This window comes from Dreissena polymorpha, chromosome 6 (assembly GCF_020536995.1).
Source record: "Dreissena polymorpha isolate Duluth1 chromosome 6, UMN_Dpol_1.0, whole genome shotgun sequence".
Lineage (NCBI taxonomy): Eukaryota > Metazoa > Mollusca > Bivalvia > Myida > Dreissenidae > Dreissena > Dreissena polymorpha.
In genome coordinates, this window is record NC_068360.1 from 78,751,210 (window position 1) to 78,823,298 (window position 72,089).

The following is a 72,089-nucleotide window of genomic DNA, read 5'->3' on the forward strand; positions in this document are numbered from 1 at the left end:
GTAAACCGTTAAATTGAAACTTTTAAATGCATTTTCACGGAATAAATAATAGATTCTTATGTCCCCCACTATAGTAGTGGGGGACATATTGTTTTTGCCCTGTCTGTTGGTCTGTTGGTCTGTCTGTTGGTCTGTTGGTCTGTTTGCGCCAACTTTAACATTTTGCAATAACTTTTGCTATATTGAAGATAGCAACTTCATATTTGGCATGCATGTGTATCTCATGAAGCTGCACATTTTGAGTGGTGAAAGGTCAAGGTCAAGGTCATCCTTCAAGGTCAGAGGTCAAATATATATGGCCAAAATCGCTCATTTTATAAATACTTTTGCAATATTGAAGATAGGAACTTGATATTTGGCATGCATGTGTATCTCATGGAGCTGCACATTTTGAGTGGTGAAAGGTCAAGGTCAAGGTCATCCTTCAAGGTCAGAGGTCAAATATATGTGGCCCAAAATCGCTTATTTTATAAATACTTTTGCAATATTGAAGATAGCAACTTGATATTTGGCATGCATGTGCATCTCATGGAGCTGCACATTTTGAGTGGTGAAAGGTCAAGGTCAAGGTCATCCTTCAAGGTCAGAGGTCAAATATATGTTGCCCAAATCGCTTATTTTATGAATACTTTTGCAATATTGAATATAGCAACTTGATATTTGGCATGCATGTGTATCTCATGGAGCTGCACATTTTGAGTGGTGAAAGGTCAAGGTCATCCTTCACAAGGTCAAGGTCATCCTTCAAAGTCAAACGTCATATAGGGGGGACATTGTGTTTCACAAACGCATCTTGTTCATTTTCAAGCGCTCGACAAACTTCCCAACAACAGCTATTGCCTGCTTAAGAAAACAATAAAGTAAAACAACAATACACCAGTATGCTATGATAGCTTTAACATAGCCTTTTTTTATTTTCGCCAAACATTTAACATGTCCTTAAAGAAATCAAGTAAGAACAAGGCCATCAATAAAACATTTACTTCCGTCAAGGCAATACATCAAAACGCGGCAAAAGTTTTAACCCACACTACATGTACATGTGTGGTTGTGCAGTGTATGGTTGTGCAGTGAATCAATGAATGGCTCTTTAATCGACTTTCCTATGGTCGAGTTAACCTGTTTATTTATTTTTTTGAACAGTGTCTCTTTTTTTTTACTGTTTTATTATAAAACCTTCATGGTGTAAAATTAAACTAACTCTGTAAGATATATATTTTAAATCATTTTATTATATTTTACACTTTATTGCATATATAAGAGCAATACCTGTTACAAAAACACATTCACATAAATTCTCCATTCAAGTACATAATTTCAAACAAAAATCGTACACTTTATGTACATAGTAATTTCCAATATTTACGAATAACTAAGCCGAATTAGCGTTGATTGACTTTATGCAGAAACTTTTAGGCTATCGGTTAAAGACACACTGTGGCTGGTCTTTGTCTTCAATTATCAATACCAATATTGCACGATATTTATTGTCTTAATTTTAAAGCGGCTATGGATTTCGATTGAATATTAACAAGGTAAATGTTGAATCTATTGTATAATACATGTATTGTTACAAAAATATATTTAGTTTTGATAATTGTTCTGTTTTAATCGCGAAAAATAAACTTGGCATCTGTGTGCAATTGGCGATATTAGCGGTATTTTTTTTACGTCTATTTAACCCGCGATATAAATCAGTAGATTATATTATAATTTGCGCTATAGCCAAATAAGGAAAACTGCCGAATCATTTTCAAATTCGGCTCAGATAGCAGTAGAACAAATGCGAGTAAGCTTCAAACTGATTGACCACATTTTGTGAGATTCAGTCTTTCCGTATATGAAAAATTGCAACGACTATGGAGGCCTTGTTTATTAATGGACTGGAACCATTTTCAAACTCGGCGCAGATATCATTAGAACACATGTTCTAAAACAGTTCCATCTTGGTTAGACCAAAAATGTGGCTTCTAGATTTTAACAAAGTTTCGTTGTAGACATATAAAAAAAACTCATGTTTTCAAAAAAAATGTTTTGAGCAAGTTTCATAATTATCGGATTAAAACCGTATAACTATCAACAAGGTTTTCCTCTAGCCAAAAAGAAAAACTGCCCCATATATTAACGGCCATGTCTTGAAACTGTACACAACCATTTTCAAACCGTGGTCGTTCATTAGAAGGCATGTTCTGAGCAAGGTTATTTATTATGATTGGACCATTACTTGGTGAAAACTCATAAACAGTAGCCATCATTTAATCGACCTCTAGAAATAGTGTGTTCTGTTTTTTGCTTGACCATGGCTGTCTAAATATTGAAGATTGACAGTAAATTTTGTAAATTTAACAATCATATGCATCATTTCGTACCACATATATATAAACGGTTAACTAGTGGATGCTCAAACATTAACGAGTTTCCAAAAGAACAATATCTGTAAAAATGTTGATGTTGACCAAAGGAAATATCACACAAAATAACACAGAAACTTATACCACAAAACACACAGTTTCTTCATATCTATCAAATATAAATGATTTTAAATATAAAGGTAATTCCTACATATGTGAACAATGTACATGGGACGATTGAACTTTACCGGTACGCAACACTTAACATCGTACCCTAACCCTAACCCTTAACACCTTACACATAACAACTAACGCAACACCTTATAATCCTTTTTATCCTATATATTTCCTTAGTATCGGGGGCTACCGCCCCCAAACCCCGCTTTGTCGATGGTGGTAAACAACTGCGTACCGGTAAAGTTCAATCTAGCCAAGATGCGTATAAACATGTATGTTATTATGGGTATAAATAAAGCTAAAGTATCACACATGTAAACGATATGGTATACTTTTTATATACGTATATGCATAATATCAAAGTCGAGTTCATATTATTATCGAATATACATATTATTTTGTTATAAATAAGCTTAAACAATACTCTTTGTGCTGTGTTCAAGAGGAAATCATACTTGTTCAGTTTGATTCAAGGATCTAAACCAAGGATATATTTAATTATAACTCGAAATATAATCAGATGATTTGATGCTGCTTTGACAGAATCGTTGCAGCTCTACCTGCCGACGATGTATGTTTGCGTCACTGGAAAACAGTCGCTGTCGGCGGGTGAGCTGGGTTGGGCGCGAGCACATTTCCGTTTGAGTATGGCGGCGGTGGATACACATCGGAGTAGGTGGGTGGTGGGGGGCGGGTTGATGAACCCCATGTTGTGGTTGTCGGTAGGAATGAATCCTTTGTTTATTGTGTCCAGTGTGGGACTTGGGTTAGTGGTCACCGTAGAGGAGGAGCAAATGGTGCCATTTTTCTTCACTGAAACAAAATCATTATCGAATTACTAGCATTATGTTGCATTTGGTCGACTGACCGTATTGTTGTAGGATTATAATAAAAATATGTGTCAAACTATCGATACGATGAAATGTATGCGTCATTTAAAGTTCTTACATTTTTTATGAACATTTTTTTTGAGCTGATTTTAAGACTGAAACAAAATCGTCTATCATAATCGACTGAAAATCACAAACAATATGCGCGAGTTTCAGATCTATATTGTGCTTGTTGTTTTCAACTTGTTATCATACATAGCATACACTGTCGGTGATCGTTGTCTTAGCAGGTCGGCAGAACATGCACGTAAAACTATGTTTTATTAACAAAGCCCGTTGCATAAAGGCATCAAGGGGCGTTGAGTAACTTACGAAGACAAAGAATTAGGATGATAATTCCAACGGCAATAACTACTCCCATGACCACCATGCCGGCGATGAATCCCCCGCCGCTGGTATTGACGGAGCTGTGGACAAATGAGTACAGTACACTTGGCATTAATATAGTAGAGCAAAAGGCGTTAACATATTTCAATAATATAAATATTGATTCCATGCGTTCGGGGAAAGAGTTTTTGTGGTGAGTGTATGACGTACCCTTTGGGCCAAAAGTAAATATACGCCAACAGCTAAAAATAGATATCACCGCGATGACAAAATTGTCACTGCGGTGACAATTTTGTCACCGCGGTAATAAATTTATCAATGCGGTGATATATTTGTAACTTCGGTGATACTTTGTCTGACCCAAAGAGTTTGTTAAGAGCTAAATCAAACTGACCAATGAAACAATTTTTTGCAAAACTGCAAATCGGCGAATATTTATTGCGAAGTTATCAATGTTTTGTTTTGAATAAACTATAAACCAAAAACAAAATGAACAAAAGCAAAGTGAAATAAGCATTGTTTTATTCAAAATAAACGATCAAGTTAACACGGATAATTTATATATCTATTTAATGCAATGTCTTATAATGAAGAAGTAGCTCTCTAGTGCGATTTTGCTTACTTTTTTATATTTTGTTTTTTTCTATTTATTTATACGTATACTGTGTGTATGTACATTTCTGTATACTAATTTAAGAACGCGACCGAAATAAATTTATGGCACTTGATCTATTGTCAACCTTTTCATTGAAGCCTTATTCTTTGTAACTAATGAATTGTCACTTTATGTTTATATAATTATAACTTCATTAAGAATTAATAATCTAGGTTACAATTTCAGAAACCTTATTATTTTTTGTTGCCTCAACGTCTGTGCGTGTTTTTACAGCCAGATATAAAGTGTCATAAAACCGGGTCTACAGTGAAGGCAGTGGACCGTTAAACAAGCGATAACGGATTAATAGCACACGTCTTTAACAATGGATTCCATATGATCTAATGCGTTAAAGCAGATGATATGCCAATAAGTTTAATTAAACACATACAATGAACGATTCACTAACCATTTATTTACCCAAACCGATAAGTGCGACAAGCAGCTGGCGATCTCTATAAAACTCTCGGTTTGTTACGGGGAAAATGATTAGTTGTCAACTGACCCAAACAAATAAACGTAGCAGCTAGCATACAAATATACCAACAGTCATTATTTGTCATCGCTGGGACAAAATTGTTACCGCAGTGACAAAAAAGATATCTCCGCGGTGACAAAATTGTTACCGCAGTGACAAATTGTCATCGCGGTAATAATTGTGTCACCGCGGTGATATCTATATTTAGCTGTTGGCGTATGTGAACTTTTGACCCAAATGGTACGGCATATGAGTGAGCATCATACAGCAGCGTCGGGCTGGAGCCAATTGCAATGAGATTCGTCATTTCGGAGTTGCGATTGATTATGGCAAGGTGACCGTCTTAAGGTTAAAACAGAATCAGGATCATAGCGCTTGAAATTCCATGGACAATTACATATGTAACATGATAACAGAATTAGGACCACAACACTTTATTTTCTCTTGCAATTTTACGGGTGAAAAGGGAAAGTATAATTGGAACCATAGCGCTTGAAATTCCATGGACAATCAAATATGAAACCTGATAACAGAATTAGAACCACAACACTTTATTTTCTCTTGCAATTTTACAGGTGCAAATGGAACATATAATCGGGAACATAGCACTTGAATTTCCATGGACAATAAAATACGTAACATGAAAACAGAATTAGGACCACAAGACTTGTTTTCTTCTTGCAATTTTACAGGTGCAAAGGGGACACATAATTGGGAACAAAGCGCTTGATATTCCCTTACAATTAACATGTGCAAAGGAACCACACAGTTGAGAACATATCACTAGATACTCGTTGGGAATGTAAAAGTTGCAAAGCAAACGCAGAATTGAGACCATACCCTTTAGAGCTCTAGATACCAACTACTCATTTTAACAGAATCGATATCACATCAATATTTACTTACTTGAAGCTGTAATTTTGCAATGTAAACACATAATTGGGACCACTTAATACTCACTTGGATTATAAATGTGTTAAGAGAACACATAATTTGGACCAAAGTAACAACGTACTCACTGGGAATTCAAACCGTGCAAAATTACCCAAGAATTCGAACTATAGCATGGTCTATAGCACTTGAAACGCGCTGGGATTACAGCCTTTGCAAGAAGTGAATGCAGACAGGGAGCATATAGCTCGAAAAACGCAAGGGAATTTAAACGTTGCAAAAGCGAACACATTATTTTAACCATAGCTTCAGATACTCACTAGGCATGGTATCTCCCCGAATACTTCATACGTACGATAAACACGTTTTCAGCCAGTATGTGTTTACCCTTTCCCATTTAGAAGCAAAGTGAAAATGGCTTACACAAACAAAAGTAGCTCGCAGTCTGTTCAGGTTTTATCCTGTGTGGTGCTCATCAGTACCTCAGGGTTGGAAATGACGCCTTTACAAATTGAATGTAGTAAGTAAAGTCTTTATTTAAATTTAATTTCTAATGGACTACACATGCGTCAAAGTGCGTATCTAAGTGGTAAATGGTTAAATATGCTTACCCAGACCCACTGGAACGGAAACTTCTGTAACTGCTGTAACTGCTGTAACTTCTGTAACTTCTGAAGCTGCTGCGGTAAGCACCCGAGCAGACATCGCCTTTAAATTATAAACAAATATAAAACGTGATGAAACATAAGCTTAATCACCTGGAGAGAAGCCATATCATATAACGCGGTCCTTTTCTCATGTGACGCGGTCTTTTTAACATATCACGGGGTCTTTTATCACAAAACGAGTTCATTTATCACAAGACGAGGTCCTTCATTACAACAAGAGGTCCTTTATTACAACAAGAGGTCATTTATTACAACGCGTGGTCCTTTATTACAACACGAAGTCCTTTATCACAGTACGTGCTCCTTCATCACAGCACTAGGTAATTTATCACAGCAAGTGGTCCTTTATTACAACACGAGGTCCTTAATCAAAACACGTACACATGTATTACATCACGTGGTCATTTATTTCAACACGAGGTCCTTTATAACAGCACGTGGTCCTTTATCACAGCACGTGGTCCTTTATTACAACACGAGGTCCTTAATAACAACGCGAGGCCCTTTACTACAACGCGTGGTCCTTTATTTCATCACGAGGTTCTTTATCACAGCACGCGCTCCTTCATCACAGCACTAGGTAATTAACACAGCAAGTGGTCCTTTATTACAACACGAGGTCCTTAATAACAACGCGAGGTCCTTTACTACAACACGTGGTCCTTTATTACAACACGAGGTTCTTTATCATAGCACGTAGTCCTTTATCACAGCATGTGGTCCATTATTAACACAAGAAGTCCGTAATTACAGCACGTGGTCATTTACAACAGCAGTGGTCATTTATTACAACACGAGGTCCTTTATAGAGAACGTGGTCCTTTATTACAGCACGTGGTCCTTTATTACAATACGAGTTCATTTATCACAAGACGAGGTCCTTAATTACAATAAGAGGTCCTTTATTACAACACGAGGTCCTTTATCACAGCACGTGGTCCTTTATCACAGCACTAGGTAATTTATCACAGTAAGTGGGCCTTTATTACCAACAAGGTCCTTAATTAAAGCACGTGCACATGTATTACAGCACGTGGTCATTTATTACAACACGAGGTCCTTTACCACAGCACGTGGTCCTTTATTACCACACGAGGTCTTTAATTACAGCACGTGGTCATTTATAACAGAACGTGGTCATTCATTACAACACGTTGTCCTTTAGCACAGCACGTGGTCCTTTATCAGAGCACGTGATCCTTTATTACAACACGTGGTCATTTATTACAACACGAGGTCCTTTATCACAGTTCGTGGTCTTTTATTACAACACGAGGTCCTTTATTACAAAATGAGGTCCTTTATTACAACACGTGGTCATTTATTACAACACGAGGTCATTTATCACATCACGTGGTCCTTTATCAAAGCACGTGGTCCTTTATCACAGCACGTGGTCCTTTATTACAACACGAGGTTCTTTATTAAAACACGAGGTCCTTTGCCGCAACCAGACATCGTTTTTTCTTGTCAATTGGACAAATGTCAAAAGATATAACATAGCAAAACAGCAATTGAAAATTAAAAGGAAAAAAAGAAACACACAAAACGTACACATCAAATGAATAATACACGGGGGCAACACCTTGGTCTAGGCAGTGTAAATAATTGGGTTTTTCAACCGACTATGTGGAGCAACAAAATACATATCAGTTTAAATGAAAATAAACATTATCTCATCACAATTCAAATCAATAGCAAGAAAATAGTAACCATTTTAATTTAAGTCAACGATTCATACCAGAGCAACATACATGTAGTTGTAATACCAAACTGCAAACCCGACTAAAGTTACATAAATGTTCTCATTTGCGATGTCGCAAATATTTGATGACTGTCATTGCGTTATCGCAAGAATGACAAGGATTTTTATTGTATTTTATAAGTGAGGTCATATGACAGGTAAAATAGCAATAGACCTTAAACAATTTGATGATAGCAAGTACAGGTTATTGAAACACAAGTCGGAATCGGCAATTATTGTCTTACATATATATCGTTTGATACAATAGAATGTATGTTTTATATTACTTTTATCAATATATTTTTTGTTCATTTTTGGCATTGGACATTTTATAGAAAAACTGGATAGGTATATGTTTTATTTGATAGGTGTATGGCTGATGTCCTTAAGAAACTGTAACTACGTAGATTTTTGCAGAGAATAAATTTGCGGCCTTACGGATGTGTTGGCGGAGACACAAAATATCACGGTGTGTTCACGCGTTTTCATAAGTGTACGCTATGCAATGGGTTTATGAGTGGGGACATGTTACCCTCTAAGGCTCTAGTGGTTGCTATTAAATAGGCATCTTTGATTCAGACATGTAATACGCCATCTCATGTTATTGCAACTTTCTATTCGATACAATGGTTACATGATTTGTTCGGTTTAGATTATCCAACGCGTTAAAAATTAGATGTAAATATTTTGGAATATGCTAAAAGAATTCTACCACTCCCAAAGTATAAAAAACAACAAATAGATATCAGTTTATTAAATAAATTTCATGATTCTTTATGTTTTGTCGGAAATATAAAAAAAATCAGCTGATATGTGTGTTTTTTAAAAGCATGTTGTTATTTTTTAGTGAGTCTGAATTATTTAATATTCATGTACGTGATATATTTGTTCGCGATTCTTATATGGCAATATATATATATATATATATATATATATATATATATATATATATATATATATATATATATATATATATATATAATAAAGTCGCTTTTAGCCGTTTATATAAAATAAAACGCTTTTATTAAATTTGCCGTAGCTTTCGACCTCTCGGTCTTCTTCAGCGGCGTTTATTTGTCTAAATAAACGCCGCTGAAGAAGACCGAGAGGTCGAAAGCTACGGCAAATTTAATAAAAGCGTTTTATTTTATATATATATATATATATATATATATATATATATATATATATATATAACAAAGTCTCTATTAGCCTTGTTGTATTTAAACAAAAACGCTGTAACTATTTTTTGCCGAAGCTTTCGACCTCACGGTCTTCATCAGCGGCCATTTTTCATTTTCAAATGTTTTAGTATGAACGGAAATGACGTCGTGCATTTCCGGCGTAAACGTTGTTTACGCGCCCTTTTATTAACGTTTATTCTTGAACGTTGATGCCATATGGTCGGTATGTCCTTAGTTTTGACTTCCACAATTGCTCCATGGTTTTGCGGTACTCGTCCGACCCGCTGAGTTTTTCGAGTCCCATTATTTGGAAATCATCCATGGAATGTCCGTCATTGTAGAAATGTTCAGCTACCGGGTCACTGTGCTGTGTGCAAATACGTGACAGATTCAATAGATGTCGCTGGTACAGAGTTCCGCCGGTCTCTCCCACATACACGAACCTGCGACAGCGACGACAGTTGACCGCATACACAACATTGGATGATTTGCAATCAACATTGTTTCTGACGCTGTACTTCCTGCCGCTGGGATCTGTGAAATATTGGGCCTTCATCATGTACGGGCAAATGGCGCATCTCTGCGCCCCACAGGGCCCGCTCATATTGGGTTTTCGGAAGAACATCCTATTGTATATTTTGTGCACCAGGATGTCTTGCAGGTTGCAATCCCGTCTGAAGGCTACTAATGGGGGCTCAGAGAACACTTCCTTCATTCTATCAGACGTGTGCAGCGTGTGTAGGTGTCTACGGATGATACGGCCGATGTTGGGTAGTGCGCGCGAAAACGTTATCACCAGCGCAGAGGAACCGGAAATGGGATCTATTGGTTCAGAAAGACTTTCCATGCCTACAAAAACATGCATGTGTTGTTAGACAAGCCGGAACGCCGCTATACAGCAAACGGTTCAACGTCTAAAAATTGTGTTATCGTCACTGAGGGACCGTCGGTCCAACCGGATGTAGTGACTAACCTGTCTAATAAGCAACTTACTGCCTCACAAATAAGAATTCTATCTAAGGGATTGAAATTTGTTCCAACAAGAAGAGTCGTTGACAAAGGCAGGTTGTCGACGGACCTCACTGCATGGGAACGTCGCATGCGTCTTAGGGAATATTTCTACTCTGAAGAGAGAGACGGACATCCTAATCAGGAGAAACCGTACAGGAAAAAGACGCCGTCAACATGGACTCCAAAAGCAGGCCGCGATAAATGGTTGGATGCGTATATCAAGGCTGTAAAGGATGACATCATCAAGGGTCTCAAAAGAAGGTTTAAGCTCAATATGAGTAAATCTGAAGAATACGCTCTGAAAGAACTTCTCAACGACGATGAAATTGTCATTCGGCCTGCTGATAAAGGTTCTGGTATAGTCCTAATGGATAGCACAGATTACATACAAAAATTAAAAGGTGAAATTTCCGATAGCGACACATATGCGGAAGTTACCGACGACAAAACAAAATCAGTGCAAAACAAGGTAAACAAGAAATATCTTTAAAAAAGATATACGGCGTTGATAGTTCAATGAATGAGATCAAGGATAGCGAATGTCTTTTTTCTGTGCAGTTTTTAGCTGCATCACACGCAGTACGGGATGTTACGCGGAGTTTTCGCGGCTTATTTTACATTTTTACATATTGCTGGTCATAAACCTATAGATACAAAACAGAAAACCAAAAGAAGAATGGAAGTGAAATTAAAACATACGAGTCAACCGGCCACACGAGAAGTATCCGTATTTATATGCGCGTTCTTCGAACAAACCTGTTTTAGTGGTTTGATTCGATTATTAACAGTATCGATAATCATCGCGCTTATGCTTAATACATTGGTCAATATGGTGGAATAATTATTGTTAAATTAATCAAAAATAATATTTATCATGAATATTTTGTTGAAAACACATTAAGAATCTACATATTTCTGGTCTAAAGAAAATTCCAGGTCACCTAGTTCACGGATAGCGTATTTATTATATAACTATTATTTTACTGGCCGCGAACTCCGGAGATGACCTGTATATAAACTCTGACATTCATACACTGGCCGCGAATTGACCCGGGTTGAAATGCAATGTATTAAAGTGAGGCCTCGCTTCCACTGCTCTTTATACTTTTACATGTTAACATGTTGACAAGAATATGGAAGTAAGTACTAAATATGAGAACATAGCCTTTAAATATAAACGCGTTGCGCTGGTAATTCTCTGAAAATAAAAGGTGTACGCACAAACTGTATTTATGTCGAGAATTGAGTGTAAAACTGTTCTATCTATTAAGCCTTTTCATTAGAAATAAAATTGTTTCATGCAGTAAAACAGTGTTACAAAGACGCGGATATGTTTCCAATGTTCTGGTGGAATACTCAAATCAGCCAATGGAATAAATGAAGTGTATTCATTCGTACCTAGCCGCCAGAAATTTTATTTGAATTTTATTGGACACTTACAAAGGTCAGGAGAGGTGAAAAGCTGGCTTAATTCAGCTTACGCCGAAAAAGGTGGTAGACAACCTGTACAAAAAAGGTTCCATAGACAGTGATCTCCGACAATACATGATAGGGAACGATGGCACTTCCGGTAAGCTTCAAGGGAACCCGAAGTTACATAAGCCAGGAATGCCAATACGCACCATTGTGAATGGTAGAAGCCACCCGACAGAGAAAATGGCGGAAATTGTTGAGGACCAGTTGCGAAGCCATGTGACGTCACTTCCGTCGTTTGTAAGAGACACTATGGACTTCTTAAACAAAATACTAAAAATACAACAACCTCTTCCGGAAGGTACGCTAATATTCTGTTTAGATGTGAAGGCCCTGTTTCCAAGTGTCCCGAGAGATGAGGCCCGTGCTGCTGCTATAGGCGCTTTAAACAGGCGAACGGACCCGGAAATTCCTACAGAGGACGTCATCGTGATGAAGGACACTGTGTTGGAGAACAACACCTTCTCATTCAAAGACGAACACTTTATACAGACAGAAGGGACGGCTATTGGCTCACGCCTCGGGCTGAACTATGCATCAACCTACATGGGTGCTTGGGAAGAGGAACTGTTCCGGCGGTCAGAAAAGCAACCACTCGCATACTTCCGGTTTGTGGATGATGTGTGGGGCTTATGGACGCATGGTATCGAGGCACTTAAAACTTTCCACACACAAGGAAATGGAATCAACCCTCGCATTACTCGAGCTCCGCAATTCTTCAGAAAAACTAGAGTTCCTGGACACGGTGACATCAATACGGAACGGGCGCCGTCAAACCGACCTATATACTAAGCCTACCGATAAACACCTGTACCGACACAGGGATTCTTCGCATCCGGAGTCTACAAAAAAAGCAATACCATATGGTCTGGGTGTGCGTGCGAAAAGAATCTGTTCAGAGGAGATGGCCTACCGGAAGCACAGACAGGCAGTGAAAACACAGCTCGTGAACCGTGGATATGACGGGGCGTTTGTGGAGACCGAATTGATAAAGGTCGACAATAAAAAGAGAGAGGACCTTTTACGCGAAAAGACAAACTCGGAGCATAATACAAGGATTCCGCTGGTGATAACGTTTTCGTGCGCACTACCCAACATCGGCCGTATCATCCGTAGACACCTACACACGCTGCACACGTCTGATGATTTCCAAATAATGGGACTCGAAAAACTCAGCGGGTCGGACGAGTACCGCAAAACCATGGAGCAATTGTGGAAGTCAACGTTTAAGAATAAACGTTAATAAAAGGGCGCGTAAACAACGTTGACGCCGGAAATGCACGACGTCATTTCCGTTCATAATAAAACATCTGAAAATAAAAAATGGACGCTGATGAAGACCGTGAGGTCGAAAGCTTCGGCAAAAAATAATTACAGCGTTTTTGTTAATATATATATATATATATATATATATATATATATATATATATATATATATATATATATATATATATTCACACATATGGCCAGTTACGGGGTCTCTGATTTAGAAATAGGTTATGGGGTTCCCACTTTAAATACATGTATCTCCATACCCTTTTTTATCCGATATAAACACGAATTAAGGTATATAGGGGTACCTACTATTATTATTGTATATAAATACGTCATTTATTTAACGTCTTATACAAGGAAATATATAGCGAACTTATTTGCGAGGTATATACAATTTCAATTTCAGACCTGATTGTGGTTTTCGATTTAAGACCTTATTGTGAGATTTGATTGCATTACCTCCCCTACACCCCCCTCATAGTAATTAAAGGAGCCTAGATTGCGGGGTTGTATATAGACCCCGTTTTTTATATTGACCTCGTAAGTACAGTCTGAAAACTACAGAGACCGCGTAACTGGCACTATGTATTGGTATATATATATATATATATATATATATATATATATATATATATATATATATATATATATATATATATATATATATATATATACGTATTATTCAGTAATCGACTATAAGCCATTTTTAAAATCATTTTAAAATCCGCATTCAATATATTTTTGGATTAAATTTCAACATAATTATTTTGTTTTGACAATAGGCTTTTATTATATTTAACCGTACCGGTGATATGCCCCATAAAGTTTGTCAATAAACGGTTACGGTGAGTTTTGTATTACCTACTTAAATGGTAAAGAAATATAAGTGGAATGTTATTTAAGTTCCTGTATTATTTGTTTTTATAATTCTTAAAGATACACAAGCCAAATATGTATAAATTCGCTGTTTTATTTTAGAGCACCAAATGAAAGTTGTTGACAGTAAAGGACAGTAACGGTCCAATTCTATTTTAATGATATTCAGACTTTCAATGACAGTTTACAAAATTTGATTGTTGTAAGCGTGTTAAACAAGCTGAAAACAGCATTCCATTTAGTTCAGACATGTGATTGCATACAATAAAATATCACGACGAATGTATGATGTATAGTTTTAAATGTCATTCTACTATATCAGTCAAATTAGACATCCGAAGTCAATTAACATTTAAGTATATTGTAGTAAATTGTCTTTTGTTACTACTAGTAAGTCATAGTATCTTAGACAATGTGAGATAATTAATCACGAAACTCTGAACGTACTTTTATCTCATCAAACCCATGTAAGCTCAGTAAATTGATATAGTACATGAATAGTTGTATACAATGCAGCATGATTTTAACCGCAAACTTTGTTTCAGTTCATGTTCTTCGAAGAATCCAATTTGCATTAAAAGTATAGAAATTATATGTGTCTTGTTCTGAGAAAACTGGGCTTCATGCATGTGCGTAAAGTGTCATCCCAGATTAGCCTGTGAAGTCCGTACAGGCTAATCAGGGACAACACTTTCCGCCAAAACTTGATTTTCGGTAAGGAGGGACTTCCTTAAACTAAAAATACCATAAAGTGTCGTCCCTGATTAGCCTGTGCGGACTGCACATGATAATCTGGGACGACACTTTACGCACATGCATTAAGCCCAATTTTCATAGAACACGACTCATATAAATATGCACATACCTATCACTAATAAGCCCAGTAAAACGACCACGCTTCGTAGTCTCAAATCCATTTTGGAGAACTAGATATTTAGCGTCTATGTATGTTGGTGTCGCACCCGTAAACTGGTTTAAGCTCTAGTCGATGATTGCACTCGCATATTTTGCAAGGACTGGTAACTTATAAACAGTTATTACAGGTGAGGCGTAACAACTGTTGGCAAATCCAATATTTCTATATTTATCTTTTGTAAATATATATTGCAAAATACGCATTTTAATTGTACAGTTACCTGAATTTATTCTATAAAGATATTTGAATGTTAAAAATATAATTTATATGTATGGTGAAAATATCTGTTAAGAATTGCATCTTTGTGTAATTGTTTTTTATTTATTTGTGGTAAAACGCTGTTATATAAATGTTATCAATAATTGCAGATTGGGACCATACTGTACACAGATATGGTGATGTGTTCAGTCAGTAAGACCGATTCGGCTTATATCGAAGAATTTATTCGAATGGCTGACACAGACGACAGTGAACGGTGTTCTGTTAGTCAACGTACTGATTCGCACTTCCAACATCTGGATTATAAGATGACAGTACTATACGAAGTAGCGAGATTACGACACGATATTACGATACGGGATCGCAAAATAATGTAACGATCGCGCACTTTAACCGTGTGTTCACGTTCCTCGTATAAACACAGGCTGAACATGGGAAAACGGTTAGAAATTTAAAAATTAATCTCGTTATCTGGAATCGTATTACAGGGCCGGACCCAGAAAGTAATGAAATCAGGAGATGTGGAAGGAACGTATCGGTTGGGTATGGTGAGGGCTCAGTGAACGGTTAACTTAGCGTTGAATCAACCAATCAATCAATCAAATAATCAACCAATCAATAAATCAATCCATTTTCGTAGACCGGACCGTAAGTTCAGCGGTTAAAGACTTATAATTTTATTAAGCATTAACGGAAATTTTCAACATAAAAATGCATTTATCAATTTGAGTTGTTTTTTGCAATAACATAAACGGGGCTTCAATAAGTTTACTTATAATCAGGCCTTTTCACAGAGTCTTTAAGCACAGTGGTGCTGTTGTTTCAATTTGCAAATCCTGTACTGTGCTTTCAAAAAAAGCGATAAAAGCTAATTCAAACAACAATACAATCAAAGGATATTTCAGCAAGGAAACCCTTTATTCAAAAGAAACTAGTTTTTGCGTTTATGTTAACTCTCAACTACTGATCATCTTAATTTTGTTGCATCATGACTTTAATGCACCTGAGTTTTAAAACGATGCACGATATAATCTTCAAGTAGCACATTATAATGCCGAGTGGGCATTTCAAGCAAACGACGGCGGTAAGGTGTTCTTGTCGTCAACTGCGAACACTGCGATACGGGGTATAGCCCTCACAAAAATCGAAACCAGATATATACATATTAGCTGAAATAAATTCAAATGGGAATTAAGAATCTCCGTACAACATCAACAACACACAATGCTAAAACGACGGAAGGGTACGCTTTCCCTAATACGCAGGTTACTCAGCCTCTTTACAACGGGAGGGTACGGTCTCCTTAATACATATGTCACTCGGCCTTTTTCGACCACTATGGATAATCTTTAATCCTTTAAAAACCAAATATCGCTCTAGATAACAAAATCTAGGGTTCCGCGAGACCCTCTTTTTCATTCTCTCAAGCTGTAAACAGCTACCGACTACGAAGGCAGGGGAAAGCGCACAGACAACTTACTTCCACGCAGTACAGAAAGATACAATAAGTGCGCACGTGGGCAAATCACACTTACACATAGTGCAACCCCTATAGGTGTAAATAATGTTGTAATCAAATATGATAAGTAAATATTTCTTCCCTTATGTAACTAATAAAACATGTTGGGTAGAGCGTGTCGGCAGGGCTAGTAGGGCGCTCCCGGCGAAAAACCATCTCGTCCGTGCACTTTGGCTCTGTTGACATGACCCACCCATCATGGGAAAAAAATTCTTAAGGCCTTTGTTGTTTTTGTTTTCCCTACTGTAGTGTAGATGATGCTTTCCCGTAGCGTAGTGTAAACAGCGAACGGTGCCCGGTATATGATAGGAATGTTAAATGAATAAGTCAGGTAATTCTAATTTGTTTTCCCTACTGTAGTGTAGATCATGCTTTCCCATTGTGTAGTGTAGACAGTGCACGGTGCCCGCTATATGATAGGAATGTTAAATGAATAAGTCAGGTAATTCTAATTTGTTTTCCCTACTGTAGTGTAGATCATGCTTTCCCATTGTGTAGTGTAGACAGTGCACGGTGCCCGCTATATGATAGGAATGTTAAATGTATAAGTCAGGTAATTCTAATTTACCCATGAATGTAAATCAAATCAAACGAAAACATTATACCAACGGTGGCGGTTTCTTCTCTTGTCTATCGCATGCTCTCTCTTGTTTTTCATATTATTTGACTTATAGTGCATGATATTTGATATATATGAGCAATGAGTAAACCGTCTAATTTAGGAAGGAAGCTGTATACCAACTCTGCAATTTGCTAGATTCACTGCTCATATATATGGTTATTATTGATCCAACTTATACTGTTAATACTAACTTAACAGACTAACATGTCTTCCGCGAGGGACGTTAAACGGGGGTGCAGTGTATCGGTGCTCTACACCGGGCGCTTAAAAGAACCAGGAACGCCTCTGGAAACGGGGCGTTTCCTGTATCCCGCTCGAACCCCCACTAACACCTCTCCTGGGGCGGATAGCACAATAAAAGCACTCAATTCAGTAAGCAAAACTATGCACACAAAACATCATAAATTATAATAATTATAATAATGATAATAATAATAGTGGTGATAATAATGGTAATGATGATAACGATCGTTATGTTAATCTTAGTGATGATTGTGATGCTGGTGTTAATGATGATGATGTTTACAATACTAATTATGGTTATAATAGGACAAAATGTATACAATTAACGAAAAATATACCTAATCATGTATCTATTTAGTAGTATATTGGATCTAATAAGATTTTCATTTTTTATTATTGTAATATAATGTTCCCTTTTTTTCTTTTTTTACCAGTGAACGATAAGGTCTTATTGGCCACAGTGCACTGGTGTATTTGTATTAAAAACAATAATAATATAATAATAATAACAATTAATCTTCGGCGAAAACCCAGGCAGTGGGGGGTAAATTTGACCTACTTTGGCTCAAAATTAAACTATTTTCCCCTGAAGGGTCACAGGGTCAGGTCAGCACATAAGGTAGTCGCGAAGACGCAGAGATGACCTGTAAACAAACTCGGACATTCACACTCAAGGATTACCACGTGGAAGCTTGAAATTCAAACCCTGCGATCTATAAACGGCTTGAACGGTGTAGGCCTCCTCCACCCCCTCTCCTTCTAAGCTGTATATTTATGCATTAGTTTTTTATTAGCAATACTGATCAGTGTAAGCGCGCAACATGAATAACATCAAATTTAAAAAAAGTCATAACCTAGATGCGACATTGCGAGAATACGATGCGAAACTACCACCTTCATACGGGATTGCGAAATTCAAATCATCAGGCACTTACTTGTCACTTGTTATACGAAAACTACGTACACCATTGTGTTTTGAGCTTGTGCTGTTGTATGGGAAGTTGCGCAGATTTTTAATTTGCGCAAATGTTTTCGTTGATGACGTTGCATAACTTTTCAGTTGGTAAAGATGCTTACTGTAAGTTGATGACGTTATGCGGATTAGTGTTGATAAGGTTGTACAGATAATCTGTTGCTGACGAAAAGCAGATTTTCTGTTTACGAGACCATTAATAATTTATATTAATGAGCTTATTTATTGTGTTGTTGACGCATTTATATATATTTTATATACATTTTAAGCTGAGTTAAAATACATTTAATATGTATACAGCTGTATATATATATATATATAATGCATTTACGTTCTTTTAGTGCTTGTATAATGTTATATACATTAGATTAAAAAATATAATTGTACATTTCCTATTGATTGACTTCGTCTAAAGTTATGTCCAAATTCTATTGATGACGTTTTTACATTTTTAATGCAGTTATGTCATTTACTTTGGATGATTTTTTACATAGTGTTATGTAATTTTTCGGTTAATGCAGTCATGTAAATGATTTGTTGATGCATATATGTCGTCATTGTTGTTGATTTTCTGTAGATGCAGTTATGTTAACTGTCCGTTTCTGAAGCCTATCCCGTTTCTGTTGATGTGTACTGTTTTCAATAATGCAACATTTTAATTTGGATTAAGGTATGCATACATGGTGTGCGATTATATCTTTTAAGAAACATTGTATAATATTCAAATGTCTGTTTGTCCGTTTCTCTGTCAAAATAATACATGATGAACATTAAAGTTGGTGCAGCCATGTACCTTTTCTTTTGATGAATTTAAGTAGATTATTTATGTGATGCAGGTATGTAGATTGTAAGTAAATGCTATTGCATCGACCTTTCTCAGGCTGGGGCCAAACGATTGTTTCGTTCAATATTATTGTATATATCTATAAGTAATTATACAAAGCAATAAAATTAAATTTCGAACTACAATCTTTTAATATCATGACATGAGATTTGTAATTCAAAGTCGCTTGTTTATGAAGTATTATGTGATACTTAAAAAGAACAAAATAATATGTCATTGCAGCTTTCAAAAGAAGGGTTGAGATAAAAAAAAAAAATATATTATTTATGCTCACAAATAGCTCCGTAAATAAAACAACAGCTGTCAGAGAACAGCGCGCTCGACTATTCGAGTGCTTGACAGTGTTACGTAAGCCATCAGGGAGAAATTGTTCATTTTCAAAAATTTATAAGACGATCTTTCAAAAATAAAAAAGGAACAACAAAATATAATTATTTTTTTTTTGGGGGGGGGGGGAGTGGTGAGTGGGGGTAAAATGTGGGGTGTGGTCATTTATTACACGAACTTTCAAAAATCAAAAAAAGAAACAAATAAAACGTTTTTTGGGGGGTTGGGGGTGAGAGGGGAGGTATAATGTCGGGTGTGGTAATTTATTAGATGATGTTTAAAAAAAAATGGGAGGGTAGGGGGGTTGGGGTGAGAGGGGGGCATAATGTGGGGTGTGGTAATTTATTAGCTAATGTTTAAAAAAATTGGGGAGGTGGGGGAGGGGGGAAGGGATTCTGGGTAGGGGCGTGGGGTATTGTTTGGGTGGAATCCATTGTGGTATTCAGGTAAGTGTTGTTTTGTCAAAGTAATAATAAAATGTGATCATAAATAGAGAAGTTATGGCAATTTAAGCAAAATGTTCAATTTTCTTAGTGTAAAAGGGGCCATAATTATGTCAAAATGCTTGATACAGTGGTCTGCTCTTGTTTATAGGTTGAGGTCATGTTGGTAAACAAGTATGCAACATATAAAAGCAATATGTCAAAGGATATAGGATATATTTGGGGTAGTACGCAAACTTTAACATAGATTTATCAATAATATGCACATTCTAAGTATAAAAGGGGCAATAATGATGACAAAATGCTTGATAGAGCTGTCTGCTCTTGTTTATAGGTTGGGGTAATGTTGGTTAACAAGTATGCAAAATATGAAAGCAATATGTCAAGGGACAATGAAAATAAATGGGGTAGTACAAAAACTTTAACATTTGCTGCATATTCTACGTGGAAAAGGGGCCATAATTATAACAAAATGCTTGATAGAGTTGTCTGCGCTTGTTTATAGGTTGGGGTAATGTTGGTAAACAAGTATGCAAAATATGAAAGCGATATGTCAAGGGACAATGAAAATAAATGGGGTAGTACAAAAACTTTAACATTTGCTGCGCATCTACGTGGAAAAGGAACCATAACTATGACAAAATGCTTGATAGAGTTGTCTGCTCTTGTTTATAGGTTGGGGTCATGTTGGTCAACAAGTTTGCAAAATATGAAAGCAATATGTCAAGGGACAATGAAAATAATTTGGCTAGTACGAAAACTTTAACATGTGCACGCTAACGCTAACGCTAACGGAAACGGAAACGCCGACGCCGGGGTGAGTAGGATAGCTCCACTATATATATTTCATATATAATAGTCGAGCTAAAAATGTCTTTTTCAGCGACCAAACCAATAACTTCTTATACAAAATGTTGACAGTGAATCAATTGGACTAAAAGAGGTACGGGTGCGTGGATGTGACATACACTCCTCTTGTGTGAATGCACATTTTTTCTATCTCGTTCCCATGATATACTTACTTAAGTGAACGACTTACTAACTCGTGGGAACGAGTTAGCTTTGTCATTGGAACAAATTACTAAGTCGAGGGAACGAAATAGAAAAAAGGAGTGAAAAACTAAATAAAACAGGTGTGCAAAGAAAAAAGAGCGGTATAGTTAATAAAGGCGGGGTACATTAAACAAAATAGGAGTGCATTTTTTACAAGAGGAATGACAGTCATCGTAAAGTGATAGTGCTTACTTGAATATGTTCACTAACAAAGAAACATTCAAGAACCAAATTACGGAAACGCCAGCAACGCAGTACTCTCAACGGTCAGAAGAGGGACTTCGACCGGACATAATTGGGCGTACGTCAGGGTTATATGCTCTCTCCAGTCCTGTTTTCATTCAGAAGATAATGCAGCTGACTCTCCATGACAACCACACGTCTATCTTTATCGGTGCAAAACCCACCTCCAACTTGAAATTCGCTGATGACATTGACCGCATGGGTGGCACTAGCAGTGAACTTCAAGATCTCACCAACAGACCCTATGATAGAACAGGGGCATACGTGATGGAGGTCTGGCAGCACGGAGAAGTCGAAGATCATGGTGAGCAGCACGCCCAACACCAGTGCAGACATCACCATGAACGGCGAGAAACTATAAGAAGTGACCAGCTTGAAGAACTTGAGCGAAACCCTGTCCATGATCCAGTACCGCTGAGGTCGAATAAGAATTTACATGGCGAATGAAGCGATGGCCAGACTGAACAGGTTGTTCACAAGCAATTCCATCAGCAAGTCCGTCATTTCCGCCCAACGGCCACACCGGTCAAGGGATTGATGATAATGATGTGTTTTTCATAAAATGGCTAACGAAACCACCATACAAGTGTAAAACTATAAGTGCGTTTTCGACCATTGTCATAAATGTTAAATAATCAGCACTTGTCATTGCATCTCGTGTAGATCACTTTCATGGCATCTCATTTTTCGTTCAAGGGATTCTCCACACCCGTGTTGTCATCGTTGTTGTCCCAATCAAACAATGCTTGATTTAAGGTGAAAGTTGCGTCTTTCATAAGTCTATAGTACATAAAACATGTGATAGTCGCATGCCATTGTGTGTGTGTGTGCGTTGTGGTCAGGTCTCTTAACCCATGCATTCCAAAATGATGACAAAGCAGCGCAAAGATGACACATGTCTCGAAGAAAACATCCTACTAAAGTGTGCCCAGTGTGAAAGTCGAAGCATTCAGTTAAACGTTCTTGAGAATGAAAACATCTGTCAAGCGTATCATCCTTCCTCGTGTGCTGCAAGATGCTCATTGCCATGTCTGCTGTTTAGCCAATAAACAAATAATGTTGTCTGTGAACAGCTAAATGTAGATCTCGTTTCGCTGGGATGATGCGCTTGACGGATGCCTTTATTCTCACGAACGTTTGACTGAATCCTTGCAGGACAGCGAAAAGATCTCCAGACTAACCGCACAGTCTCTACACACCACCAAGCTAACAACAGATTATTTTTTGCCATTAATGTATACGAGCTATGGGTCGCAACTTGCACCAAAAACAGTTTTAGAATCAAATATTGAACTTCAAGAACATGCACTCAAATATTTTAGAGCTTGCCAACGAGCAGGTATATTATGTCTAGATGTATATGTGATTTTAGCATATACAATGTGAATGTTCGTGAATCTCTAACTTCGTCTACCCTTTAAATGTTTTGATAAAAATGTGTCCATATGGTACACATATACAGTGTTCAACTCACACGAATGTTGATCGAATACATGATATTTAAGTACGCATAATAAACATTGATGTAAACCCTTTTTTATATGAATTTTCGTAACAAAAGTATTATTAATCTATTAAGAATTAATTATCAAAGATATTCATTTTTATTTTATTTTTTGACACAAAAACTTGCTGGCACAGTCAAAATGGCAGCAGCTAGCTATGTACGCGTTTGATAAGTACGAATATTGTTTACATCTTTTGAAGGAATTAGAAGCGAGTGTAGGGAAGGACTTAATAACAATAGGTATATGCGGCAGAAAAGAGACTGATTTCACTTACACGATCTTGGTTAATGAAGAATTGGTGAACAAAATAATCGACAAGAAAATGTATTCTTCTGTTGTATATTTGAACAAAGCATGCACATGTGTTGTGTTTCTGCCGTCTAAGCTGCCTATAGTCCCGAAAGACCTTCAGTACGAAATGTTCCGATCGTACTTTGAAGATATAAGAATACCGTTTCTTTAAAACATCTGCTTTGCATTGCGTTGAATTAACTAAATGAAGCTTTTCGCCAAAAAGGCGTTGTCCTTTACAAGTGTTGAACCTAAATATTTTGATGATAACTCTGGTAGATATTTGTTTTCTCTGATACTAATTGTATACGTTTTTTAAATGTAACGCTTACAATATCTATTTGTTTGAATGCACATTATTTGCAGAGTGATATTGATCCATGGGTCGATTACTAGCTCGACTGTGTCGCTGTAGACTCCAAAGTTCTTCTGTACTACATGCTTTATCCATTCCACAAAAAAAACTGGGAACCAAACGCAAGTAGAAATTTAGTGGGATGTATCCTTCGAGACATGGGTCATCTTGGCGCTGCTTTTTGGAATGCATGGGTTAAAAGATCTGACCACCACGCGGTCGAATGGCATGGGGCTATCACATGTTTTATTTACTATAGACTTATGACGGACGCAAATTTCACCTTAAATCAAGAATTGTTTGATTTGGACAACAACGATGACAAGAGATAGAAAAAAGAGGAGTGCATTCACACAACAGGAGTGTATGTCACGTCTATGCCACCGTTACTTTTAGTTCAGTTGCTGTACCTTCAACATTGTGTATAAGAAGTTATTGGTTTGGTCGCTGACGTAGGCATTATTTATTTACAGAGCTATTTGTGAGCATAAATTATATAGAAGAAAATTTATCGCAACCCTACCTTTGAAAGTTCGCAATGACATGATTTTTAGTTCTTCTTTAGTATGAAATTATATCTCATAAACATTCGACTTTGAATTACAAAGCTCATGTAATAATTTTAAAACGTTGTAGTTCGAAATTTTAGTGTATTATTATTTATAATTACTAATAGAAATATACAATACTATTGAACCAAGCATTATTTTTGCCCCAGCCTAAGAAAGTTTGATGCAATCGCATTCACTTACAATCTACGTACATGCATCACATTAAAATCTACGTAACTTCATCAACAGAAAATGCACATGGCTGCATCAACTTTTATGATTTATAGTGTATTGGACTTAGAAACAGTCAGTCAGACATTTGAATACAATGTTCCCAATGAGATATATTCGCAAACCATGTTCACGTACCTTCATCCAAATTAAAATGTTGTAAACAGTTCAAATAACATCAATAGGAACGGGATATGCTGAAGCAACGGACAGTTTATATCAACAACTACAACAACATCAATAAATAAATAATTGCATCAACAGACCATTTACACCGTATGCTGTCGTTTTTGTCAGCCATCCGCTGAAATTCTTCGAAAAAAGCAACATCGGTCTTCCTGACTAAATACATCATATCTTTTTATATTATGGTCCCATTATGCAATTATTGATTACATAATAAATATCATCGTTTATCGCAAGTTAATCGAAACATAACATAAATATGAAAATTCTTAATATATATTTTCACCATACATAATTATATATTACATTTTTAACATACAAATATCTCTTCAGAATATACACAAGTATCTGTACACTATAAATATGTATTTTGCAATATATATTGACAAAAGATTAATCTAGAAACATTGAATTCGGCAACAGTTGCTACACCTCACCTGTGTTATCTGTTCATAATTTACCCGTCATTGCAACATACGCTAGTGCAATCATCGACTATAGCTTAAATCAGTGTACGTGTGCGACACCAACATACTGCACGCTACATATCTAGTTCAAAATGGATTTTAGACTACGAAGCATGTCCGTCGTGCTGGTCTTATTATTCATAGGTATGTGTATATTAATATCATTTCAAACAACATAAACTGAAACAAAGTTTGCGGTAAAATCATGCTTCATTTTTATACAGCTATTCATGTACTATTTCAATTTACTGAAATTACATGTCTTAAATGAAATAAAGGTGTGTTCAGAGTTTCGTGATTAATTATCTCACAACATTTTCTACGAAACTATAATTATCCAGTAGTAAAAAAGGCAATTTACTACTATATACTTAAATGTTAATGGAATTAAGATGTCTAATTTGATTGGTAAAGTAGAATGACATTTACAACTATACTGTATGGTCTATACAGCATATTCGTCGTGATATTTATTGCATGCAATCACATGTCTGAACTAAAAAGAATTTTCTTTTCAGCTCATTTAACCCGCTTAAAACAATCAGATTTTGTAAACTTAAAAAATCTGAACATTATTAAAAAATAGCATTAGGCCGTTACAGTCCTTAAGTACCAACAACTTTCATCTGGTGCTCCAAAATAAAAGAGCGATTTTATCCATAGGTGGCTTATGAAACTCACTGCAACACTGTATTTACAAATTTTATGGGGCATATCACCGGTACAGTTGCTGGCAAATGTATTAAAGTATATTGTCAAAACAATAATATGTTGTTACTTAATCCAAGTATAGATTGAATGCGGAATTAAAATAATTTTAAAAAATGGCTTATAGTCGATTACTGAAAAATTGGACAATATGACATCCTTTATTGGGTCAACGTGCTTTAAAGGGACATTGTCATTAAATGCTTTATATTGAAAAATGCAAACATCGGATCTAAAAAGCTCCAGTAAAAACAAGAATAAAATAAAATTTGTGTATTTTCGTACGTTTATCTTATAATATTAACGTGTTAGAGTTTTTATCAAATTTAACACTGTATTATTTATAGTACTTCAAATGATATGCGTATCACTTTTGTTTATTTTCGTACGTTTACATAATAATAAAAACGTGTAGTCGGCGTTTACGATCGAAATCAAGATATGTAGTATCATTATTACATGTATAAAAATTTTAATAGTTTATGTCTTTAGCTCTACTATGTTAATTGTTATGAACACATAAAAGGAAAATAATTTCTCATAAGAACTCTAAGTGTTATACATTTAGATCTTAAAAATCAAATCAATTAAATGCATTAAAAACTTGTATACATCTTAATTAATAAAATAATACGAAAATAATTTTTTTCTTAACATACAATTTCGCAAAATAAATCTTAAATCAACATGTTTCTGATTTGCATATGTTTGTTAATACTTGGAATATTTAGCCAAGCCAGTTGTTTATTGTTGTTTTTTCTCTCTCATTTTTGTGATTTTTTTTTCATTACTATGGAATACTCATCGTTTTGTATTCCTCCTTTTTGTTTTCTATTTTTGTTTGTATATATGAATATATTATGTCTTATAATAGAAAGCAAGTGGACATATTTTAAAATAGAAACCAACTGGACAATCACACACAAACTATCTTTTACATCACCAATCACCTCTTTAAATGATTAAACTATGCACTTTGAATGTAAAAGGGCTAAACAATAAAGACAAACGTATAAAAATCTTCAAATGGTTAGATGAAAAAAAATATAGTATATGCCTATTACAAGAAAGTCACTTGACAAATACTTTAACACAAACCTTAAAAGATGAATGGGACGGAGACATATATCTCAGTGGACAACATACTAATAAACAAGGCATTGCCTTTCTGATTAAAAACAATATAGGGATCACAGTCGATAACTTTAACGAAATAATAATTGGCAGACTAGCAAGTATAGATATCAAAATACATGAAACACAATTAACGTTAATCAGCGTCTACGGTCCTAACATAGATGATTCCACATTTTACGAAACATTACAATCCTTTATAATTGACAACCAAGATAAAAATATTATAATCGGTGGTGATTTCAATACTGTCCTGAACCCATTATTAGATAAAAAGCAGGGAAACCTTTATACTCATCCTAAAAATAGAAACATTTTGAATAACATAATTGAAAACTACAATATGATAGATATCTGGCGTACAGTATATCCAAACGAAAGCAAATTCACCTGGCACTCAAACACAAAACCAACAATATTTTGTAGATTATACTATTTTTTAATATCTGAATCTCTTTGCAACATTATTGACACATGTAACATAAAACCAGGATTTATGACTGACCATTCTCTAGTTGAACTTAAATTGCACAATATACAACCTGAAAGAGGCCCAGGATACTTTAAAATTAACAATAGCATCTTATTGGATACACAATATCAAACACAAATAAAACAGGAAATATTAAATACAGTTCAAAATAATAATGATGCAAACCCAAACACCTTATGGGAAGTAATTAAAGGAAATATACGTAACACAACAATCAGATACACATCATTTAAACAAAAAGAAACACACAAACTTGAAACTGAAACCATCAAAACCATTGAAACACTTGAAAAACAATTGCATCAAACAAACACAAATGATACCACCGACAGTGAAAATGAAATAACATTTAAAAAAAAAATATTAGATGGAATCTATCATACACGTCTCAATGGAATAATACTAAGGGCACGTACACAGCATGTTGAACACAATGAAAAAAAATACAAAATACTTCGCAAACATTGAAAAACGTAGAAGTGAACAAAAAACTGTACACAAATTAGTAGTCAATGGCAAAGATATAACAAACAAAACTCAAATAATAGAAGAAAAACGTTTATTTTTCGAAACCCTCTATAAACGAAAACATGTTGAAAATAACACCCTTTTTAAAAAATACACATCACGCTTTAAATGAAGAGGAAAAATTATTGTGTGACGGATTACTTAATGAATATGAATGTGGAATAGCACTAAAAGAAATGAAAAATAACAAAAGTCCAGGATCTGATGGCATCACAATCGAATTTTATAAAATATTCTGGAATGATATTAAAACATATTTAATCAATTCACTTAACTATTCATTTAACAACGAAAACTTAACTATGCTACAAAAACAAGGTATAATATCACTCATTCCAAAACCCGGAAAAAACTTAGAATCCTTAACAAACTGGCGCCCGATTAGTTTACTAAACAATGATTATAAAATTGCAACTAAAAGTATAGCAAACAGAATAAAAAAAATATTACCATCAATCATTTCAAAATCTCAATCTGGTTTCATAAAAGGACGTTAAATTGGTGAAAACGTTCGTCTTATCCAAGAATGCATTAACTATTTCAACAATTCAAACAATCCTGGTCTGATATTCTTTGCAGACTTTGAAAAGGCATTCGATTCGCTTGATCATTCATTTATGTTCTCTTGCTTAAAAAATATGAACTTTGGTGAAAGTCTCATTCAATGGGTCAAACTATTCTATACCGATATTAACAGTATAATTATTAACAATGGCTTCTTTTCAAACAGTTTTAACATCGAACGAGGGGTTCGACAAGGATGTCCACTCTCATCATCGCTATTTATTATTTGCATCGAGTATTTATCACATCACATCCAATTAAATAAACACATAAAAGGCATATCACTAGAACCTGATGAAGATATCAAACAGTCCCTATTTGCTGACGATGCAACTTATATTTTAAACGACAATTACGATTCCTTCCATAACCTAATAGAGTCACTTACCCTTTACGGAATGACATCGGGTCTTAAACTAAACAAAAGAAAATGCACTGTGTTACGTGTAGGTAAACTAAAACAAAGTAATGTCCTATATAAAAAAGAAATGAAATTTAATTGGACATCCGATGAAGCCACAACGTTAGGAATTACTTTCACAAATAATGAAAAGGAAACAGTTCTTAAAAACATACTTCCTAAATTACAGAATTTTAAAAACTGCTTAAAATCATGGCATCACCGTAAACTTACACTAATCGGAAAAAACACAGTATTGAAAACGTTTGCACTTCCTAAATTAATTTATGTATTAACAGTTCTCCCAAATCCACCAAAGGATGTTATTAACGATATAAAATCAGCAATGTTTAATTTCATATGGGACGGTAAGCCTGATAAAATAAAACGAAATCAGTTAATTCAATCTGTAGAAAATGGAGGTATCCAATTAACGAACATTGACTCATTCTTGAATGCAATCAAATGCAGCTGGGTTAAAAGATACCTAGATAATACCAATACGAGTAAATGGAAATTATTCTACCAGAAAATCCTAAAAAAATATGGTGACTCCTTACTCTTTGAATGTAACATCAGCAATACTATCGTACATGAAATTGCAAACGAAAACATATTTCTGTCTGATGTTCTATCAGCATGGAGTGATGTCACTCATAACCTAGAAACGGAAACCAGCAGTAAAACTATTTTATGGAACAATAAAGACATAACTTCAAACAATAAGACGTTTTTCTATAAAGATTGGTTTGAACGAAGCATTAAATATGTCGACCAATTATATGACTACAGAATTAAGGATTTCTACTCTTTTGATGATATATGCTACATATACGGAATACCTTCAAATAATTTTCTGAAGTACTACACACTAATCAAAAGCATACCCATGCATATTAAATCTGAAATCAATACAAATAATACACGATGTACTCAAACAACATTCGTAGAAAACATACTTGGAAGAAAAAACAAAACGAATAAAATATTTTACACACTACAAATTAAAAACCCTACAGAAAACTCCAAAACCCAAAATAAATGGCAAGTTCTTTTTGGAGAACATGAACTCAATTGGAAACACATATTTACCATGCCATATAAAGCAACTATTGAAAGCACACTAAGAAAGTTTCAATATAAATACATCCATAGAATTATAGCTACAAATAAATATCTCTTCAAATGCAAATTAACTAACTCAAATCTGTGTGACTTCTGCGGTGAAAACATCGAAACAATAGAACATCTTTTTTGGGAGTGCAAACACATCCAGCCTATTTGGAATCAATTAGTATCTTTTCTTGAACAACAGCAACTAAACGTTAAACAATCTTTCTTAAATGTAAGTTTCGGAATTTACTCATTGAAATCAATAGACTGTAATAATATTCTGAATTTTATTCTTATATTGATGAAATATTTTATCCTTAACATGAAATACAAAAAACAAGTACCAAATTTTAATTGTTTTGTCCATAGTCTTAAACTAAAAATCCAGATTGAGAAAGAAATAGCCCTCAGTAATGACACATTACAAATCTTTGAACAAAAATGGAATCGGATTAAATTCTCATAATGTTTGTCCACTTATATACATTTCACTCTAATGTTAGTTAATCTTTCTAAAAAAATTTTTTTTTCAATCTTATAAGATCATTGTGAATATACAACAAAACACACAAGTCCAGTATGCTTTCTTCCGACTTTATACAACTCATCATTTTTCATAACTCTTCTTCTGTTGTTCTTTTTTCTCTTTAAATTATATATTATCATATATTGTATAACATGTCTGAACGTTATTGCTTTGTATCACTATGTTGTATGATCATATACATGTATACAGTGTATGTATTATATTGAATAAAAAAAAATTAAAAAAAAAAATTAAAACTCAACAGGTCTCGAACTACTGACCCCTGGAGTAAAAGTTTTACTCTTAGACCACTCGGTCATCCGTGCTCATACAATGTGTGGTTTATTTTATATTCTAACACGGCACGTGCCAAATTTCATATAAACAAAGAAGAAAATCGTCCATGGGTTATTCTGCAACAAATTAAGGGCGGAGCTTATACACCGAAGCACGCGCTGTAGCTAAACAAAACATGCCGATACATTTTCCACCAGCGTAATAATCCGGTATTTTATGAATGAAAGTCACGTGACAAAATACTACGCTATGAACAGAAATGCGTAAAATTGACCCAATTTCCCACGGTGTTCGTCTGCTGCTTCGATACTAAAATGGCTGACGTTGAATTAAAACTATTTGTTATTTGTTCTGTACAGTATCGTCAGTTTATTCCAATGTATTGTCACATATACAGTGTTGTTTTCTTGTAGATGTAACACTCTTGCGTGAATTTAAAGTGTACAATGAAAACATGTTAGTTTATGCACGTTGTTGTTGTTCTTATTTAACCAAACATGAGAAATGAAATGGGGTTTTTCCATCCAGTTTGGCTGTTATTGAGGGCGGAGATCTGATCGACAGAACAGCCGAAAGCTATTTCTATGGGCGGAGCTTCACATAAAATAGTATGCAAGAAAAATAAGATACATTCTATAAATCTTTAGTAAAAATCGTGTTAGAATCGAAATAATTCGTGTACGTTATAGTTTGTTGTCGAATAACCCACGGCCGGAAGTTTAGATGCGTGGTTTCAAATCACTCGTGCTTCGCACTCGTGATTTAATCCCTACGCATCTAAACTTCCGGCCGTGGGTTATTCGACAACAAACTATAATGTACACGAATTATTTCTTAACTATATAAGCAATGCTCGTAGTGTCACAAAATAAAACGACAACAACAGAACTCTCCAAATTGTTCAATCGTTTGGCGTTGCAACGCTTTATAATATTCAAGTTTTCAATCGACAAAAGATGCATATTATGGATATTTTAGAGCATGGTAAATGTTCAGTATTACTGTTCCTCACAAATATCATACCTACAACGAAAATTTGCGAATCTGAAACATTTTTTTTTAAATTTGTCAATTTACCAAAACGTGAAAAGATATTTTTAATGACATTGTGAGTCAGTTTATGCCTCTCGAAAGAAGTTGCTGAACCACTGATGATTTGCAAACTCTACAAAATGTAAGTTATTTTGCCCCTTCCTCAGTCGCTAAGCAGGCAGAATAGTGTTATTACAATTGTTTACAAGACTTGCAAAATATGAAGAACGTATGTGCATTTTTAATCAGCGTATGTCGTCTGTTTCTCGAGAATATTTTTTGCGATTGCAAAACTCGTTAAAAAAAAACACACACACAAAAATGAGAACAGGTTAAGTAAAATTTCTATATGATATCGAATCCTTGAAAATGGTAAACCTGGCGACTTTTAGAAATATTTTTACCAAAAAAAGATAATGTCAATGACTCATTATCTTTGAAAGATTTTTCAAGCTTCTTTTCAAACTTAGAACAGAATACTTGTTTTTTGTTCAACGAAACTGTGGAAACTTTTTGTACGAAGCACGATTTTAATGCAGATGGCGATCATATTGACGAATAAGATTTAAAAAACTAAGGAAGTTATATGGTATAGACTGTTTATTAAATGAGTACATACTTAAATTTAGTGATATTCTTCTGCCGTATATTTGTAAAATATTTTATGCGATATTAGTTTCGGGTGTTTTCCGGAAATTTGGGCTGATGAAATTATTATCCCACTGTTCAAAAAGGTGATCGTAGCACTGTTGTTAACTACAGAGGTGTCACATTATGAAGATGTTTTTCAAAGTTGTTTACAACTATTTTGAATGTTAGAATTACTTCCTTTTGTGAAAATTGCAACTATATTTCCGACGCGTAGTTATGTTTTTGTAATGTTTTTTTGCACAACGGATGCCATAGTTTCCTTACTCTCTGTTTTCCAACATTACATTAATAACAATAAATGTGAATGCTATATGTAGCATGTATTGATCTATAGAAATGTTTTGATAGTATATATAGAAATACACTTTGGTGTAATGTATTCAATGCTGATATTCGTGGTAAGGTTGTTACAAATCATTTAAAAGAATATTTGCATATCAACTCCCGTGTAAAAGAGTGTAATAGTCACTCCAAATTATTCGAACATTCTGTTGGTTTAAGACAATGGGAGGTTGTCTTCCCTTTGTATGTATCTCCTTATTTAGAGGATTCAAACATGTTTTAACAAAATAATGCAAATGCTGGTATTGGAGTTGTACGATATTGTTTCGCTGGTTTTACTTCTTGAAGATGATAAGGTGAGTTTAGTCAAAACGGCATAGAAATAAAATACGCACTGGAATAATTGGGATTTTTTTTGCAACAAGTGCTATTTAAAAGTCATACGTTCGAAAGATAGAATTATGGTTACCATAAAACGTGACGCTCTGCGTAAGGGCGACCGATGGTCCTATAAAAATGAACCAATGCAAATAGTTGGTCACTTGGCTGTGTTTTAAGAAATACTGGGCATTTTGCTTCCAATATTGAGTACATAATTGGCTTTTTTTTTTAATCTTTAAGAAAAAGTTGTTATATAATAAAAATTATATCCCATCTTTTCAAAAACGTGTTGCGAATTGCTTGATGCGTTTGTTGTTTCATCACTTAAAAATGCGTCAAAAGTATAGGGTTTAAACAAAATTTAAAGATATTGAACATTTATAATTGTGTAAGTCTAAATTAAATGTAAGGAAGACAACTTCATCTGTAGGTGTATACGGCGATTTGGCAACATCCTTTATTATTTTCAGGTAAACGAGAATCATATCGTATTGGTGTAAGGTCTTGCAAAGCAATGATATAATAATTTGAATTTTAGACCATCGAGATAAAGAAGATGGTAAACCAACCTTATCTTGATGTCCTTTGAAACTGCATGTTATTTTGGGTTTTCAGGGGTATTTTTAAATCCGGAAAATATATGTATTTTTTCCTTGTGTATTTAAAAGGCGAGTTATACGGAACTTTATTGAAGAATGACATGTTATATTACCAATTTTTTTTGTTAACACGATTTACACTCATTCTAAAACTACTTTACCTGTGAAAGCTATCTTAGCGAGAGGAAATGCATTTAATCAAATACCACTTTATTCACCTCTGATATATCATCAAAAAACGCTTTAAACAATAGCTGTCGGAAGACATATGTACCCGAAAAACTCTTTTTCGAAACCTAAACGCAGATTTGGAAACCTCAACGCGGACCCTAAGGTCAAGGTCAAAGGGGTCCACGTATGAAAATGCCTAGTCCATATACACATGCATACCAAATATGAAGGTTACATCTGAAGCGACATAGAAGTTGTGAACATTTTTTGAAACCTAAACACAAAAGTTTGACGGACAGACGGACAGACAGACGGACGGACAGACGGACGGACAGTCCGATCACTATATGCCCTCCTTCGGGGGCATAAAAAGCACACATATAAGCTGATTAGTTTTTTATATTTCCGACTAAATATAAACAATCACACGATTTATTTAATATACGGATATCTATTTGTTCTTTTGATACTTTGGTCTAGGTAGAATTCTTTTAGCAGATTACAAAATATTAACATATAATTTTGACCTCGTTGGAGAATCTAAACCGAACAAATCATAAAACAATTGTATCGAATAGAAAGCTGCAATAAAAGGAGAAGGCGTATACCATGTCTTAATCAAAGATGCCAAAGATATAGCAAGCACTAGAGCCCTAGCTGGTAAAATGTCCCCACTCTCCAACCAATTGCATAACGCCCATTAAATGAAAACGCACGAATGCACCGTGATATTTTGTATCTCCGTCAATACATCCGTAAGGCCGCAAATCTGCAAAAGTCAACGTATATACAGTTTCTGAACGACAACAGCCATACAAATATCAAATAAAACATATTCCTATCCATTTTTTGTATAAACTGTTCAATGCCACAAATGAACAAATAATATATCAATACAAATTATAGTTGAAAGCTGTCTTATAACTATCAAACATAAATTCTATTTTTATGATACGATTATATTTAAGACAATTATTGCCGATTCCGACTTGTGTTTTAATAATCTGTACTTACTACAATAATATTGTTTCAGCAACATTGCTATTTCACCGCCATATGACCTCACTTATAAAATACAAAAAAAAAGTTCTGTGTCATTCATGCGATAATGCTATGACAGTCATCAAATATTGGACGCAACCGCAAAAGAAAACATTTATGTTTAAGTCGGGTTTGCAGTTTCGTATAACAACTATGTTGCTCTGGTTTATATCGTTGACTTTAATTAAAATGTTTACTATTTGATTGCTATTGATTTGAATTGTGATGTGATCATTTTTATTTTCACTGAAATGTATTTTGTGGCTCCACAAAGCCGGTTACCCCGATTCTTTGCAATGTTTTAACCAAAGCGTTAAACCATTGTATTATTTATTTTGCATGTACGTTTTGCGTGTTTATTGATATTTTCTTAATTTTCTATTGGTTTGTGCAGTGTTAAAACATTTGTCTTTCGTTTAATTGACATTGATAAAGGACATCTGGTTGTGACAAAAGACTACGTGTGGTAATAAAGGACGTTGTGTTGTAATAAAGGACCTCATGTTGTAATAAAGAACCTTGTGTTTTAATAAAGGACCTTGTGTTGTGATAAAAGAATGCGTGTTGCAATAAAGGACCTTGTGTTGTAATAAAGGATAAAGTGCTGTTATAAAAGACTTCGTGTTGTTATAAAGGACCTCGTGATGTGATAAAGAACCTCGTGTTGTAATAAAAGACCTTGTGTTGTAATAAAGGACCACGTGCTGTGATAACGGACTTCGTGTTATAATAAAGGCCTTCGCGTTGTAGTAAAGGACCTCGTGTTGTAATAAGGAAACTCGTGTTGTAATAAAGGACCTCGTCTTGGGACAGACGATCTCGTCTTGTGATAAAAGACCTCGTTTTGTAATAAACAGACCGCGTCTTGTGATCAGATTTCTCTGTTATTGATTAATCTTATGTTTCATCTCGTTTTATATTTGTTTATAATAGCCGAGGTCGGTTTTGGTGCTTACCGAAGCAGCTACAGAGGTTACAGCGGCTACAGAAGTTACAGCGGCTACAGAAGTTACAGCGGTTACAGAAGTTACAGCAGTTACAGAAGTTATCGTTTCTACCGTGGTTCTGGGTAACCACATTTAACCCTTTACCACTTAGATACGTATTATCCCTTTACCTCTTAGAAACGTTTTTAACCTTTTGCCACTTAGATACTTATTTAACCCTTGACCACTTTAATACGTTTTGAACCCTTTACCACTTAGATACGTATTTAACCTTTACCACTTAGATACGTATTTCACCCTTTACCACTTAAATACGTATTTAATACATACTTGCTAAAAACGTGTTTATCGTACGTATGCAGCATTTGGAGAGATACAGTGCCTAGTGAGTATTTAAAGCTATGGTCAAAAATCTGTGTTTACTTTGGTAACGTGTAAATCCCCTGGCATTTCTCGAGATATGCTCCCTGTCTGCATTCGCTTTTTGCAAAATATATATTCCCAACGACTTTCAAGCGCTATAGACCATGCTATGGTTCGAATTCTGGGGTAATTTTGCACAGTTTGAATTCCAAGTAAGTATGTAGTTACTTTGGTCCCAATTATATGTTTACTTTTCAATGTTAAAGTTTCAAGTTTGTATATATTGATGTGATTTCGATTCTGTGTTTACAAAGTGTCAGTGCCTAGTTGGTATCTAGAGCTATGGTCCCAATGCTTCGTTTACTCAGCAACTTTTAAATTCCCAGCGAGTATCTAGTGCTATGTTTTCAATTTTACACATGTAAATTCCAAGTAAGTATCAAGTGCCCAAAGTGTGTGTTCCCAATTGTACATTGCAAGAGAGAAGCAGGTTCTGTTTTCTCAATTCTGTTATCAAATTTGATATTTAAGTTTCCATGAAATATCAAGTGCTCTGATACCGATTCTGTTTTCACATTGAGACGGCCACTTTGCCACATTCGTAACTATGGAAATGCCCAATCTCATTGCAGTTGTCTCCGGCACGTCTCTGCTGTATAATGCTCACTAACGGCAATAACCCTTTCCCCGAACGCATTGAAGTAATATTAATATAATTGAAATCGGTTAATGCCTTTTGCTCAACGATATTAAAACCAAGTGCATCGTACTCATTTGTCCACAGCTCCGTCGATACCAGCAGTGCGGAATTCATCGCCGGCATGGTGGTCGTGGGGATAGTTGGTGCCATCGGAAATATCATTCTTATTATTTGGCTTGGTAAGTTACACAACGCCCCTTTATTGGCGTCGCTCTGGAGAGCGGCGACTAGTATGTAATGCATTTTTTTCGCTTATGGGCGGAGAAGTTATTTTACGGATCAATGTATATATTTTTGTTTTAAGAATATATTGCATAGTGGTGATTTTTTGTGTAAATTAGTGTAGAAAAGTACTGCATTTGTGCCTATAACATTTATTTTAACATTTATTGCCAATAATGCAAAGCTTATTGTTTTAAATAATAACTGATCCACAACTGATCACAGGGGAAAGATCACAGGGACTGGGCAAATACGCGACACTTTCTGGTTTTGTATAAAAACAAAACATAATCAAAATATATGTATTTTGTGGTTTTTCTAATTTGCTTATTTAGTGGAGAATCAATGTAGTACGATATTTGACGACCTATCTCTCAAGCAAGTTTATTGGAAGGCGTAGTGGTTCGAAAACTTACAATGTATTAGTTTATTAATAGACATATAATAACGATCGCTATACACAACTTCACCAAATAGCAGTACATAAACGATGTCAGCCGGAATAGCTCAGTTGGGAGAGCGTTAGACTGAAGTTGTTTACGCAACAATCATCTTAAGGCCCCCGGTTCAATCCCGGGTTCCGGCACGAATGGAACAGTTCGGCGGCTGACAATTTTTTTCAGTCAGGTTAATAGATATAATAAAGCTTTATTTTATGTAGACATTTTAAAATCCATTTTACTACAATTGGGCATTTTTATTAAAATTAATGGATGCCGCGTGGTGACAACGTTAATAAAAATTTCTTACATCACTTAAATATCTTATTAAAAATACACGTGTTTTTATATTAACAAATAAATGCAAACAACACATCTATTATCCATGTATTTTTATGGTTGTCTATCATAGGCCCTAAGTACTATCCCTACCACATATAGAGCGCGAAGCGCGACACGTATTATTGATTGTAACAATGAGTTGCGATAAAGGAAGCAGCCGCTTATCAAGGAGGAGCTGTGTCCCAGCAACCTGTTTACCTAGAGTCAAGCACTCCTCGGAGTTTTTTTTAAGAACCACATATAGAGCGCGAAGCGCGAAACGTATTACTATCCAGGTGGTATGGGCCCTTTAGCATTATCCGACCATTACGTTCATAGTTATCTTCCTTAGAATTTGAGCAATTTTGAAATCGTTGTTCGAAGTCCAACATTTTCATCCGATTGTTCCCAAACTTGCACAGGTTTTTTTATCAATGAGGACCCAACCCAAACTCTATATGAGCAATATCGGACCATAAGTCCAGAGTTATGTCTCATTGAATTCAAAAATAAAAGTGAAAAACTGCTTGGTTAGGTGATTATGTCAACATTTTTCATCAGATTCTTTCCAAACTTACAGTGTCTTCATATCAATGAGCATTTTTACCTCATTTAAAATGAGAAACATCGGGACAATAAGTTCAGAATTTTTTTCTATTAAATTTGAAAAAATAAACAAGTTCCACTTGTTTAAAAGATTTCACAACTTTCGCGTCTGAATCTTTTCAAAATTGTTAAGTGTTTTTATATTAGTATTACTCGAACCCTATTGAAAATGATGAAAATCGGAGCAATAAATCTATTATGATCTTTTACTGAATTTCAAAGTATTGTGAAATGCAGCTTCTTTATGCAATTTGCAGTTTTCATTCAATTGTTTTTTCCAAACTTTTACAGTGTTTTCATATCAATGAGTACTCAACCCCTATCGTAAATGAGCAACGTAAGAATAAGTTCAGAATCATCTCCCCTTGAAGATGAGAAAAATATGAAATTACGCTTACAAGATGAAGCAGATTTTTTAAAACATACACAGTTCTGTTCCATTAATGAAAACTGCACACGGATGCCAGTAAAAAAAGGAAACCAATGTAAATAAAATGAACTATGAACTATTTGGGGGTTACAACACAAAATCATAGATAATGGTTATTTGGGGGTTATAACACAACCTCATAAATAATGGTTATTTGGAAGTTATAACACAAAATTATAGATAATGGTTATACCGGTATCTTTTTCTATTTTGTTTAAAATAATCGGCCAATATATTAATATTTACAGTAGAAAAACAATCGTTCCATGTAACTTCATTGAGTGCCTTTTACACTGAAATTCCCGACGCCCTTTGATGCTTTGCATCAATACTTATCTTGTGCATGTATGCAATAGGCTTTGTTAATATAACAACATTGTTGTACGTGCATGTTCCGCCTACCTGTTAGAGACAACAATCACCGACAGTTTGTGCTATGTATTATAACAAGCTAAAAACATTAAGAACCACATGTGTAAGAAACTCGCGCATTTTGTATATGATTTTCAGTCGATTTGATAGACGATTTAGTTTCAGTTTTAAAATCAGGACGGATAAAAAAAATCATAACAAATGTAAGAACTACAAATGACCCATATATTTCAGCGTATTAACCATTTTATACATATGTATATAATATTTTAACAACTATACGGTTAATCAAATGCAAGTGATTCGATAATGATTTGTTTCAGTGATGAAAATTCGCACTATTTGCTCCTCCCCTAAAGTGACCACTACCCCCCCGCCCCACAGTGGACACAGTACACAAAGGATTCATTCATAACGACAACTACAGCATGGAGCTCGTAAACCCGCCCCCTCCACCGCACTACTCCGATGTGCATATGCATCTTTAAATGAACATTGTTCACATATGTAGGAGGTATCTCTTTAGAGAATTTATATTTGATAGATATGGAGAAACTGTGTGGTTTTTGTGGTTTAAGTTTCTGTACTTTTTTGTATGATACTTCCTTTGGTCAAGACCACATTTTTTAGACATTGTTCTATACGAACGAAATAATGCATATGACTGTTACTTTCAATCAATTTACTTTCAAACTTCATTGTCTTAACAGGTCGATTAATTAATGGCTTTGTTTATTTGTTTTTACCAAGTAATGGTCAAATCATGATTATTATTGCCCAGAACATGCCTTCTAATGAACGCTGGACCGGGTTCGAAAATAGTTGCATTCCGTTTCAAGACATGGCCATGAATATATGGGGCAGGTTTTCTTTTTGGCCAGAGGAAAACCTTGTTGATAGTTTTACGGTTTTAATAAAAAAAATTATGAAACTTGCTCAAAACATTTTTCTCTGATGGCGGAGTTCGACAATTGTTCCGGTCTGTTAAAAGAAATGAGTTTTCTTATTTGGCAACGGTGAAACTTTGTTAAAATCAAGAAGCTAGATTTTTGGTCTAACCAAGATGTAACTGTTTCAGAACATGTGTTCTAATGATTTATAGGCCGAGCTTGAAAATGGTCCCGGTCCATTAACAAACAAGGCATCCATAGTCGTTGCAATTTTTCATATACGGAAAGAGTGAATCTCGCAAATGTGGTCAGTCAGTATGAAGCTTAATCACAACATTTGTTTTAATTATATCTGAGCCTATTTATAAAATGGTTTGGCAGTTTTCCTGATTTTGCTATAGCGAAATTTATAATATAATATAATCTTCGATTTGTATCGCGGGTTGAATAGGCGTAAAAATAACCGCTAATGGCACCAAATTCACACAGATGCCGAGTTAAATTTTCGCGATTAAAAAGAACAATACTGTCAATTATCAAAAACCTAATATCTGTTGGTAACAATGCATGTATTATACAATAGATTCAACATCAACCTTATTAATATTCTATTGAAATCCGTAGCCGATTTTAAATTTAAAACAGCCTATAAGTAGCTGCACAAAAACTATAGACGATAATTTAGCTAAGTTCTTCGTTAATCTTAGATTACTATAATTACACCAAGTGTATGATTTTTGATTGAAATTATGTACTTAAATTGAGTATAAATATGAATGTGTTTATGTAACATTTACTGCTATTATATATGCAATGAAGTGTAAAATAGATTTAAACGATAAAACATATATATTAAAGAGATAATTTAATTTTACATCATGAAGGTTTTAAAATAAAACAGTCCAAGATAGTGACACTGTTAAAAATAAAATAAAAAGGTTAACTCGGCCATAAGAAAGTCGAATACCGAGCCATAAATTGATTCACTGCACAAACATACATGTACATGTAGTGTGGGTTAAAACTTATGCCGATTTTTGATGTATTGACTTGACGGAAGCAAATGTGTTATATATGTCCTCGTTCTTACTTGATTTCCTTGCGGACATGTCAAATGTTTTGCGACAATAAAAAGGCCATGGTAAAGCTATCATATAATACTGATGTATTGCTGTTTTACTTCGTTGTTTTCTTAAGCAGGCAATAGCGGTAATAAACCTTTTATTTGTTCCGTGAAAATGCTTTAAAAGTTTAAATTAAACTTTTTACATAAAATGAGAACCTTTAACCGATCGTATATATTATTATCTTTTGACAATGATTGTCTTTAGGTAGTCATCTGATTATCAATTCCGTTTTTTGAATAAAGAGTAAGATTTTTTTAAATTTTTGGTTTTGTCTGCGGATGATTATTAAGATCATTGGACATTAGCAGGGGCAAACATGTTTCAATAACAAGCTTCGCAGAAAAAAGTATACATCGCTGACTGAACATCATTGTGCTGTTTTTACATCAGCACCATCATACTTTTTGACGCATGGTTTCCTATGTGAAGGCAATTCTGTCGATTCTTGTGCAGGTCCTGTCATATGAAAAGGGAAAAATATGAAGCCACAATTTCTTTCATCTAGAAGTTGCACTTGCATTTTAGGAGAATAAAGATCCAAAGATTCTACAGATTCTTATAGAACTTAATTAGTATTGAACTTAAGATGACTATCACTAAATTGGTTTAAAATGCAATATTAACAAATTGGACTGTTCCGATTCTACATATAAAAAGCAATTGCACTATAGAACGTTTTGACTGGTTTAAACATTATAATTGTTTAATACATCATTGTTGGTAATTAACATTATCCTAAACAACTTGCAATTATTAGTAATATTACACTAATTCGAATCCCATAGGGTCCAATTATAAACTGACAACTTTCACAGCATTTTTCTTGCTTTTCCGAGGTATCAATTTTTCCGAACATGGTATCATTTTAAAGATGAAACTGTTTTCTTCCAATAATTGCAATAAAAACAAACCGTCTCGCAACTTCTAAGAAAGTTAATCGCTGTCGAATGAACCAACCATAGAAAACGTGTTTCGGAAGCCTAATTTCGACAAAAGTCCGACACAATAGAAAACAGCCCCCCAAAAGTTCATCATTTAAGTACGCTTCCAATCCAAGGCCTCAAAGTACTCCAGACACATACAGGATATTACAAATAACCACAAAAGACGTGTCTCACATTGTTAAATGGCTTTTATTCAAGAAGTGAAAAGGAACTCTTTAGAAATAGGCACTACTTTCGACCACGTCAGGATACACAATGATTTAGTGTAATGTAACCTTATTTGCAAGGATGGTATATCAACGTAAAAGGGGTCGCTTTTTCCCAGTCTTTATTAAATGTTCTAAGATAATTTGTTTCAATTATATCTTGTCTGAGTTCGAACATAGTTTTGGTCGATAGAAACACATGTCCACATGTTGAGGGTGTCATAACACTTATACTTAAAAGTATTTACAAGCGCAATGCGCTGCGCGATTAACTACTGCTTGTTATGTAAATAATTGGTGTGTGATGAATATTTTTACATGAAATAAGTTCATGTACATACACACACCATTCAATCGCCTCCAGTGACGACTGTGTAGCATGCGACGGCTGAGATAGTTTCGTCGGAAAGCGGAGTGTAAGTATGTCCATATTCTTTATATTTTACGTATTGGATTGAGCAGGTTTGAGTGTGTTCTTTGAGATTCTAAGAAAGAGGGACTTTGTGAACGTGATCCCTACCTTCCTAGTTGCTTATTTTTCAAGAAATCCGTTATAATGTGGTCAACAATCAGACAAAATTCACCACTCCCTCAGTCAAACACTTATTTCACAGGATGTATACCAAAGATAAATATGAAAAACATTTTATTTAAATTGTTAATAATTTTTCTTTGGTTATTCCAAAAAACAGTATCCCACAAGAACAAACAATGTTTTTATCAACAATTGAATTCGAGTGGGTTTTGAAAAACGCCTCATGCTGACGGCCGTGACTAATTATTAGATGGTCATGATAACGGCTACGACAATAAAAATCGTACTTAGGCTCTCAAAGAACACACTCAAACCTCAAATACGTAAAATGAAAAGAATATGATCATACTTACGATCGGCTTTCCGACGACATGTATACACTATCTCAGCCGTCGCATGATCCACAGTCGTCGCTGGAGGCGATTGAACGGTGTGATAGAGGTAATTTTTTCATTGCATTTTGCAATTTTTGAAAATTTTGTTACACGCTTAAATATTTAAAAAAAGAGACTTGTGCCTACATAAACATAGTCTTCCAACATGAAATGTGAGTATTGATTGATTTTTGTCAAAAGCAAAAATACGTATTTAAGTCCATTCGCAACAGCCAAGCATCTTAGTTTTTAAATCCAGAAACATGTCATCTTCGATCCAAACAGCTTGTCGATGTTTGTCATGTCTCAGGTATAAAAAAATATTTTTGAAGTGCCCTTAAATCAACAGAAAAATGTAGTTGTACTTTCTAATCAAACGACCATGGAAATCTAAAAGCAAAGATAAAAATCCAAGATAAATTACAGTACAGTTCAGATTACTCATACTAAATAGCGTCTGCAGTGTACGTGGATAGGCACTATTAACACTGGAATCCAAGAAAAAGACACATTAATAGACACTATGAACAAGTCATTGAAGAATCGGGGAACTCGTGTTTGCATCATTGCACGAAGTATACTGCTACTGCGAGGCGAGGCATAGCATAAAATACATATTTTGTGTACGTGTCTGTAAAACGCCTTTCAATTCCAATATGGTGGAGAACAATGTGTTGAAGTGACCGAGTTATGTTTTAACACTGCTTTCACAGACGATGTATTCTTAAAATAAATAAATAATTGTTCAAAAACTGTGTTCTATAAATAAATGATGTCCTGCAAATGTTATAGGAATTTATACTCGTCATTGATAGAATTGTAAGCAAACATATTGATAATGAATGAACAAATATACATATTGTTACAATACACTTTGCATAAGGGCTAGGGTGTCCATATTGATGTATTTAAATACATTGGAGATAGTGGGAATTACGTTCCATGCAATATTGCTTGATACCTTGCAGTATCCATAAAAACAATTGATTTCAGTTAAATGACAAGTTTGAAACAAAATGAGCGTGATGTGTTATCAACTTTCCAAATGACGTACGTTGTCATGCTATTTAAAGCAACATTGTTACGGCAAGGTCAACCAACAGCTGTTGATGCATTTTCCTTAGTGTTTATTTCATTCGGTAAGGCTCACTCATGATCATGGTGATAATGACAAGTGTGTTTGTTTAAGGCAGCGTAATGTGTCCAATATAGGACTAGTTTTTCGCATGAAGTACGCTCCCAAATGTTTTTAAGGGACCGGTTAGTGTGTTGTGTATTTTCACTGCTTTTACATAAAGCTTCGCCCGAATCTATTTCTTATAAATACATAATCGCCTGAAAACATTATAAACTCAAATGTCATCGGTTTCCTCTCATAGCATTACAAACAAACTTGTTCGCAAAGAATGGCTGAGGTAGTCATAAAGTGTTCCACTGCAAGACATTCAGTGTGTTTGTTTTTTAGATATTGTTCACAATCATACACAAGCTGCTTGTGATATATTGATAACACACTATTTGTGAATAAAATACATAACATTCAAACAAAGTTAGATGCATTCAGGTGAGGTGATAGTCATTCCTCTTTTTTTTTTAAATTGCATTCCTCTTTTTTCTATCTCGTGGCTTCGACTTAGTAACTCGAGGCCACGCCTAACTAACTCGTGGACACGAGTAAGCTATGTCGTGGCCATGATATAGAAAAAAGAGGAGTGGAAATTTAATAAAAAAGAGTGCAATTAAAAAAGAGCGGTGCAAAAAATAAAGGAGGTGTGCATTAAACAAAAGAGGAGAGAATTTTATAAAACTTGTTATCAAAGAATGACTGAGGCAGTCATAAAGTGTTCCCAATGGAAGGTATTTAGTTTGTTTTAGATATTGTTAACCATCATATGCATTCGACTTGTGATATATTTATAACAAAATATTTGTGAATAAAATAAATTACATTCAAACAAAGTCATATGCATACAAGTCAATCTGCAATTTCTAAACGACAGCCGATGAAAATTAATGTTCAATTCAATTATCCATTACACAACTTCAAGCGCGTATGTTCGATAAAAAATAAGTTTACTTTTAAATACGTTAATCAAGTTACAATACACTACTTACAAGTTGAAGGCTGTCTATATACATGTAAATTCGTTTATTGGAAGTAGAGGGAGGTACGTTTTACGAAATACTGCTTAACATTTTACATATCTGGTTAAACGCAATCGATATCAGTTAAGTGACAAGTTTGAAACAAAAAGGCGTGGGTTGATGGCGAGTTTCCAAATGACGTACTTTATTGATATATACATGTTAACATCGGAATTCCGTTTTAGCAATTTTCGCCATTTAATGAACGAATGACGTGGAATAAGCAATCGCGGACGCATGATGACGAAGCTACGAAGAGATGTTGTATACTAATTTATATGAAGTTTTGTATAATATGGTCGTTCCGGAATTGAAATGAAAAAAAAAGAAAAAAGAACTTTCGCCGTAATAAAACTGTGTGTTTCTTAAAACGAAATCCATAAAAATAATATTACAAAGGCGAAGTAGCTAAGGGACAAGACGGACCTGGGTTGCTCACCTGATTTGAAGGCAACACGAAACTTGCAGGATGTTAAAATGTGACTGAAGTTAGCGTAGTAAAACAGTGTTTTGTTTCATGTCTCTATTAGGGACCAGTCATTTTTTCTCATTTTTGTTATAATCTTTTTTACTTCTTCATTGCTATGGAATATTCATTTTTTTGTATCCCAAATTTTTGTTTTCTATTTTTGTTTGTTTGTGTGGACATCTTATGTCTTATAATAGAAACCAACTGGACATGTTTTAAAATAGAAACTAACTGGACAAGCACACACACATCATCATTTACATCACCCTACACCTCTTTAAATGATTAAATTATGTACTTTGAATGTAAAAGGGCTTAACAATAAAGAAAAACGCGTCACAATCTTCAAATGGTTAGACGAAAAAAAAAAGTATATGTCTATTACAAGAAAGTCACTTGACACATACTTAAGCACAAACCTTGAAAGATGAATGGGACGGACACATCTATCTCAGTGGACAACATACTAATATACACGGCATTCCTTTCTGATAAAAAATAATATGGGGATCACAGTCGATAATTTTAACGAAATAATAAATTGCAGACAAGCAAGTATAGATATAAAAATACACGACACACAAGTAACATTAATCAACGTTTACGGGCCTAACATAGATGACTCCACTTTTTACAAAACATTACAATCCTTTATAATAAATAACCAAGATAAAAACATTATAGTTGGTGGTGACTTCAATACTGTTCTTAACCCATTATTAGATAAAAATAAGGGAAACCTTTATACTCATCCTAAAAATAGAAACATTTTAAATAACATAATTGAAAACTACAATTTGATAGACATCTGGCGTACAATATATCCAAACGAAGGCGAATTCACCTGGCACTCAAACACAAAACCAACAATATTTTGTAGAATAGACTAGTTTTTAATATCTGAGTCACTTTGCAACATTATTGACACATGTAGCATAAAACCAGGATTTATGACTGACCACTCTCTAGTTGAACTTAAACTACACACAATACAACATGAAAGAGGCCCAGGATACTTTCAAATAAATAACAGCATCTTATTAGATACACAATATCAAACGCAAATAAAACAAGAAATATTGAACACAGTTCAAAATAATAAAGATGCAAACCCAAACACCTTATGGGAAGTAATTAAAGGAAATATACGTAACACAACAATTAGATACACATCATTTAAACAAAAAGAAACACACAAACTTGAAACTGAAACCATCAAAATCATTGAAACACTTGAAAAACAATTACATGAAACAAACACAAACAATACCGAAGCCATTGAAAATTAAATAACATCAACAAAACAAGTATTAGAAGGAATTTATCATGCACATCTCAATGGAATAATACTACGAGCACGTGCACAGCATGTTGAACACAATGAAAAAAATACAAAATACTTCGCAAACATCAAAAAACGTACAAGTGAACAAAAACTGTACACAAATTAGTAGTCAATGGCGGAGATATAACAAGCAGAACTCAAATACTAGATGAACAACGTTCATTTTTCAAATCTCTCTATAAACGAAAACATGTTGAAAATAACACCCTTTATAAAAAAAACACATCATGCTTTAAATCAAGAGGAAAAACTACTGTGCGACGGATTACTTATTGAATATGAATGTGGATTAGCACTAAAAGAAATGCAAAATAACAAATGTCCAGGATCTGATGGCATCACAATCGAATTTTAAAAAATATTCTGGAATGATATTAATATACATTTAATTAATTCACTCATTCAAAAACCTGGAAAAAACCTAGAATCATTATCAAACTGGCGCCCGATTAGTTTACTGAACACTGATTATAAAAGTGCAACTCAAAGTATATCAAACAGAATTAAAAAAATATTACCATCAATCATTTCAAGATATCAATCTGGTTTCATTAAAGGACGTTACATTGTGAAAACGTACGTCTGATACAAGAATGCATACATTTTTTCAACCAACCAAACAATTCTGGCCTCATTTTCTTTGCAGACTTCGAAAAGGCTTTCGACTCACTAGACCATTCGTTTATGTTCTCTTGCTTAGAAAATATGAATTTCGATGAAAGTCTAATTAAATGGGTAAAACTATTTAATACCGATATTAACAGTATTATAATTAACAATGGCTTTTTCTCAAACAGTTTAAACATCGAACGAGGTGTAAAAAAGGTTATCCATTTTCATCCTCGCTATTTATTATATGCATCGAATATCTATCACACTACATGTATATCCAAAATCAAATAAACATATAAAGGAAATATCGCTAGAACCTGACGAAGAAATTAAACAGTCCCTATTTGCTAACGATGCAACTTATTTTTCAAATGACAGTAGTGACTCGTTCAATAATCTTATAGAATCACTTTTTGAAATGTCATCGGGTCTTAAATTAACAGTAAATGCACTGTGCTACGAGTAGGCAAATTTAAACAAAGTAATATTCATCTTAAAAAACAAATGAAATTTTAACTGGAAACCAGATGAAGCAACAACGTAAGGAATAACCTTTACAATAAATGAAAATGAAACAATTCTAAAAAAACATATTGCCTAAATTACAAAAATTTAAAAATTGTTTTAAATCATCGCAGCATCGTAAACTTACATTAATCGGAAAAAAAACACCGTGTTGAAAACGTTTGCACTCCCTAAATTAATTTATACACTAATAGTTCTCCCAAACCTACCAAATGATATTATTGAAGATATAAATTAGAAATATTTAATTTCATATGGGACGGTAAACCTGATAAAATAAAGCGATCTCAATTAATTCAATCAGTAGAATATGGAGGTATCAGACTAACGGACATAGATTCATTCCTGAATGCAATCAAATGCAATTGGGTTAAAAGATATTTAGATAATACCAATACGAGTAAATGGAAATTATTCAACCAGAAAATTCTAAAAACATATGGTCACTCCATATTGTTTGAATATAATATCGACAATAATATATTAGATGAAATTTCAACCAAAACATATTTCTATCGAATGTTCTATCGGCATGGTGTAAAGTTACTCATAATTTAGAAACCAAAATAAACAGTAAAATCATTTTCTGGAACAATAAAGACATAACTACAAACAATAAAATGTTTTTCTATAAACATTGGTTCGAACGAAACATAAAATATGTAGATAAATTGTACGACTACAGAATAAACGACTTCTATTCTTTTAATAACTTATGCTTCATATTCGGAATACATACAAGTAATTTCCTGATGTACTACACATTGATCAAAAGTATACCCATACATATTAAAGCTGTAACCAATACCAATAACACACCATGTACTTACAAAACATTTGTAGAAAACATAATTGCAAAACAAAACAAAACGAACAAAATATTTTACACACTTCAAATTAAAAACCCTGCCGAAATCTCTAAAGCTCAAACTAAATGGCAAAACCTTCTTGGAAAAAGAGAATGTAATTGGAAACAAATATTTGTCATGCCCTGTACATCAACTACTGATACCACACTGAGAAACTTTCAATATAAATACATCCAGAGAATCATAGCTACAAATAAACATCTTTTTAAGTGCAACCTAGCCAACACAAATCTATGTGATATGTGTAGTGAACATATTGAAACAATAGAACACCTTTTCTGGGAGTGTTAACATATTCAATATCTATGGAATCAATTGACTACCTGTCTAGAGAAACAACAATTAAATGTTAAACTATCAGTCTTAGACATCAGTTCAGGGGTAAATACCTTCAAAATACAAGAGGTTAATAACGCTGTGAATTACATAATTATATTAATGAAATATTTTATATTCAGCATGAAATATAGAAAGCAAAGACCTATCATGAACTGTTTTATCAATTTTTTAAAACTGATGATTCAAATTGAAAAAGAAATTGCCCTAAACAATGATACACTATATATATTTGAACAAAAATGGAAACACTATAAACTTTCATAAACAAGGCCAGTATACTTTCTATCCACTTTATGCAACTCATCCTTATTCATAACTATTCTGTTTTTTGTTTTTTTTACAAATAACAAAAATTCATATTAACCTTTTTTTAATCAAAAGGAAACCACAAGAAAAAAAGTATATATTAGCATATCTTGTATAACATGTTTGAAAATTATTGCTGCTACATGGTATCACTTTGTTTTATAATCATATACATGTATGCTCATTGAAAGTCATGATCAGGATGTTATACTTATTTATATATGACAACTATATGACAACTATTATAATTGACTTACATACGCGTAATGCTTGATAAATACGAATTACAAGTGTTGTATTCAGTGGAGCTTAACTTTGCAAGATGAGATCGAACCACGTCTGCATATATGTCGTGTTTAGTTTAATTTGACAAGCACAAAATGTAAGGTAGCTTATCGATACATTTGTAAGACATATATAAGTAAAATAGAAGTAGCACATTTTATTGTTTTTACATTTCTTATTATTTTTTGTCGAACAAAACGTGTATTGTACGTTCATTCCGACTTTTTTCCCCGTGATTTAATAAATCATTTAAGAAAAGTCCAAAGCTTGACATTTTAATTAAATTTGTTTTCGACAGCGTTTCAGCTAACGCCTTCATCAGGGTTAAATCGTGTCAAAAACGGACGTGGCGTCATGCAATAACGTAACAAAATTATAATTAAACGCATATGTAAATATTCTATATATTTACACTTTTGTATTTGAAAAAGCATTATCATAACTACAAGAATGTTATTATCGCAATTTTCCAAAGTCTGTCGAACTTTCACTCGCAGGCTTTTGACGTCGTATGAAAAGGTGGCCGAGAAGTAAATTCCAAAACTATTTTGAGATTGAGTCGGGTTAATACTGTTGTGGGAGTTTACAACAAATATCATAAAAAGCACAGTTGTGCACGGTACGACATATTGTAAAAAGTGATACATTGCTAATGGTGATAGAAATAAAGGTTTTCACCGATGTCCTCGTTTTTCCTCACGGACATATTTGAATGATTGGCAAAACATCACGAGGGTCAAGTAAAATATTTCGTATAATACACATATAAATTGTAAAAATGCAGTAAACTGTAAAACACAATTTTAAACTAAGGCTATCTAGAACCAGTGTTTCAACTTCTACACCTTAAAGTTTTCCTGACAAAAATTATTAATATAATTATTAATAACGTTAATTGGCATAAACGAAAAATCGGCCATGCTATTGATTCTTTCATTAAAATAGTCACAAACAAGTGAAGAAAATGTAGGATCTGTATAATTAAAAACATGTGAATCAAATGTATGCGTGTTATCACAAGTTGCACAGTTTGTCAAACAACTTGCTAATTATATATTTTACTTGATATTAAATAGAGAAATTTATATATGGCTGGTTTGTATTAAGCCTTTATTAAAATGAAATTCATGTTACGGCACAGTTGCTTGTAGATCACGAATGTTTTACGTAAACACTCGGAAGATTGACTTCTTCTCCAGCTTTCAGTAGAGAAAAGTTCCATCTAAAGATAGGAACATAAAAAAAACATGCACTTTCAGTACTTATCAGTAGGTTGAAATGTGGTGTATACGTATTTTACACCAACCGTCTTGATATGTTCAGAAAGTCCTAATATTGGTAAATAATATCACCAGTGGTCGGTAATGATGGATTAAAGTAAATTGTAATAAGCCAAATTAATTTTCTCCGTACCAGAGGGTTTCAGTTCTTTTCTTTGCGATGACTGTGATGCGTAGAACAGATGCGTTGACCGTATAATCTTCAGGTATCATTCTTCTTTAATGGTTTGCATGACTAAATAGAGTTCAACCTTTGCATTGTTTCGGGTGGGTCAATATATTGACAATTATATGTATCTTTCGTGTAAATATCAGGTTCAGTTGTATTCAACTTATTTTCGGAATCTGGACATCCACGAAGAAATTGCGTTCTTTAAAATGGTTTACAGACATATACGATAAATCTGATATGAAATTAATTAATAATGCATTTAAAAATATGCTTATGTACACGCAATTTTAAATAATCAAGACTCATAAACCCGAAACATTCTATATATAAACAGCAAAATAATGCTTGTTCAGGGGTGAATCCATTATCTCAGGTTAACGGTGCGTACCTTTTTGCTAGTTCACTTGTTATGCCTTTATGTTGTCTCACATTTGACCTGCAGTAATCCGCCACGGGTCCGAAAATGCACGTTGTTTAACTGAAATACTATTTCACTGCTGTAAGTAAAATATAAGCCTCGCTCTAGGAAAACGGGGCTTAATGCATGAAGGGAATGTGTCGCCTCCAGATAAGCTTGTGCAGTGCACACAGGCTAATCAGGAACGAAACTTTTCGCCTGTTATGGTATTTTGGGCTTAAAGAAAGTCTATTCTTTACGAAACTATAGATTAGGCGGAAATAGTCGTCCCAGATTAACCTGTGTGGATTGCACAGGCTAATCTGAGACGACACTTCACGCACATAAATTAAGCCCAGTTTTCGTAGATTAAGACTATATTGATCGTTCTTTGTGATACATCGACAGGTAATGTCAGTACTATATCATATAACTTGCACCACTATAGTGAAGTTATATTTCTGAAATGTCACCACGGAAGTTCTTATATTGAAGTAAATTTTTAATGGTTTAAAGGTACACGTATATGGTGGAAGACAAAGAAGGATTGGGTAAATGCAGTATATTAAAATTCCCCAAATCAGGGACCTATACAAACCAATTTTGTTTGTAAAGGTACCTGCTCAAAATGACTTAGTAATGCTCATTGGGTCATTGTCGACCTGAAATTGCTTGAAGTCACCCGGGGATAACTAGAAGCCGATTCATGTCACCATGGGGTGACTTCAAGCCGACGCTAGTCACCCCCGGGAGACTAGAATCGGATTCATGTCACCCCAGGGTGACATGAATCGGCTTGAAGTCACCATAAAGTGACAAGAATTGGCTTCTAGTCACCCCCGGGTGACTTGTGGGCCATTTCAGGTCGACAATGACCCAATGAGCTATTGTATGAGTAATCTGAACTGTACTGTAATTTATTTAAATCTTTGCTTTTAGATTGCATAAGAGTTCGTTTGATAAGAATGTACAGCTACACTGTTCTTTTGATTTAAGGGCACTTTACAAATATGTTTATATACCTGAGACATGACAAGCATCGACAAGCTGTTTGGATCGAACTGGATATTTTGTTTGGATTTAAAAAGACTAATGATTCTATGTTGCGAATGGACTAAAATACGCATATCTGCGATTTGAGAAAAACATCAATAAATAATCACATTAAATGTTGGTACTGGTAGACAATGTTTATATAGGTACAATTCTCTTATTGAATAATTAAGCGTGTAACCAATTCTTCAAAAAGTGCAAAATACTATGAAAACATTTAATGTATGTACATGTATTTATTTCCTGAAAAAATATTCATTACACACCAATCATTAACATAACAAACAGCAGTGAATCACGCAATGCATTGCGCTTTACAATACTGTACAATATTAATGCAATGGCACGCTTAACATGTGGTCATGTGTTTCAATCGACCAAAACTATGTTCGAACTCAAACAAGATATCATTTAAACAAATTATCTTAGTACATTAAATAAAGACTGGAAAAATGACTGCTAGAATTTTCTGAAGGTTTCACTTAAGCTTTATAAAGCATCATGCATGCAAAAAACAACCTTTTTTTTTATTGAAGGCTGACTTTTTAATTAAATGTTTATTTCTTAGGTAAGTATTAAGTGAATTACCGAAACCCTTACATTGATACACCATCCTTGCAAATAATGGCAATTTGTTTAGGATAATAAACCTAGTTAAGTACCAATACTTGTGTATTAAGCCATTATAATTGTTAAACCGGTCACAACGTTCTATAATGTAATGGCTTTTTTATGTAACCTTGGAAAGTCAGCTTAAGCTAAATACTAGTTAATTTCTTTAAAAAATCTCTAGAATCTTCAGATCTTTATTCTCCTAAATTGGAAGCCCAACTCCTAGATGAGAAAAAGTGTGACTTCATATTATACCCTTTTCATATGGCAGGACCTGCACACAAATCCATAGAATTGCCTTCACATAGTAAGCATGCGTCAATAAGTATAATGATGCTGATGTAAAAACAGCACAATGGTGTTGGGAAAGCGATGCATATTGTCTCTGCAAATCATGTTGCTGAAATGCCTTTAACAAGGGTCAGTTGGGGAGATTTTATTGGATACCTAACCAAGCATCATACATTCAGGATTAGAGGTTAAATAAAATTCAGATTATAAACAGTTGATTCGGTAACAATAAATGATATAACCTGAAAATTGAGGATTTTTTATTACTGGTATTCGAGTATTTAAAATAAGGTTTGCCTCTGTTAATGTCAAATAATAATCTTCATAATCATCTGCAGACAAAACCAGACTGAACGTTTTTTTTTAAATCTTACTCTTTATTCAATAGACGGCATTCATAATCAGATGACTGCATAAAGACAAATATTGTCACAATATTATTATATACGAACGTGTAAGGGTCTTATTTTCTGTAAACGGTTAAATTGAAACCTGTAAATGCATTTCACGGAATAAATAATAGATTGTTCATTTTCTAGCGCTCGACATACTTCCCGTTACCGCTATCGCCTGCTAATGAAAACAACAATGTTCAACAGCGACAAACCAGTATTATATGATAGCTTTACCAAGGCCTTTTTATTTTTGCCAACATTTGACATGTCCGTAAAGAAATCAAGTAAAACGAGGACATAAATAACACATTTGCTTCCCTCAAGGCAATACATAAATAAGCGGCATTAATTTTAACCAACACTGCATGTACATGTATGGTTGTGCAGTGAATCAATGTATGCTCGGTAATTGACTTTCTTATGTTGGAGTTTACCTCTTTACTATTTTTTAACAGTGTCACTCTTTGTGATTTTTTTTTAATAAAACATCATGATTTAAAATTTAATTAACTCGTAAATATATATTTTATATCGTGTTATTGTATTTACAAACAAGAGCTGTCTCCATAGGATGACATATGCCCCCGAAAAACGCTTTGATAGAAGTTATGAGCATTTTTCGAAACCAAAACGCAGATTTCGAAACCTATACGCGGACCCTAAGTTCAAGGTCAAGGTCAAAGGGGTCAAAATTTGTGTGCGTATAAAAACGTCTTGTTCATATACACATGCATACCAAATATGAAGGTTACATCTGAAGCAACATAGAATTTATGAGCATATTTCAAAACCTAAACGCAAAGTGTGACGGACAGACAGACAGACGGACAGACGGACGGACAGTGCGTTCACTATATGCCCTCCTTCGGGGTCATAAAACACACATTCACATCAATTCTCAACTCAAGTGCATAATTTTAAACAAAAATCGTTCACTTAATGTAGATATATTTTTCCAATATTAACGACGAACTAAGCAAAGTTAGCGTCTATTGACTTTATGCAGTTACTTTTAGGCTATCGGTTAAAGACAAACTGTGGCTGGTCTATGTCTTCAAATATCAATATCAATATTGCACGATATTTATTATCTTAATTTTAAATCGGCTACGGATTTCAATGGAATTCTAATAAGGTTTATGTTGAATCTATTGTATAAAAGATGAATTTTTACAAACAGATATACAATTTTGATAATTGACAGTAATGTTCTGTTTTAATCGCAAAAATTAAACTTGACATCTGTGTAAATTGGGTGCCATTAGTGTCTATTCAACCCGCGATACAAATCAGTAGATTATATTATAAGTTTCGGTATAGCAAAATCAGGAAAACGAAAACTGCCAAACCATATTCAAACTCGGCCCAGATATCATTAGAACAGATGTTCTAAAACAGTTCCATCTTGGTTAGACCAAAAATCTTGCTTATATATTTTAACACAGTTTCGTTGAGCCATATACGAAAACTCATGTTTTTCAACGGACCGGAACAATTGTCGAACTCCGCCAAAGGAGCATCAGGCAAAATGTTTTGAACAAGTTTCATAATAATTAGATTAAAAACGTAAAACTGTCAACAAGGTTTGTCTTTAGCCAAAAAAAATGCCACATATATTTACGGCCATGTCTTGCAACGGAACACAACCTTATTCGAACCCGGTCGAGCTTTCATAAGAAGAAATGTTATGAGCACGTTTTATAATGATTGTACAATTACTTGGACCAACACATAAACAGTAGCCATTATTTAATCGACCTGTTGAAATAGTGTGTTCTGTGTTTTGCTTGTGCATGGATGTCTTAATATTGAAGATTGAAAGTAAATTGATTGAATTTAACAGTCATATGCATCATTTCGTACCATATATATATAAACGGTTAACTGCTGGATGCTATAACATTAACAGGTTTCAAAAGAACAATATCTGAAAATAATGTTGATGTTGAGCAAAGAAAATATCACACATAAAAGCAAAGAAACTTATGCCACAAAAAACACACAGTTTCTTTATATTTATAAAATATAAATTCTCTTAAATATAAAGGTTCTTCATACAAATGTGAACAATGTACATTTAAAGATGCGTATACACATGTATGTTATTATGGGGGTAAATAAAGCTAAAGCATCACACATGTTAACGATATGGTATATTTTAATATGCGTATAAACATAATATCAAAGTCGAGTTCATATTATCATTGAATACATACTATTGTGTAAGCAATACGCTTAGACAAAACATTGTGTGTGGTCAAGAGGAAATCATACTTTTTCAACTTTATGTAATGATTTACACCGATGGTATATTTAATTATAACTCGAAATATAATCAGGTGATTTGATTATGCTTTGACAGAATAGTTGCAGCTCTACCTGCCGACGATGTCTATCAGCGGCACTCACTGAGGCACAGTCGCTGTGGGTAAGCGAGGTTGGGCGCGGGCACATTTCTGTTTGAGTATGACGGCGGGGGATACACATCGGAGTAGGTCGGTGGTGGGGGCGGGTTGACGAACCCCATGTTGTAGTTGTCGGCAGGTATGAATCCTGTGTTTATTGTGTCTATTGTGGGGCTGGGGGTAGTGGTCACTTTAGGGGAGGAGCAAATGGTGCCAATTTTCTTCACTGAAACAAAATCATTATCGAATTACTAGCATTTGGTTGCATTTGGTTGACTGACCATATTTTTGTAGGATTATAATATACATATGTGTCAAACTATCGATACGATAAAATGTATGCGTCATTTAAAGTTCATACAATTTTTATGAATATTTTTTTATTTGAGCTGATTTTAAGACTGAAACAAAATCGTCTGTCATAATCGACTGAAAATCACAAACAATATACTCGAGTTTCAGATCTATGTTATACTTGTTGTTTTTAACTTGTTATCATATACAGCATACACTGTTGGTGATCGTTGTCTGTAACAGGTAGGCAGAACATACACGTAAAACTATGTTTTATTAACAAAGCCCGTTGCATAAAGGCATCAAGGGGCGTTGAGTAACTTACGAAGACAAAGAATTAGGATGATAATTCCACCGGCACAAACTACCCCCGCGACCACCACGCCGACGATGAATCCCGCACCGTTGGTATCGACGGAGCTGTGGACGAATGAGTACGGTACAGATGGCATAAACATTTCAGAGCAGAGGGCATTAACAGATTTCAATAATATAAATATTACTTCCATGCGTTCGGTGAAAGAGTTATTGTCGTGAGTGAGCCTTATACAGCAGCGCCGGACTGGAGACAATTGCAATTAGATTGGGCATTTCGGAGTTGCGATTGATTATGGCAAGGTGACCGTCTCAAGGTGAAAACAGAATCAGGATCATAGAGCTTGAAATTCCATCGACAGTTACATATGTAACATGATAACAAAATTTGGACTACAGCACTTGATATTCCTATGCAATTTTACAGGTGAATATTGAACATATCATTGGGAACATAGCGCTTGAAATTCCATGGACAATTAAATATGTAACCTGATAACAGAATTAGAACCACAGCACATGATTTTCTCTTGACTTTGTACAGTTGCAAATGGAACATATAATCGAGATCATAGCACTTGAAGATCCATGGACAATTAAATATGTAACATGACAACAGAATTAGGACCACAACACTGAGTTTCTCTTGCAATCTTGCAATTTTACAGGTGCAAAGGGGATTATAATGTGCAAAGTAAACACAAAGTTGAGAACATAGCACTAGATACTCGTTGGGAATGTAAAAGCTGCGAAGTAAACGCAGACTTGAGACCACGCCTCTAGAGCTCTAGAAATCAACTAGGCATTTAAACTTTGAAAACAGAATCGAGATCACATTAATATATACTATCTTGCAACTTAAACATTGAAAAAAAGACACATAATTGGGACCACTAAATACTCACTTGGAATGTAAGTGTGTTAAGAGAACAATTTAGACCAAAGTAACAACGTACTCACTGGTATTAATAAATTCAAACTGTACAAAATTACCAAAGAATTCGAACCATAGCATGGTCTATAGTACTTGAAACTCGCTGGGAATATAGCCTTTGCAGAAGTGAATGCAGACAGGGAGTATAGCTCGAGTTCAGGTTTTGTGCTGTTTGCTGCCCATCAGTATTAAAGGGTTGGAAATGACGCCTTTAAAACTTGAATGTAGTAAGAAAGGTCTTTAATTAAATTTAATTTTCTAAGGGACTACGCATGCGTCAAAGTGCGTATCTAAGAGTAAAATGGTTAAATGTGCTTACCTAGACCCACTGTAGGAACCGGAACTTCTGTAGCCGCTGTAACTTCTGTAGCCGCTGTAACTTCTGTAGCCGCTGTAACTTCTGTAGCTGCTGTAACTTCTGTAGCCGCTGCGGTAAGCACCAAAGCCGACCTCGGCTATTAGTTATAAACAAATATAAAACGAGATGAAACATTAGAGGAATCACCAAGACAGAAATCTGATCAAAGGTCGCGGTCCTTTTATCACAAGACGAGGTTTTTTTATCCCAAGACGAGGTCCTTTATTACAGCTAGAAGTCCTTTATTACAACACGAGGTCCTTTATTAAAACACGAGGTCCTTTATCACAGCACGTGGTCCTTTATTACAGCACGAAGTCCTTTATTACAACACGAGGTCCTTTAGTACAACACGAGGTCCTTTATTACGACACGATTTCCTTTATAACAACACGATGTCCTTCACAACATGTGGTCCTTTGTCACAACCAGACGTCCTTTATTCGTGTCAATTGAACAACTGCCATATGTTCTAACATAGCACAAAAACAATAAAAAATTAAAAGAAATTCAAAACTACCCCTGAAAACCCCAAATTATCAACAAGTTTCGAAAGCATATCCAGATAAGGTTGGTTTATAATATTCTTAATCTCGATAACATAAAACTTAAATTATTATATCATTGCTTTGCAAGACCTTATACCAATACGATATGATTCTCGTATACCTCGATATATATAATGGATGTCGCCAAATCGCCGTATACACCTATAGATGAAGTTGTCTTGTTACATTTAATTTAGACTTAGACAATTGTAAATGAATACGTTCAATATCTTTAGACTTGGTAAAACCCCATACTTCTGACGCATTATTTAGTGATGTAACAACAAAAGCATCAAACAATTCGCAACACGTTTTTGAACTGATAGGATATATTTTAATTATATAACTAAATTTATAAAGGTTTTACAGATTTATTAATTATGAACTCAATATTTGCAGTAAAATCCCCAGTATGTTTTTAAACACAGCCGCAATAATTTAAGCGACCAATGATTTGTTTTCGTTCGTTTTTATACAAATATCAATTGTCCTCGCGTAGAGCGTCTTGTTTTATGATAACCATAATTCTAGTTTTCGACTTCTAAACTGCACTTGTTGCAAAAAAAAATGTCAAATTATTCCATTGTGTATTTTAATTTAGGATGTTTGTCTAAACTCACCTTATCATCTTCAAAAAGTAAAAGAAGTGAAACAATATCGTACAACTCAATATCAGCATTTGCATTATTTTGGATTAAATGTCAACATCTTTTGTTTTGACAATAGGCTTTTATTACATTTGACAGCAACCGTACCGGTGATATGCCCCATAAAGTGTGTCAATAGAGGGTTGAGCTGAGTTTCGTATTACCTACTCGAATGGTAAAGAAATATAGATGGAATGTTTTTTAAGTTCCTGTATAATTTGTTTTTTTAAATTCTTAAAGATACACGATCCAAATATGGATAAAATCGCTTGTTTTATTTTGGAGGACCAAATGAAAGTTGTTGGCAGTTAAGGACAGTAACGGTCCAATTCTATTGTTAATCATGTTCAGACTTTACAAGTTTAGGTTACAGTTTACAAAATTTTATGATTGTTGTAAGCGGGTTAAACAAGTTGAAAACAGCATTCTATTTAGTTCAGACATATTATTGCATTCAATAAAATATCACGACGAATGTATGCTGTATAGTTGTAAATGTCATTCTAATATATCAGTCAAATTAGGCATCTAAATTCCATGAACATTTATATAGTAGTAAATTGCCTTTTAGTACTACTGGAAAGTCGTGGTATCATAGACAATGTGAGATAATTAATCACGAAACTCTAAACATACTTTTATCTCATTTAACCCATGTAATTTCAGTAAATTGATATACTACATGAATAGCTGTATAAAATATTGCATGGGTTTACCGCAAACTTTGTTTCATTTTATGTTCTTTGAAGAAACCAATTTGCTTTAAAACTTTTAAGAAATTATATAAATATACACATACCTATCACTAATAAGCCAAGCAAGACAAACAGGCTTCGTAGTCTAAAATCCATTTTGGAGAGCTAGATATGTAGTGTCTATGTATGTTGGTGTCGCACTCGTACACTGATTTAATCTAGAGTCGATGAATGCACTAGCGTATTTTGCAAGGACGGGTAACTTGATACATATAATACAGGTGAGGCTTAGCAACTGTTGCCAAAGTCAATGTTTCTATATTTATCTTGTGTAAATATATCATGAAAAATGCACATTAATATTGTACAGTAACGTGTGTATATATTCTACAAAGATATTTGTATGTTAAAAAAATAATATATGTATGATGAAAATATCTGTTAAGATTTTTCATATTTATGTTATTGTTTTTAATGTATTTGCGGTTAAACGATGTTATATATATGTAATCAATAATTGCATAGTGGGACCATTATTTAAGAAGATGGTGATGTATTCAGTCAGGAAGACCGATGTTGCTTTTATCGAAGAATTTCATCGGATGGCTGTCACAGACGACAGTATACGGTGTTTCGTTAGTACACGTACTTATTCGCACTTCCGATACCCAAACTAATCTCGTTATCTCGAATCGTATTACAGGACCGTACCCAGAAAGTACCGTCATTAGGAGGGGGGGGGGGGGCGTATCGGTTGGGTATGGTGAGGTCTTAATGAACGGTTAACTTAGCCGTTGAAACCTTTATCAATTTGAGTGTATTTTGCAAACTAGACGGGGCTTTACTAACGTTACTTATCGTCAGGCTTTTCCACAGAGTCTTTAAGCACAGCGGTGCTACTGTGTTTAATTTGCAAATCCTGAACTGTGCTTCAATAAAAGCGACAACAGCTGATTCAAACAACAATACAGTCAAAGCATATTTCAGCAAGGAAACCCTTTATTCAAAAGAAACTAGTTTTTGCGTTTATGTTAACTCCAAATTACTGATCATCTTGATTTTGTTCCATCATGGCTTTAATGCACCCGAGTTTTAAACGATGCACGATATAATCTTCAAGTAGCACAGTAAAATGCCGAGTGAACATATCAAGCAAACGACGGCGGTATGGTGTTCTTGTCGTCAACTGCGATCAGTATAAGCGCGCAACATGAACAACATCAAAATAACAAAAGTCATAACCCAGATGCGAGATTACGAGAATACGATGCGAAACTACCACCTTGATACGGGAAAGCGAAATTCAAATCATCAGGCACTTATTTGTCACTAGTTTTACGAAAACTACGTCCATCATTGTGTTTTGAGTTTGTGTAGTTGTATGGGAAGTTACGCAGATTTTTAATTAATTAGATTGCGCAAATGTTTTCGTTAATGACGTTACATAGCTTTTCGAAATGTTGGTAAAGATGTTTAAGTTGATGAAGTTATGCGGATTTGTGTTTATAAAGTTGTGCAGATAATCGGTTGCTGACGTAAAGCAGATTTTATGTGAATGAGGTCATTTAGTTTCTTTTTAACGCATTGATATACATTTGATGCAGTTATTTGCATTTTAAGCTGAGCTTAAATACATTTAATATGTATACAGCTATGGGTAGAGGAAATAGTGGGTCTGGATTCACGGGGGTTTCTGTTTGGCCCAGTTATTTATGTTTATGTTGTTGTTGATGATTTTTGTAGATGGATTTATGTAAACTGTCCGTTTCTGCAGCATATCCCGTTTATGTTGATGGAGTAATGATCTGTTTGCAATACTGAAAGTTTGTAATTTGGATGAAGGTATGTATACATGGCGTTCGACGATTTCTCATTTGGAGCATTGTATAATATTCAAATGGCTGTCTGTCTGTTTCTCAGTCCAAATAATGCATTAAAAAACATTAAAGTTGATGCATCCATGTACATTTTCTGTTGGTGAAGTTAAGTAGATTTTTAATGTGATGCAGGTATGTTGATCGTGAGTGAATGCTATTGCATCGAGCTTTCTTAGGCTGGGGCAAAAATACTGTTTGGTTCAATAGTATTATATATTGATATTTGTAATTAAAATAATAATACATTTAAATTAAGAACTTCATCGTTTTTAAATCATGACATGCGATTTGAAAGTCCAATGTTTATTAGGTATCATTTAATACTAAAAGCGAAAAAAAATGTCATGTCATTGCGACTTTTCAAAGGTAGGGTTGCGATACATTTTTTTACTATATTATTTATGCTCACAAATAGCTTCGTAAATAAAAAATGACTCCTTCAGCGACCAAACCAATAACTTTTTATACACATTATTGACAGTGATTATGAACTAAAAAAAGGGTACGGTGGCATGGATGTGACAAACACTCCTGTTCTGTGAATGCACTCCTCTTTTTCTATCTCGTTCCCATGACATACTAACTTAAGTGAACGACTTACTAACTCGTGGGAACGAGTTAGCTATGTCGTGAGAACGACTTACTAAGTCGAAGGAATGAAATACAAAAAGAGGAGTGCAAAACTTAATAAAACAGAAGCGCAATGAAAAATGAGCGGTGAAGTTAATGAAGAAGGGGTACATTAAACAGAAGAGTAGTGAATTTTTTAAAAACGTGGAGTGAATGTAACCTATGTGCCACCATAAACAGATCATGTATACTTTAATATGTACACTAACAAAGGGTTTTTCAAGAACTCTACGGAAACGCAAGAAGCGCAGTACTTCTCGATGGACAAAAGAGGGACTTATTCCGGACATCAGTGGGCGTCCGTCAGGATTGTCTGCTCTTTCCCGTCCTGTTCAACCTTTTCCTTGAGAAGATATTGCAGGAGACTCTCCATGACGACCACACCTCTATCCCCATCGGTGGCAAACCCATATCCAACATGAGATTCGCTGATGACATTGACCGCATGGATGGCACTGGCAGTGAACTTCATCTCACAAACAGACTATATAAAAGACCAGGAGCATACGCGATGGAGGTCAGCACGGAGAGGTCCAAGAACATAGTTAACAGCACGACCAACACCAGTGCAGACATCGCCATGAACGGCGATAAGCTTGAAGAAGTGACCAGATTGAAGTACTTGGGCGAAACCCTGTCCATGGATGGTACCAGTACCACTAAGTTCCGAATAATAATTACCATGGCGACCGAAGCGGTGGCCAGACTGAGCAGGTCGTTGACATGCAAATCCATCAGCTGTGCCACAAAGTAAAGTTGTTTTTTTCTCATTATTGTTTTTTTTTTCATTTCTTCTTTTTCTATGGAATATTCATCTGTTTGTATCCATAATTTTTGTTTTCTTTTTTTGTTTGCATATGTAGACTTTTTATGTCTTATAATGGAATCTAACTGGACATGTTTTAAAATAGAAACTTACTGGACAAACACACACAAATTATCATTTATATCACCCATCACTTTTTTAAATGATTAAATTATGTACTCTAAATGTAAAAGGGCTAAACAATAAAGACAAACGCATAAAAATTTTCAAATAGTTAGACGAAAAAAAAAAGTATATGCCTATTACAGGAAAGTCACTTAACTCATACATTAGAACAAACCTTAAAAGATGAATGGGACGACGACATCTATCTCAGTGGACAACATACTAATAAACAAGTCATTGCTTTTCTGATAAAAAATAATATAGGGATCACAGTCGATAACTTTAATGAAATAATAATTGGCAGACAAGCAAGTATAGATATCAAAATACACGAAACACAATTAACATTAATCAACATTTACGGCCCTAACATAGATGATCCGACTAATTACGAAACATTACAATCCTTTATAATTAATAATCAAGATAAAAACATTATAGTCGGTGGTGATTTCAATACTGTTCTTAACCCATTATTAGATAAAAGAAAGGGAAACCTTTATACTCATCCTAAAAATAGAAACATTTTAGATAACATACTTGAAAACTACAATATGATAGACATATAGCGCACAGTTAATCCCAACGAAAGCAAATACACCTGGCACTCAAACAAAAAACCAACACTATTTTGTAGATTAGACTATTTTTTAATATATCAGTCACTTTGCAACATTATTGAAACATGTAACATTAAACCAGGATTTATGACTGACCACTCTCTAGTTGAACTTAAACTGCACAAAATACAACCTGAAAGAGGCCCAGGATACTTTAAAATTAATAACAGCATCTTATTAGATACAGAATATCAAACACAAATAAAACAAGAAATATTCAATACAGTTCAAAAGAATAAAGATGCGAACCCAAACAACTTATGGGAAGTAATTAAAGGAAATATACGTAACACAACAATTAGATACACATCATTTAAACAAAAAAAAGCACACAAACTTGAAACTGAAACCATTAAAATCATTGAAACACTTGAAAAACAATTGCATGAGACAAACACAAACGACACCAAAGACATTGAAAATGAAATAACATAAAAAAAACAAGTATTACATTTTTTTTATCATACACGTCTCAATGGAATACTACTACGAGAACGTGCACAGCATGTTGAACATAATGAAAAAAATACAAAATACTTCGCAAACATCGAACAAACGCAGAAGTGAACAAAAAACTATACACAAATTAGTAGTCAATGGCGAAGATATAAAAAACAGAACAAAATACTAGAAGAACAACGTTTATTTTTCGAAACCCTCTATAAACGAAAACATGTTGAAAATAACACCCTTTTTAAAAATACACATCATGCTTTAAATGAAGAGGAAAAAATACTGTGCGACGGATTACTTAATGAATATGAATGTGGATTAGCTCTAAAAGAAATGCAAAATCACAAAAGTCTAGAGTCTGATGGCATTTTATAAAATATTCTGGAATGATATTAAAATACATTTAATTAATTCACTTAACTATTCATTTAACAACGAAAACTTAACTACGCTACAAAAACAAGGAATAATATCACTCATTCCAAATCTGGAAAAAAACTTAGAATCCTTATCAAACTGGCGCCCGATTAGTTTACTTAACAATGATTATAAAATTGCAACTTAAAGTATATCAAAGGGAATTAAAAAAATATTATCATCAATTATTTTAAGATCTCAATCTGGTTTCATTAAAGGACGTTACATTGGTGAAAACGTACGTCTAATACAAGAATGCATAAATTATTTCAACCAACCAAACAATTCTGGTCTCATTTTCTTTGCAGACTTCGAAAGGCTTTCTATTCACTAGACCATTCGTTCATGTCCTTTTGTTTAGAAAATATGAATTTCGGTGAAAGTCTTATTAAATGGGTTAAACTATTTTATACCGATATTAACAGTATAATAATTAACAATGGCTTTTTCTAAAACAGTTTTAACATCGAACGAGGGGTAAGACAAGGATGTCCACTTTCATCCTCACTATTTATTATATGCATCGAGTATCTATCACACTATATCCAATCAAATGAACATATAAAAGGAATATCGCTAGAACCTGACGAAGAAATTAAACAGTCCCTATTTGCTGACGATGCAACATATTTTTTAAACGACAGTAGTGACTCATTCAATAATCTTATAGAATCGCTTATCCTTTTTGGAATGGCATCGGGTCTTAAATTAAACAAAGTAAATGTACTGTGCTAAGAGTAGGTAAATTTAAACAAAGTAATATGCATCTTAAAAAAGAAATGAAATTCATCTGGACATCAGATGAAGCAACAACGTTAGGAATAACCTTTACAAACAATGAAAATGAAACAATTCTTAAAAACATATTTCCTTAACTACAAAAATTTAAAAATTGTTTAAAATCATGGCAACACCGTAAACTTACACTTATCGGAAAAACACCGTTTTAAAAACATTTGCACTCCCTAAATTAATTTTTACACTAACAGTTCTCCCAAATCCACCAAATGATATTATTAATGATATAAAATCAGCAAGATTTAATTTCATATGGGACGGTAAGCCTGATAAAATAAAACGAACTCAGTTAATTCAATCTGTAGAAAATGGAGGTATCCAATTAACAGACATCGACTCATTCTTGAATGCAATCAAAGGCAGCTGGGTTAAAGATACCTAGATAATATCAATACGAGTAAATGGAAATTATTCTACCAGAAAATTCTAAAAAAATATGGTTACTCCTTACTTTTTGAATGTAACATCAACAATACCATTTTGCGTGAAATTGCAAACAAAAACATATTTCTATCTAGTGTTTTATCGGCATGAACTTATGTTACTCATAATCTAGAAACCCTAATCACCAGTAAAACTATTTTATGGAACAATAAAGACATTACTTCAAACAATAAGATTTTTTTCTATAAACAGTGGTTTGAATAAAACATTAAATATGTCGACCAATTGTACGATTACAGAATAAAGGACTTCGATTCTTCTGAGAATATTTATTATATATACGAAATACCTTCAAGCAATTTCCTAATGTATTACACATTAATTAAAAGCATACCCATACATATTAAATCTACAATTAATACAAATAACACACCATGTACTCAAACATCATTCACGGAAAACATACTTGCAAAACAAAACAAAACAAACAAAATATTTTACAAACTACAAATTAAACACCCAGCAGAAAACTCCAAGATTCAAAATAAATGGCAAAGCCTTCTTCGAGAACAAGAATTTAATTGGAAACAAATATTTATCATGCCATATTAAACAACTATAGATAGCACACTGAGAAATTTTCAATATAAATATGTCCATAGAATCATAGCTACAAATAAATATCTTTTCAAGTGCAACCTATCCAACACAAATGTATGTGATATATGCAGCGAACACATTGAAACAATAGAACACCTTTTCTGGGAGTGCAAACATATTCAAATTCTATGGAACCAGTTAACAACATTTCTAGGGAAACAACAATTACAATTAAAACTGTCTCTCTTAAATATCAGTTTCTGTGTTAATACTTTTAAAATACCAGAAATTAATAACACTGTGAACCACATTATCATATTAATGAAATATTTTATATTCAGCATCAAATACAAAAAACAAATACCTACTTTCAACTGTTTTATAAACTATTTAAAACTTAAGATCCAAATTGAAAAACAAATTGCCCTTAACAATGATAAACTTCATATATATGAACAAATATGGCAACACATTAAACTTTTATAACAAGTCCAGAATGCTTTCTACCAACTTTATGCAACTCATTCATATTCATAACTATTCTGTAGATTTTTTTTTGTTAAAAAAACCTATATATTAGCATATCTTGTATAACATGTTTGAACATTATTGCTGCTACATGATATAACTTTTTGTGTGTGATCATATGCATGTATGCAATGTATGTCTTATATTGAATAAAAAAAATATAAAAAAAACTAACAAAGTAAAGACTCTACAAGTCCCTCCTAGTCTCCATCCTACTCTACGGCTGCGAGATCTGGAACCTTCACGCGGACAGAGAACGTAGGATACAGGCATTTGCACATAAATGTTGCAGAAGACTAGGAGCACAAGACCAACGAGTACACAAGAGACCCTACTGGCGACCATCAAACGACGAAAGCTGGCTTGGTTTGGACACGTCACCAGGCACGACTCTCTGTGCAAGACTGTTCTCCAGGACACGCTAGATGGAGGTCGATGTCAAGGCCGTCAGAGGCAATGCTGGATGGACAATGTAAAAGAGTAGACATCCCTTACCATGGATGAATTACTCTCAGCAGCACACAACAGACCTGAGTGGATGATTATTTCATTTCCCCCAATGGCAAAACCGGTAAAGGGATTAATGATGATGATGATGTGTTTGTTCAGAATGTTGATATCGGAAGCAGCATACATGTGTAAAACTATAAGTGCGTTCCCCCCCAAGTACAGAAATGTTAAATAATCAGCAGTTGTCATTGCATCTAGTGTAGATCACTGTCATGGCATCTCAACTTTCGTTCAAGGGATTCTTCACACACGTGTTGTCATCGTTGTTGTCCAAATCAAACAATTCTTGATTTAAGGTGAAAGTTTCGTCTGCCATTAGTCTATAGTACATAAAACATGTGATAACCGCATGCCATTTGGCCGCGTTGTGGTCAGGTCTTTTAACCCATGCATTCCAAAATGATGACAAAGCAGCGCCAAGATGACCCATGTCTCGAAGAATACATCCCACTAAATTGTACCCAGTGTCGAAGTGACATAAATTGAAGTCATCGTCGATAAGTGCATTAAGAAACAACATTGCCACATTCTTTTCTCTGTTGTTTCCCAGTTTCTTGTGGACTAGATACAACATGTAGTACAGAAGAACTTTGGAGTCTACAGCGACACAGTCGAACCAGTAATCGACCCCTGGATCAATATCACTCTGCAAAAAATGCGCATTCAAACAATAGATACTGTCAGCATAACATTAAAATAACGAATAAAAATAGTATCAGAAAAAAAAATCTACCAGAATAATCAACAAAATGTATAGGTTTAACACTTAAGTAAAAGACAGCGGCTTTTCTTACCTCTGCAAAGTACGATCGGAACATTTCGTACTGAAGGTCTTTCGGAATTATAGGAAGCTCAGACGGCAGAAACACAACACATGTGCATGCATTGTTCAACAATACATCAGACGAAGACATTTTCTTGTCGATTATTTTGTTCACCAATTCTTCATTTACCAAGATCGTGTGAGTGAAATCACTCTCTTTTCTGCCGCACATACCTATTGTTATTAAGTCCGTCCCTACACTCGCTTCTAATTCCTTCAATATATGTAGACATTCTTCGTACTTTCCAAACGCATACAGAGCTGTTGCCAGTTTGACTGTGCCGGAAAGTTTTTCTGTAAAAACAATTAATAAAAAAAAGAAAAAGAATTTCTATGATAATTGATTCCTAATAAATTATTAATCATAATTTTATTAGGAAAATTCATATATAAAAAGTGTTATACATCAATGAACACAACACTTACGTAAATAAAATGTATTAGATCAACATTCGTGTGATTGAACAACTATATATATATATATATATATATATATATATATAGATATATATACATACATATATATATATATATATATGATAGAGATTCGTGAACATTCATATTGTATATGCTAAAATTTTAAAATACATCTAGACAGAATATACCTGATCGTTGGCCAGCTCTAAAATAGTCGAGTGCTTGATCTTGAAGTTCAACATTTGATTCTAAAACTGCTTTTGATGCCAGTTGCGACCCATAGCTCGTATACATGAATGGCAAGAGATAACCTGTTGCTAGCTTGGTGGTATTTAGAGACTGGGCGGTTAATATGGAGATCTTTTCGCTGTCCTGCAAGGATTCAGTTAAACGTCCGTGAGAATGAATGCATCTGTCAAGCGTATCATCCTTCCTCGTGTGCTGCAAGATCTTCATTGCCATGTCTGCTGTTTCGCCAATAAACAAATAGTGTTGTCTGTGAACAGCTAAATGTAGATCTCGTTTCGCTTCATTAAAGTAGTTTCTTTTGTCATCAACGCCATTGTCGTATCCTTCGCATTCTAAGACGCACGGTTTTACCGCATCTCGAAGCAAACTGCCCACTCGGTCACACTTAAGCTCCATTAAATATTTGATTGGCTCATTCAAGACTTTGTCAAGAACAGCAGTTACCATACTGCGTACTTCTCTGTTTCCTTTCCAAATGCTGACAGGTGGCATAAAAAAGTTCGGAACGAAACCGTTTCGAATCCAGATCTTAAGCAGATGCACACATTTCACAAAACAAGCAACTATATTTCTTTCTGTCCAAATCGATGGGTGAGTTTTCTCTATTGACCAAAAGATGCTTGTCTTGCACTGGTATGAGGTGAGTGACTTGCCTTGAACTACCGGTTTGACAAAATCTTCCTTCATCATTTTCAAAAGAATGTAGCATTTAAACTGTGTTGGATTTAAATTCAGCATGATTTTGCGTTCCTGTAAGGAAAACGACAATCGCCACTGCAGATGTTTTTCTGAGGATTCAGAATGCCCGGAGGGCACAAAAAATATCCCGAACGCACCGAAATCTCCAGCCATGTTTGTACTTGGAAACCCATACTTTCGCTTCCTTGTCAAAAATTCTTCAGCCGCCGAGGGCCACTTTGTGCAATGGAATGACGGTATGTAGTCAAGATCAGTAAAGCCAGGTCGTTTAAAAGTCGTTGCAGCGGGTCCGTTTCTTTCATCCTGGGTCATAGCTTCTACCAAACAACTATTCGAGATTACATTCCTTCCGTTTAGATCGATGTCCAAATTTAGGACAACGTTTGGATTTTCGAGGTGTGCTTCCCCTGCAGGGAAAAACTCGAGCTTACAGAACCCTACAGGCGTGAGGTCGTCTGTTAACATTAACAAGTAACTAAAATCGTCTTCGCCGTTATCATATTTCTGTAGAAGTGCATCAAATGATATATCGTCTTTGTTTTCAAACACTGGGAAGGTCTGAATGCATATCATAGTATCTCTGTCTGAATTCATTCCTGGTGTCGTTGTGCCTTCTGAAGTGCTGCCAAATGTATATACGGCAACATCGTTGGATTCTAAGATGTTCGATATGCCAGTTATAACATCGGTCACTAGAGCGCAATGCTGGCGTATGCTTCGTACATATTCGGAGGCTCCCGCGATATCCAGCACCACAAACAAGTGCTTTGAGACAACTTCCAAGTAGTCTCTTTTTTCTTTGTTCATATCTGATAAAAAAGAAATGAATATACAAATTACATTTTCAATTATCCCGAAAGGCGTTAAAATGAACATTAAAATGATAGAAGTGATAGATTGTTGAAAACACTGCAAATGTCAATTTTTGGTAAGAAATGCAACAACGTGTTAAGCAAAATGCTTTGTAAGTCGAAAACATTCTAATAATATGTATGCTATAAATGTTTTAGGAATACGCGCGTATTGATCCTCATAGACAATACGAGTTTTTGAGCCATCATTTTAAAGATATTAAAGTGTGAATTTGCCTTAGATTTTAAATATTGAAATCCAAATAGTATTTGTATTTATTGTTACCAAACAGTTTATCATTCACTTGGTATTCCTTTTCGATCATAAAGATGATATATGTCGTGTTCTGAGACTTTTTGTACTAATTCGGCAAGCGTCATAATGAGAAAACTCATTCGAAATGACGTCGCTAAACTAGATTGGTTACCTCTCCTTATCTATCGCATACTCCTTATTAGGGATCGGTACAAGCTAATTCTACCGGTCCAAAATTGGACCGGTTATTTTTAGAAACATATCGCGAGATCATTCGAGGTTCAGGGGAAGTAATCCGTGTACCATTTCCGATTTATTTTTCCGAACTTTTTGACAGCTTACGGGTAAGAATAAAAGCTCGTTCTTG

General features: G+C 34.4%; 4 protein-coding genes across 5 annotated transcripts in view; 1 reads left to right on the plus strand and 3 right to left on the minus strand.

Annotated features, from left to right (window-relative positions):
• Window positions 1-931: 931 nt before the first annotated feature.
• LOC127834947 (uncharacterized) lies at window positions 932-15,004 on the minus strand. Of its 2 annotated transcripts, none has more exons than XM_052361086.1 (4): window positions 14,866-15,004; window positions 6,381-6,477; window positions 3,731-3,825; window positions 932-3,341 (listed from the first exon to the last, which is right to left on the minus strand). In XM_052361086.1, exons 1-4 carry the CDS (start codon window positions 14,915-14,917, stop codon window positions 3,085-3,087), a joined length of 501 nt encoding a protein of 166 aa, XP_052217046.1. In that variant the 5' UTR covers window positions 14,918-15,004; the 3' UTR covers window positions 932-3,084. The 2 variants fall into 2 exon arrangements, with proteins under 2 accessions (XP_052217046.1, XP_052217048.1); XM_052361088.1 differs by lacking the exon at window positions 14,866-15,004 and adding an exon at window positions 6,819-7,899 and having other exon boundaries at window positions 933-3,341.
• A 9,982-nt stretch (window positions 15,005-24,986) lies between these two features.
• Window positions 24,987-41,563, plus strand: LOC127834948 (uncharacterized). The gene is made up of 4 exons (XM_052361089.1): window positions 24,987-25,135; window positions 35,845-35,980; window positions 37,006-37,100; window positions 39,636-41,563. The coding sequence occupies exons 1-4, from the start codon at window positions 25,084-25,086 to the stop codon at window positions 39,725-39,727; spliced, it is 375 nt and encodes a 124-aa protein (XP_052217049.1). The 5' UTR covers window positions 24,987-25,083; the 3' UTR covers window positions 39,728-41,563.
• Window positions 41,564-56,485: 14,922 nt separating this feature from the next.
• LOC127834946 (uncharacterized) lies at window positions 56,486-60,888 on the minus strand. The gene is made up of 4 exons (XM_052361085.1): window positions 60,784-60,888; window positions 58,751-58,886; window positions 57,508-57,602; window positions 56,486-57,114 (listed from the first exon to the last, which is right to left on the minus strand). The coding sequence occupies exons 1-4, from the start codon at window positions 60,833-60,835 to the stop codon at window positions 56,879-56,881; spliced, it is 519 nt and encodes a 172-aa protein (XP_052217045.1). The 5' UTR covers window positions 60,836-60,888; the 3' UTR covers window positions 56,486-56,878.
• A 3,496-nt stretch (window positions 60,889-64,384) lies between these two features.
• LOC127834925 (uncharacterized) overlaps window positions 64,385-72,089 on the minus strand; it is an 11,045-nt gene continuing 3,340 nt past the window's right edge. Inside the window, exons 2-4 of the mRNA XM_052361051.1 lie at window positions 69,856-71,424; window positions 69,222-69,544; window positions 64,385-69,073 (exon numbers count right to left, since the gene is read on the minus strand). Coding sequence (XP_052217011.1) covers window positions 68,648-69,073; window positions 69,222-69,544; window positions 69,856-71,422 — 2,316 coding nt within the window. The 5' untranslated portion in view covers window positions 71,423-71,424 and the 3' untranslated portion in view covers window positions 64,385-68,647. The remainder of the gene's footprint in view (window positions 69,074-69,221; window positions 69,545-69,855; window positions 71,425-72,089) is intronic.

Coding starts and splice junctions, on each gene's coding strand:
- LOC127834947 (XM_052361086.1), bottom strand. CDS start 14,917: ATGGATTTGAGACTACGAAGCGTGGTCGTTTTACTGGGCTTATTAGTG. Junction 6,478..14,865: donor ACTGGGCTTATTAGTGATAG/GTATGTGCATAT, acceptor TATAATTTAAAG/GCGATGTCTGCTCGGGTGCT. Junction 3,826..6,380: donor TTCCGTTCCAGTGGGTCTGG/GTAAGCATATTT, acceptor ATTTGTCCACAG/CTCCGTCAATACCAGCGGCG.
- LOC127834948 (XM_052361089.1), top strand. CDS start 25,084: ATGGATTTTAGACTACGAAGCATGTCCGTCGTGCTGGTCTTATTATTC. Junction 25,136..35,844: donor GCTGGTCTTATTATTCATAG/GTATGTGTATAT, acceptor TGTTTATAATAG/CCGAGGTCGGTTTTGGTGCT. Junction 35,981..37,005: donor CGTTTCTACCGTGGTTCTGG/GTAACCACATTT, acceptor ATTTGTCCACAG/CTCCGTCGATACCAGCAGTG.
- LOC127834946 (XM_052361085.1), bottom strand. CDS start 60,835: ATGGATTTTAGACTACGAAGCCTGTTTGTCTTGCTTGGCTTATTAGTG. Junction 58,887..60,783: donor GCTTGGCTTATTAGTGATAG/GTATGTGTATAT, acceptor TATAACTAATAG/CCGAGGTCGGCTTTGGTGCT. Junction 57,603..58,750: donor GGTTCCTACAGTGGGTCTAG/GTAAGCACATTT, acceptor ATTCGTCCACAG/CTCCGTCGATACCAACGGTG.